We start from the raw sequence: 60,121 nt of genomic DNA, 5'->3' as shown, positions 1-60,121 counted from the left end.
GCCTCATGGACGTAGAGCTGTCAAAAGTTGACCCGACCCGAAATACTGAATCAAACTCGATTATTAACCGACCCATCTGAACTCGAAAAAATGGTGACCCAAACCCCACCTGAAACCAACCCTAGACCCAAGTTGACCCGAGTATGTGAGACCCGAACCCGAACATTAATTGACCTGGAGATGACCCGACCTGAATGTAACCCGTAAATTATTGACTTGAACCGAACCCGACTTGAACCGAAATTGACCCAAACCCGTTTTACCCGAATTTAACCCGACTTTTTACTAACCTAACCTGAATTTGCCTTTAAACGACCAATTTACCGGTTTACAACTTGCATGAATTTCATTAACTATAGCATACTACAAACATTTAAGACAACATATAATGATCATATATGGTTCCAAACGACATTATATGACCCCGAGATGTATCCCATAGAAATTCAAAACTTTTCGACACCGAGCCCCGAAATCTCCAAAATCGTGTATATTAGTCTTCAATTTTGGAATTTTTCGACTTTTTTTCGCCCGAAAATAAAAATTTCCGAAATGTTTACCATGGTCCCTAACACCCTCCGGGAGTCCAATTGGGTTTGGTGGAACCATCCTATTTGCTTTTAAACGACCAATTTAATTGCCGGTTTATAGCTTGCACGGATTTCATTAACTCAAGCCTACAACGAACATTTATGACAACATATAAAGATCATATATGGTTCCAAACGGCATTATATGATCTCGTGATGTATCCCCTAAAATTTCAAGAATTTTAGACACCGGGCCCTGAAACCTCCAAAATTTTCTCAAAAAGCGTGGATAATTAGTCTTCAATTTTGGAATTTTTTTGACTTTTTTTGGTCCGGAAATAAAAATTGCCGAAATGTATACCATGGTCCCTAATATCCTCCGGGAGTCCAATTGGGTTGGTGGAACCATCCTGTTTGCCTTTAAACGGCCAATTTAATAACCGGTTTACAACTTGCTCGGATTTCACTAACTCAAGCCTACTAACATTTATGATAACAAATAATGATCATATATGGTTCCAATTTACATTATATGACCCCGAGATGTATCCCATAGAATTTCAAAACTCTTCGACATCGGGTCCCCAAACCTCCAAAATTTCTCAAAAACGTGGATGTTAGTCTTCAATTTTGGAATTTTTTGACTTTTTTCGCCGAAAATAAAAATAGCCGAAATGTTTACCATGATCCCCAATACCTCCAGGGGTCCAATTGGGTTTGTGGAACCATCCTATTTGCCTTTAAACGACCAATTTAATTACCGATTTACAGCTTTCACGGATTTAACTCAATCCTATTACGAACATTTATGACAACATATAATGATCATATATGATTCCTAACGCCAATATATGACCCCAAAATGTATCCCCTAAAATATTAATACTTTTCTACACCAGGCCCCAAATCCTCTAAAATTTCTCAAAAAATGTGGATATTAGCCTTCAATTTTTAAAATTTGACTTTTTATTCACCCGAAAATAAAAATTGCCGAAATGTTTAGCATAGTCCCTAATATTGTCCGGAAGTCCCATTGGGTGGGTGGAACCATCCAATTTGCCTTTAAACGACCAATTTACCGATTTATAACTTGCACCTATTTCATTAACTCAAGCCTACTACGTACATTTATGACAACAAATAATGATCATATATGGTTCCAAACTGCATTATATGATCCCGAGATGTATCCCCTAAAATTTCAATACTTTTTGACACCGGGCCCCGAAACCTCCAAAATTTCTCTAAAAGCGTGGATATTAGTCTTCAATTTGGAATTTTTTGACTATTTTTCGACCGGAAATTAAAATTGCCGAAATGTTCCCATGGTCCCTAATACCCTCCCGGGGTGCAATTGGGTTAGTGGAACCATCCTATTTGCCTTTAAACGGCCAATTTAATTACCGGTTTACAGCTTGCACGGATTTCATTAACTCAAGCCTACTAGGCTACTACGAACATTTATGACAGCATATTATGATCATATATTGTTCAAACGGCATTATATGACCCTGAGATATATCCCCTAAAATATTAATACTTTTCTACACCTAGCCCCGAAATCTCAAAAATTTCTCAAAAAGCGTGGATATTAGTCTTCAATTTTGAATTTTTTTGATTTTTTCGCCCGAAAATAAAAATTACAGAAATTTTTACCATGGTTCCTAATCTCTCTGGGAGTCCAATTGGGTGGGTGGAACTATCCAATTTGCCTTTAAACTACCAATTTACCAGTTTACAACTTGCACCGATTTTATTAATTCAAGCCTACCACGAACATTTATGACAATAAATAATGATCATGTATGGTTCCAAACGACATTATATAACCCCGAGATGTATCTCATAGAATTTCAAGACTTTTCGACATTGGGCCGCGAAAACTCCAAAATTTCTTAAAAAGCGTGGATTTTGGAATTTTTTGAATTTTTTCGCCCGGAAATAAAAGTTGCCGAAATGTTTACCTTGGTCCCTAATACCCTCCGGGAGTCCAATTGGGTTGGTGGAACCATCCTGTTTGCCTTTAAACGGCCAATTTAATAACCGGTTTACAACTTGCACGGATTTCATTAACTCAAGCCTACTACGAACATTTATGACAACATATAATGATCATATATGGTTCCAAACGGCATTATATGACCCTGAGATGTATCCCATAGAATTTCAAGTCTTTTCGACACGGAGCCCCGAAACCTCCTAAATTTTCTCAAAAAGCGTGGATATTATCTTTCTATTTTGGAATTTTTTGACTTTTTTTTGCCCGGAATTTAAAATTGCCAAAATGTTTACCATAGTCCCTAATACCCTCCAGGAGTCCAATCGGGTTTGGAACCATTCAATTTGCTTTTAAATGGCCAATTTACCGGTTTACAACGGCCAATTTAATTAACTTGCACCGAACCCGACTTGAACCGAAATTGACCCAAACCCGTTTTAACCCTTCAAAACCCGAATTTAACCCGACTTGTTACTATCCTGACCTGAATTTAACCCGACCTGTTCCTAACCTGACTCGAATTTAACCCAACCTGTTACAAACCCGACCCGAAATCAACCCGGCTTGTTATTGACCTGACCCAAATCAACCCAACTTGTGACCCGACCCGAATTTTACCATACTTATTACTTACCCAACCCAAAAATTCAACCCGATCGGTTACTAACTCGACTCGAAATTAACACGACTTGTTATTGACCCTACCGAAATTCAACCCAAATTGTTCCTGACCCGATTTCAAATCACCTTAAATGCAATTAAGACCAACTTATTATTATTGATCAAAGCATTTTGTTTTGGGGGACCAAGTCAGTCCAGGCCAGCAAAAGAAAGGAACATCATCCTCAAATTTAAGAGTTAAATATAGTATATATTTGTTGTATGGTCAAAGGAGATAATTATCTTCCAAAATTATAGACTATAGTTCCCTAGTATATAGCCATATATATTATAGTCAAAGGAAATAATTAGCTTGATAAAAATGATAATTATCTATTTATAGTTAGTTGTACCCGAATATAACCTGACTTGGAAATGACCCGACCTGATTATAACCTGCAAATTATTGACTTGAACATAACCCGACTTGAATCCGAGAATGACTCGACTTAGAAATGACCTAACCTGATTATAACCCGCAAATTATTGACTTGAACCGAACCCGACTTGAACCTGAGAATGACCCGACTTGAAAATGACCCGACCTGATTATAAGCCGCAAATTATTGACTAGAATCGAACCCGACTCAAACCCGAGAATGACCTGATCTGATTCTAACCCGCAAATTATTGACTTGAATCAAATCCGACTCGAACCCGGGAATTACCCTAACCCATGAAAACCCGAATTAAACCCGACCTATTATTCACCCGACCCGAATGTAACCCTACCTGTTATTAACCCGACTTAAACCCGATAAGAAGTATGACCCGACGTGACCCGACTCAAGCATGACCCAACCCAAACCCAAACCCGACCCGCATAGGTTATGGAATTAATCCGAATTGACCCGACTCGAGTTGACCCGACCCACTCTTACCCGACCCAAACTCGATCCGTTTACCCAAATTGACAGCTCTACATGGATGTTCGTTAGCACGATGCTTAATAAATACACATCATTATGAATTCAACGAGACACCGCTTGATATATATATTCCTTGCATACTCCAATTTGCATATAAGGTCAAAGTTTAGTCAAGACTAATAAAAAATGAGCTTAGGTTAGATTAGATGAAGAAAAATAAGGTGAATGAAAATAAGGTGAACAAAATAAGAAATTTGATCAAGTCTAATAAAAAATGAGCTTAGGTTAGATTAGATGAAGAAAAATAAGGTTAATGAAAATAAGGCGAACAAAATAAGAAATTTGAAGGAATCCTTGTTATAAATACCATCTCCATAGACCATAGTACAAGAGTACTTTAGAAGTTATCATATTACTTGTAATTTAATAATTGTACTCCTAAGAGTTGTCAATTTTAAGAGTTTTTCCATCATCTTAATTAGTTTACTAATCAGAACTTGCAAAAACTTAATGAAATTTGGTGGAAAGCTTGATCCATTGTCATATTAAGTAATGTAATACCATATCATATATTTCCGAACAAAACTCCTGTACAAAGGAGTTATGAAATGAGATGGATGAAATATTTGACTAACGTATGAATAGCAATGACAAAAACTAAACATATAATTCTTCCACTGACAAATTGACAATATTCCATGTTTTGGTTTGGTTGTCAAAACAAAAATTGAATGTATCGGATAGGCCGCATAACCATATAGGCATAAATCATATGTACCCTCCATATTATCATACGCATAACTCCGTAATCTAGTCTTATACGGAGTACCAAAAAATGCATGCCAAATTAATCTGCACAGAAATTTCAAAAGGAGAAAAAAGTAGGAAAGGGATGAAAGAGAAATACAGAGTAGCAAGAAATATTGATATCAGCATACTCGAATCACGGAGTACTACTCAATGTAAAAGAGAGCATGCAAATTTTCCTTTTTCACCCCAAAATGAGCAGCTTTAAAATTTGCCTTGTATGAACTAGATCTAAGTTCCTTAGTCATACAATTTTAACCCACTCACGAGAACCCAATTACTGTACAAAATATGCCTATTTGCCCTATTACCGGAATTTCTCGGCTTCCATGTCCAAAACAGTTCACAAAAGGCAAATTATCTGAAGACATGCATTCAAGCCAAGTACTTGAATAGCTGAGGATTTTCCTTGTCTCGTTCAAGGTAGTCCCTAGTAATCAAATCTTCGATCCTCTTCTTGATCACCTTAAAATCAGGCTGCAAAGAAAACAATTATCAGCAAAATACAAAACTCATTTAAAATTTACAAATAACCACATACAATTTAAGTATTTAACTCAAGACCCCACAAGCAGCAGCAGTAATATGTCATACCTTGAAACTGCGGCTTAGATGCTCAACACACTCTGAGATCAATTGTTGATAACCCAACACCTTCCTGCTTTTCATTATACGTACGATAGAGGCATCAATAGCATAACGTCTATCCTTGTCCACATCCTCGACAATTTTTTTCCTCTCGTCCATTGTTGGAAGAGGAATCTGTATATCCAACAAGTACAGGGAGAAAACTAAGCATTTGTTTGAGAGAATATCAGGAAAATATCAATGAAGAATAAAGAACATATACAAGAGCATACCCTTATCCTCCTCATTCTGTCAGTAAAGCCAGGGTTGAATGCGAATTGATCGGTATGAGAGACAGTTCTTGACACTGGCTCCTTGGTAAGAACCTTGTACTTTGCACAAGACAATGACTGTAGTACTCTGACCAAGTCTTCATCACCTAAATTTAACTGAGCTGCAATTTCTGAATAACTCAAGCGATCTGCTGTGTTGAATAGAAGCAGAGCAGCAGCCTAAATAGAGATACATTAGGTATAAATTATTAACTTGATAGGAGAGAGAGAGAGAGAGAGAGTAAAAAAAATAGCAGAACAATCACTCTTACTTGATAGGTTCCAACAATCAATTCAATTGTTTTCTGACCAAACTTGCCATGAATGTTGCAACTTCCCAGAGAGTAAACCCACGAGAGCTTCCTGTGTTTTGTTTTTGTTTGATAGAATTGCTTAAAAGCTTCCACACACTTTACCTACAAGTACAAGCAAATAAAGTTTATTATAATCTACTGAGAAAATTAACAAGCTAGCATCAGTTACTCCTATAATTTTGTGATGCACCAACTACCATCTCATCAGGAAGGTTAAGATCAGAGGATTTATAGTTTGGCCAGAATCCAGTTGTGAGAACTGTCACATTCAAATCAAGCCCAGGATTGGCAATTGGGTTTTGCTCAAGATAGTCTTCAAAATGAGTCTGATTCTCCCTCCCCAAAGCCAAATCAGTTACCTGTAATGGAAAAGGCAGAGGAAGATCAAGAACAATACCCCACTAATTTACAATGGTTAAATTCAGATGTACATAACAACTCACCATCCCTTCCATCTTTGATGTAAACTGTGCACCACACTGCTGCTTCAATTTTGTTAAGATGCTCCTTTCATGATCATCATGGGCACTCTTGTCAAAGAGTAAACGGCGAGAGAGCTTCTTTCTGTATCAAGAAAGAAACATGAAACATTATCAAACTTTTCAGTCAGAGAACAACTCTAACGGGTGAAGAGAAAGGAGAGAAGCTAACCTGTAAAATTCAGCAAACATGTCTTTATCGCTTACATAAGCAAGCAGCTTTACTACCTGCAAACGTTAAAAATAATTACTTAATCATCAGGCATATTGAGCAGCACAGAACTTATATTTATAATTAGCAGCCTCATACCTTGTCAAGTGAGTCCTCAATAGCTTCATCACTTAGCTTTTCACTGCCACCCTTTTTGAGAATATTATCACAAAATGTTGCTAACAGTTCAGCACTAGTACTGCCAGCAACACCCTTGTTTAAAAATACCTCAAAAGCTTCCTTGAGAGCCTGAACAAGGCCAACAAGAAAACTTAAGCCACAGAACCAGGTAGCACAATTCATTAAATAAATAAATAAATAAATAACACAAGCACAATTATGCAAACCTTATGAAAGATGGTGTGGCTACTAAAGCACTCGATCACATAAACCATGAACTTATCGTGTAGCTCTATCACTTTCCTCACAAAGACCTGATACATGCAAACAAAATTTAGTTTGATCCAAATATTCATCCACTAATCAGGTATGTAGCTATAGGTTTTGGGACCTACCTGCTCATGTGATCCACCAGAACCAGTCTCAGCCTGCCAAGCAAGAAATTTAAAGGGAGGACAATCAATATAACAAAGCATTTAACCTATTAACATAGTCCATAAAAGCACCTAATAACTTAAGAATAATTCAACAATTCTAGATAAAGCAATAAAGTTGGAAAGTAACACTAAGCTACATCCTGGCCATTACAAATAGTCAAATCAAGAATCAACCAGCCATAAGGTATTCAATCATAAGTACAGCACATCAAAGACAACCAATGACAATAACATTTCAGAATGCATAAAACACACAAATGAAAGCTACTCTAGCAACAAGGGGATACAGCAACAGTGGAACAAGGGTCTTCTTAGTGCATCAACAGTCACTTTGACAATTTGCATTGAGACGCTCTTTAATAAGGGTAATGATGTGTGTGTTCTCGTGTGTGTGAGAGAGAGATAAAGAAACCACTGTTCATTTAGTCAAAGAAAGGTGAACAGAGCAAGCCAAAAAGGCAGCATGAAGGAAAGGAATCTCGTATTATACAAACTTCACAAACTAGAAGTTGGGTTAAAAGAGCATATATTAGTATTAACAAAAAATAGGTAGCTTTTCTCTAGCTGATTTAAGGGATCAACCATCATAAATTCTCATATGAGACCAAAGGTTTTTTTTAATACTGTTACAAAAATGCTTCAAATGATGACCATAGAAAGTGCCAAACCTTGCTAGTCGCAGCATCTTCTGCCTGCTGGACCAAGACAGTTCCTTCATCCGTAATATGCTGCAGGAAAGCATGTTGCACATCAAAAACCAACATGTAGTAACATGTACGTTACCATTAAACACAGGAAGTGGGACGTAAACATACCGTCTTAAAGATGACTCCAATAGGCTCCAAACCCCGGGGAACTTTACTGTATAGCCGGTACATCCTGGAAAGATCCTCCACCTAACCAAATAAGACCAAAAGAGTGATACACTTTATTTTGATAAGATAGTTTTATAAGCAATATGAGAAATATAATTAAAAAATACCTTGTCATCTTTAAGCAATACACGACATCCAGAGTTTTCTTTCTCGAGCAATTGGTTTTCAAATACCAACAACAACTCATTTTGCACTCTCTGTAAGGGACAGTATGGAGCAATCAGACCACAAATCAAATAGTTTGAATTAGCCCATTTTTTTTTTTTAAAAAAAAAAAAATATTTCTATTATTGATAACATAATACTATTAATTAGAAAATACTGTGCAAGAACAGCACACATAAAACCCATGCAAAAATAAGCTTTGGCCCTTTTAGAATCAGATTCCTCGACAAGTACTATAAAAGCATAAAGACAAACCTCTAGGAGCTTCTCTTCACTACTTAAGTGCAAGTAATGAGACACTCTCTCCTTTTCATTTTTCAAACATTCCTCAGACTGCATAGCCAAAAGGAATACAATAAGCAACAAAATACACAATGTGCTGCATGGAAATATACAAGAGAAATTAAGTCCTCCAAAACTTTGCCTTCAACATATATTCCGGACATGAATCCTCTACAATCCAGCTTGAGGCCTTCCGAGAATAATAAGCAGCAGTGTCATCCAGAAGATGCGCCTCAAAATCATTTTCATACTGTTCCATCTGTCCCATTCCAATTTCAACATAAATCCCAAGCCCATTCTTTAATAATGCTTGGTCAATTTGCCCACCCTCTCTTTCAACATGGATCTGAGTAGAAAATTCCAAAGTCAACCACTTTGCAGGCAAGAGAAAGAGTTGTGAAAACACCTCAAACAATTAACTTACCAGGGCTAGAACAGCATCCTTTGCTTTGCTACATATTTCTTGGTATACCTGATATAAAGAACAAAAATATCAGCTACTGCTTTAAACCATGAAAGGAGTTCAAAACAGAAAGGTTGGAAACAAAAGCTTAAACTTAACCACTTGATAATAACTAAAAAAAGAGCTTTAAATAAAAACAAAAGGGACAGTGAACAGACAAAAAAAGGACATTTGTATTAAGCAAACAAGATAGATCAAATACCAGATCACGGAAGCAAGTGAGCCCAACTTCTTTCAGTGGAGGAAGTGACCTCCGAGTAACAAAGTAACGATCAAGATAATGGAAGAAGCGAGATAGCCACCTGACCATTACTTTATGATTTGACCATCTTTTTACAAATTCAATCAGCATATATTCATCATGTTTTTCCTTCAAAGCTGGCAAAACCTGATTTTTTTATTTAAAAAAAATGGACAAAAGGCAATGGAAAATTGTTAGGAGCAAAGATGAAATGGACACATTGGATAAACAAAAACATATACAAGAACAGATAGTGGATATATGAGGCCTCAATCAAACAAAAGAACATTAGTTGGCAGTCTTGGCACCTTCAGTAAGTTACCTAACAAACAAAAAAATGGATTTATATGTATGCCTTACATATCTTATATTTGAAAATAATTGATTCAATTAATGAGATAAATAAGATGATAATCAAGAGATCACTAATGTTGACAACATTAATACCAAGGTTATTGAATAAAATCAAAAGATCATAGTAATGCTACTTTACAAAGCACTAAACTGCACTACTCATTTTAAATGATAACAAATACGAATAAAACATATCCAGTCCTAGTGCAACGTAACAAATTACCATAAATTAGGGTAAGATATTCAAAAGGGTTACAGGCAGAACATCCTGCCCAGACAGAAGGTCATCCTGATTTCCAAAGCAGAAAAATGTAATCACTTGGACTAAAGGACGACTTCAAATACAGCTTTTCGCAAAGAAAAATGTGACGTATTTACTCATTTACTCACCGACTTCAAATACAGCTTTTCGCAAAGAACAAGCTAGCTGCAAGTAAGGGTTTTCTCACCGTTGAAACTATGTAATCCACAAAAGCCTGTTTGTAATTATCATAAAGTTGCTGGGAATAATCAAATGGGGCTTTCTGAGTACACATGTTGTACATTGTTCTGCATTGATATAATAGTATTTTTGAGTTAGATACATAGCCTGTACTCATGATCGTATTATATAGGTCATAGAGGACAACACACTTACGTGTAAAGCATCGAGTAGTCTTCAGAATTAAATGGAGGCTCAGGTAAACCTTCAAGAATCATAATCAGTTTCTTGATTCCTTTCTCCATAAACTTCCATCCTTCCTCTAGTTCTATGGGTTTACGATCATTCATTATTGTATATTGCTACAATTTGCTCAGCTGTGACATGTAACAAAAGTAGTCACTTCAAGAACATTTGCTGTTTAAATAATAAAGAGATGATAGAATCTAACCTGGACTAAGATGCGTAAAACATAAACACATAATAACAGATCAGAGATATGGAGAGAACATGCAGATATCACAAGTAGAGTTCTAGATGTGGGTCAAACAGCAAGAGAGATCAAAGGAACATGGGATGAAAACTAAAGAGAAATTAAGAAGACATAAAATGGACTGTTACTATACAATAGCAAACAATGTCTAATTAAAAGAATGTACACCAACACCACCAATCCAATACAAGTGCCGTGCCTGTTACTCCATGTCTCTATGCACAGTAAACAAAAAAGGAACAGCAGATTTCTATGATCAACCCTTGCGAACTTCTAATGTTAATTTAATAAATCCTACCACAATATCTTTTTTTTTAGAATCCTACCACAATATCTTAAATAATAACAATACAACCAAATGATAAGCTAGCAATATTAATGTTTAAGATATATTAATATATTAGCAATATTTTCAAACTATAAGTCAATGCTAAGTCAAAATTGACAAAGTAGATATCCAAATTTGTGAAATTGACCTCGATTTATAAAATGTTTCCATGTAACAGTGCAACTCTTGTAGATAAACATCAGATTATCACGTCTACGCATAAAACATACACTCTGAGTCTACATATTGGGTGCCACTGTGTTACATCAAACAAGTCTCACACTTACACAAAATGCACCTGCCACCACATTATCTCCGAGCAATTACAACACTGACTAACCATGTCAACCGCTACCACCCTCTCTTTTTTCCATTGCTAACCCCAGCATATACTCCACATAACAACACATGACCCTAATTGTTCATATACATTAACTTCAATCTAGCTTTTTCCTCCAGATACAAAAAGGTAACCCTAACTACAAATTCAACCGTACACCAATCAAACCTACGTATGAAAGCTTTTCAATAATAATTCGACAGACTTGATTGTAAACTCCAGAAAATCAAAAACACCCGATATCAACAGATACGAGAATTCTACTTTTTCCAGAATATAGAATCATACACTCAACTAATCTGAACTAATGTAAATCACAATTATGAAATAGGCATTGACTTAAAAGTCCAAAATCATTCAACTCCAAATTAATGCAATCGCTCATACTCACAAAAACCTAATTCCAACAAGTATCAACTATACTCAACAATTCAGCATATCCACATTCAATCAACACAATTTTTAATCGGCAAAATAGTCCGACAAACCAAAAACATCAAAAACAATTATCAGAAAATTTAACAGATAACGACAGATAGAATTCCGAAATTAATCGAAAAATAATGAAGATTCTTAAAAGCAAAAGCAAATACAGATAATTAATTAAACAAAAGTATTGATAAACAAAAATAAACGAAGAAGAATCTGGTTACCGTAGATTATTAGGGTTTGCGAGCAATGAAAAATGCAGAAAAATCAGGGATTTAAGAATCGATGAGAGAGAAATATGAGGAAGAGAGAGAGAGAGAGAGAGAAAAAGGGAGAAGACGAAGAAGAAGACGATTATGGCCTATGTTTTCCTTCTCTGCTTTAACGACTGTGAATTATGAATCCCTTTTTTATGCTGCTATTACCCCTACATGGTTATATACTTTTATATATATATAATTATATATATATATATATATATATATATATATATATAATATTATAATATTCATGGGCTAAAAACTTCGTAGGTAAGGTTTTTTTTTTTTTTTTAATGGCAAGATTAAAAAAAAATACTTAAAGTCGTCTCTACAAGAGCTATTCCTAATGTATTAGTCAAAAGAATTGAAGAACAACTAGAATTATTCCAAGCATCAATATTCGTATTATTAGAAACTAAATGGCCCACATTAGCAATTTAATTTGTTGCGTGATTTGCCTCTATATAGATATGTTGGATACTCCAACTTTGAACCTGAGTAAAAAAGAAAATGATTTTGCCCATAAATTGTCTAAATGTCTTTTATAGCATTGATGACTGATAGATTATCATCTTCAATTTGAATGTTCTAAATGTCGCATTGAAGAGCTAGTTGTACTCCTTTTATGAAGAGTTATACCTTCAACTATGAAAGCATTGGTGTTGCCGAGGTTGAATGTAGATGTCTTGATGAGTATTCCACTGCTATCTTTAATGATGATTCCTAATGTTGTTGAATTGTTGCCAACTAACCCATCGAATTTAAGTTTAAAGATATTGATGGGAGGAGTCTTCCATGATACAAGGATGGAAGATGGGGAGAGCGAATGAGAATAATATAATAGACATGAGATCTCGGAATGGGAGATATCGTAGAGGAAAAAAGTATCTAAGAGACATCTTTGGTGTCACTCATTGATCGCATATTACGTTCGATGGTAGATTCTAAAAATGTAAAAGGTCTCATTGCGGAAGATGATAGCATTGCAGGCCTCTCTTTCCAAAAACTTCGGATGAGGAAGATAAATTTTCTTAAAGTGTTATTTGGGTTGTTTTCTAAGTAATAGAAATTTTTTCTGTTAAACTTACTAAGAAAATGTACAATGTAACCATTTTTTTTTTAATTTATTTAAGGAAGAGTCCGCACTTCTCCAGTTCTTGAGAAATCGAGGAAAATATGATCAAGTGTTTAGTTGTGATGATTGCAAAATGGGCAAATGATAATAAGTGGGATACTGTTCCTTTTATGAAGAGTATCTTGGACACCCAAACTATTATGGAATGTTTGCCATAGGAAATTAAAATCTAAATTTTGGGGGGAATGTCAATTTTCCAAACCCATCGATGGGGCCAGTTATTATCTTCAAGATCGAGATTACGAGCTAACCAAGCGGTTAACTTGATTGTGAAATTTCCGCGCGCGGTAAGGTCTTACATGGGACTGTGAATCATATCAATAAGCGGTAAATGAATGCCCATGTTTTGGGCTGTTTTGTTTTTAGGAAGAAGTGCCTTTAATTTTTGGCTATCTTATTGTTTATTGGGCAAAAATCAAAATAAAGTTTGATACTCTGGTATCAAGATCAACTTTACTCTGGTATCAAGATCAACTTGAGAACCAACTATTTGAAGGAACTTTAAAAGACTTTGATTAGCCACCCAGTTGTCAATCTAAAAAAAAATATGTCTTTTCCATTGCGTATTTCTCCTATGAATATACTTTCTCAATATTTCTAGCTGTGCAAGGATCTTTCTCCATATACGAAAATCTTTCAAAGTGTGTTTACATTCAAATAGTGATGATCTTTGCCCGCAAATATTTATTGTTAATGACTTTTACCCAAAGGGTGTTAGGATGATTCTCTAACCTAATTTAGCTATGAAAAGTTTATTACATATTAAGTGGTAAGGTATGACCAAATAATTCATACTACAACTAAAATAAATTATGATAGGTTCAGGTAAATACATACAAATTAAGTTTATATGATTGAAAATCACGTATCTAATTAAGACCCAACATTTATTCTCAACCTCCCAAAATCTACTCACATTGTTTTTTAATCTCGAACTTTCAAAATCCACTCGTTTTTTAATCTTTATAGCAATATATTGTACTCTTCCAAGACTTCTCATAATGTACCAAAATTACTTGTCGGTGTGCCAAGATCAACCCTCGGAAGTGAGCCATAATATCATAGGGAAAGGGGTTCGACTTGTTCAAGGGAGTCATCACTAATTAGTGATCAATGAATGCATCAAGAAAATAAGAAGAGTAGCAAAAAGAAAAAATAAAAGTTGAGGTGAGAAAGATCAGGCATCCCCTGACGCACGTGAGAGTCATATGCAAGAGATGAACACAGTAACTGCAACTCCATGGAAGCAGCTTCTTCTTCATGCTCTCGAAGCCAATTCCCACCTCACGCATTCTCTTTTTTTCCAACTTGTATTAATTTCCACCTTTTTTTCATTAACATTTATCTTTTTCCCCAAATTACATTTTTATTTTTGAAATTTTCTGTACTTCAATTGATTGTATAATTGGGACAATTTTTTATTTTTTTTTTATAAAAAAAATTCATTGAAATTCAATTGCTTGTCTAATTGGATAGGCGTCAGTTGGAGCTAATGGGAAACCTGCTAATCGCACTGTAGTTTTCAGGTATTATTTTTCTTAATTGTTTTTAATACGAGTAATTCAATAAATGTTGTAGAATTTTATTTATTTATTTTTTAATTTAATAAAAATGGATAAATACATTGTATAATGTTCAGGGGATTTCAAGATGAAACAGATAAAATCCAGATCAACACTGATTGTCGTACTCGCAAGGTATGGTTTAATCTCTAGATTAAGTTGAATTTAAAGTATGGTTGTTGGATATTCGATTATTAGTCAATGATGAACATGTATTGTGAGAATTATTGCAGGAGAATTTTGTTTGAAGTTTCAATTAGTCAAAAATTAAGATAGTTAATTCATAAATACTGTTGATTGCAAACTCCGTCCCTTAATTATATGCTCATTTATTTCATTTATTACTCACATAATAGAGAGAAATAGGCATATAAGTAAGGGAGCGGGGAGTACCAAATTTTTAAAGTTGATGATTTACATTATGCTCTCGTGTGTATAATATAACATAACATTTCAAGGTCGTATAATTACGTACTCCGTAAGAGAGTAAGAGGTGGAGAAATGAACGGATAAAAAACAGAAGGAAATTGTTGAGAGTGGGATTTGAACCCACGCCCTTTCGGACCAGAACCTTAATCTGGCGCCTTAGATCAACTCGGCCATCTCAACAATGTGCTATTTAAACAATCATTGAACTTTTAGATCATATGATTCTGCTTATGTGTGGAAAGAATAAAAAATAGTAATGTGATATTGCTAAAGTAATGTGATATTGGATGTGTAAGGCCTAATAGTGTTGTTAAATAATGCTTAAAGATCAGTTTAGGTCTATAAAGTCCGCTCTTTTGGTTTAGTAACAAATTAATAAGCTATCAAATTATTACTCGTATCAAATTGGTCATGACTTATTTCCTTTAGTTATTCATAGAAGATCTTAATATGCATGTATCTTAAGGAGTATATTTTTTTTTGTGTGTCAAGTGTAAAGAGACCACTTACCTTTGATGTGATTGTTCTTCATAGTCCTTTTAAAAATGTAACCTCTTCGAGTAGAAGTGCTTTTGATTGTCTAGACTTTCTAAGCAAGGTTGGTCAATATTAGAGCTCCATGTTAGATATTAGGGTCGAGAAATATGAGATAGGGATTTGGCAAATTGACGATGTTATGTGTCATTTGTACAACTCATTAGCTCCTTCTCTCCTTTCCTTCACCGTCCACTCTTAACAGGGGGCGGAGGTGATAGATAGTGTGGTATAGTGGTTGAGTAATGCCTAGATTTCACTTTCGTAAAATAAGTTAATTAAGGTTCAACACATGGGTTACAAAACTCTTAGAAGTAAAGGAGAAAAAAAGTTGCTTATGAGAGTGATGATTGATAGAGAATAGAATCTGCTTAGGATGAGAAGATTGCACTGAATACTTCATTGCTTTGCTAAAATGACTGACGTTATGAAAATAAAAAAAATCCCTATATGTGCTACTATATTATGACGTTGAAGAAGTATTTCTTAATACTTCTACAACATCCAATTATGTTCCACTATACTAAATATATTGAAAGTGATTTTGTATCTTGCAAATGTCTTATTCTAAAATTTCCTTTTATAACAACTTTTCAAGGGTTACTTTCTTCGGTAACTTCTCATCTAAGCCTTTTCTAATACTTGTTATATTTGATTTTATTGCCCTTTCTGCAGATTGAAGATCTTAAGCACTGCCCATTTGCTGAGGTAATTAAGTTTTGAGGTTGACCACCTTGTTACGGAATAAGTTACATACATTGGTTTTGGATGCTTAAAGTTCAACCAAATTCCATGAAGTGTGAGCTCATTTTGCTGTCTTTCTAGATATGTTGGTATTTTATAGACTCTTGGGAGCAGTTCAGAATAAATGGAAGAATTGATATTATTGATGGGTCAAATTCTGATACCATTAAACTCCAGGTGAGCGTAGCATCTTCTGATTCATATAAATATAATGAGCTATTTGACAATTCTTTTGGTTTTGAGTTTTGAGAGTTCAATAATGTCTGTAGTTTGGACTAGGTCTAGGTTCTTAGTTTCATTACATCATTTTGTTGTATGGAAGTTACATGGTTTTAGGTGTTTGGGTGCACTTGATTCACATTGTGCCCTACAAAGAATTAACCAGTGTAAAGCCCCCTTGAATACAGTGTGATGCTATTGCTAGTTCTCATCTTGTCAATTGTGCTATAGAAATGACCAGAATTTTGTATTGTATTTATTTTCCGTCTGCTGAAGTTTCTGAAGCCAGATGTTACTCTACAAGCAGCAAGTGCATTGAGAATTTGCGATCAGCATTGTAGTGACTTGTATTTATGGATAATTGATTGGCTGTATTTTACACCGATAAACACCTTTTTATTTGATAATTTTATGCAGCAAAGGGAGAAATCGTGGTTCGCTAGTTCATTCAAGTCAAGATTGCAGTATTTGGGTCCTGATCCTGGCATACCCTCCATAACTGAAGAAGTACCAAAAGATTTCAGTTTAGATCCTTCAGCAGGCCCAGTTGATGCATTTTGCCTGCTGGTTTTAGATCCTGATCAGGTCTTGCTGGATTCAAAGTTCCTTCAGTAATGTCAACTTAGTTTATTCTTATTTTCTCTCTCACTCTCTCTCTTTTCTTTCTTGTGCAGGTGGATTACTTGAACTTAAAGACTAACACAAGGTTAACCTATAGGTGTCACAGGAATTTGAATGAAGAGAAATGCTGGACTCCAGAGAAAATTAATCCGTAGTCTCTTCTTTTCTTATTTTAAGAACATAATTGACAGTGAGTCAATGACAGATGTATATCTGTTGATCCAAGGCTTAAATCTTTAGGGGCCCTTCCCTGGATATGTAAGCACGGTCAAGGAAATCTTAGTTATGTAACAATTTGAATCCAAAACTTTCATTATTAATGAATTAATAAGTTTTCACAGGTAACCTCTATTTATCATCATTTTTGACTTTGACTTGCTAGATTTTACTATCTGTGGTTCTCATTTCTCTTGTTGTGTTCCTATATAATTACATGCTGCATTTTCCACTTATATTAAGCAGTACCGTAACTCTAAGTGACTTTTATCTCTTCTATCTCATCTTGTTGCTCAATCAGCTGTTTGTTTTTATACATTTATAATGGGCTGGAAATGCTGAATCCATCCCTGTTTCCTCACAGCATTCTATTTGAAGCATCACATATTGGGATGAAATATTATGTATTCATGGTACCAACATGTGTAGAATTATATGACACTTAAGGAGGAAATATTGATTATATTTATAAGAGCACTATCTAACTTGACCTGTTATATTGGCAGGACAGGGATAAGAACATTTACTTTTATAGTTAGCTATTGCATGTATTCATGGAATCGATCTTAGAGTGTAGAGCGAACTGAAGCAAGGCTGCCACCAGAAGTATTCAGCTACTGCATGAGGTAATCATCATTCCGAAAACATACTATTTTCAAATCTGAATTAATGGTTGTAATTCCTTTTTAACCTTCCCATTTTGTTTTTGCCTTTTTGGTGCTATTGGAACATTAGGCCTGTGGTTACTGTTTAATAGTTCTTGGAGCTGATTCCCCTTTACTATTCAATTTTATGTCAAAGATAAAAGTTTGTGACAAATGCACTGATCTAAGCAAATCTCACTTAAACCTGAATATTCTGTGCTCATTTAGCTACAGCATTGATAATTTGCTTCTAACTGATCAACTGCTGGAAATTCTCTAAAGTGTACCAAGCATTAGTTAGAGACTGGGTTAGAAACATTATTTTGCCTCGGAAATAAATGATTCAACTTTTACATTTGCTATGCTTGTAAGTAGGCAATATTTGTTGAACAAATGAAGTCATGTTTGATTCTTTGTGTTTTCTTTAACTCTTTTTTGAAGTATCTCATTGAAAATAATCAAAACCAACCCCTCTTCACCCCCCCCCCCACTCCACCCACCCCACCCACCCCAAAAAATAAGAAGAAAAAACTTTTGGTTGTATTTACCAAATATCCTAGGTCTACCTTTCACTATTTTCAAGCAAAATAAGATCAGGCTCACCCCTTTCTCAAAAAAGGGGAAAGGAGGAGGGATAATTGTAGACTTGTAGATTAAGACCTTCCTTGGCTTTCATCCTAGCATATTGGCCTATCAGTTGGAGGGCGTGGAAGTGTCTCTTGTTGGCCTTGACCATTCTTCACTATGAGCACTACAGACAGTCCCCAAGACATATGCACTTCCATGTGACAATGCATGTACCATACCCCTGACAACAAAAGGAGTATAGTGTGATCATTATTAGTAATTAGTACTCTAGCATTCCCTGGATTTATCTGACTACATTTTTATAAGAGAATTACATAAACATACCTGGATTATCTGCGACAAAGCGAATTGCTGCCCAGCCACCTGCTGGCACTCCTATGGTGTTCAGATAAGGCGGATCTACTAAGTTGAAAGATGCAGCTTGTGGGGTGTAATCTCCTGCACCATATCCCACCACGTAGAAGCTATGGCCATGAAGGTGAATGGGGTGGTTCTCTGTAGTCACAGTCCCTGTATCCTGTAGGATTATCTGCACTCTGGACCCATATTCAATGACCTTGGTTCTAGTTCCAATGATGGATTGAGTATCGTTAGGGATATCATTAGGGGCTTGATTAACAAAATCATAGACTTGTAGTGGAAAGTCTGGAAAATCTTCTGTGAATTGGCCATTGAGCTTCATGTAGTATGCCTCAAGAAGTGAGATGTTAGGCTCTCTGAAGCTCACATTGTTCATTGAGGCTGCCATCACCCCTCCGTTGATTCCCTTGCAATTTTGTGAGGGATATTTGGAGGTACATTTCTGTACATTTATTCCAATGGTGATGAAAAGGCTGGTGTCAATCTCCCTCGGGACATTTACAGCACCCAAGCTCCGGAGGCCATCCATGACAGTCTTAATGACCAGGGTATCATTGAAGCTTGGCAATGAGGTAGAAGATAAAGGAAAGTTATTTGAAGTATAGCCAGAGTATTGGAAGTAACCTATGGAGACAATCTTTTGGAAGGTGACATTCCTAGCAGACATGTAAGGACCCACAGACATGGAATATTTGCCTATCCGTTGATCAGTTGTTACAAGAGCATTGATGGTTTGACCGGGACCAAGCATGATTTGACTCACAGTTAATGGCTTTGTGTATGCTCCATCAGCTTCAACTATCGTAAGATTGTGCTTGGCGATGGCAAAGAACTGCTCCATATTGAGGGCTGCATTGATTATCCTTAGCAGATAGGTCTTCCCTGGGAGAACATTAAGTATATATGTGTCTGTAGTAAACAATTTAAACAAGGTCATCAGAGATTGGAGGACTTCCATAAATGTCATTTGGAAACCATTTAGTACATTATCAGCCTTCAAATTTATATTTTTTATTTTATTTTGGCTTGTTTCAAGGTTCAGTCCTTTAAAGTAGGTTGAATACTAATTAAGCATAGTGTGACTTTTTGATCAATGATATATTAGTATAAGAGCTTAATTGTTATCTCATTTACCATTAGTTGAGCAATTGTAGTTGGGTCCTGGATGACCATTAATGGTAAATGCATCTGCCGGTGGAGGACTTCCACCACTTGATAGAACATCATGCTCAAGTTGCACAAGGTCCTTCAGCCAGTATTCTCCTATGAAGGTGTTAGCCAAACATTTTTGGATCTTTAGCATTGGAGTTTAGATAAGCAGATAGAAAAAGAAGCTTACAGATTCAGTAAAGAAATAATTTACCTAGGAGTATGATATGTTCTTCGTATGGAGGTTTCAAAGGGTAGGGTACCCTAGTCTTGGGATATGCAACAATGGCACCATACACAGTACCTCGAAGCCAGGAGGAGTGAGCATGCCATAGAAGGGTTCCTTTTTGCTCCACCATTGTGAACTTATAGGTGAAGGTATTCCCTGGTTGGATTGGGCATTGGGTTATGTAGGAAGGACCATCGTACCAGCAGGAGAGCTTCTGACGAACGCCATGCCTGAGAAATAAATATAACATAATCAGTATTGTTCACTACATTATCGTATAAAGAAACCACAGAAATGTCATGCATACCAGTGTATTGTGATGTTGTAGGGGGAATCATTGGTAACTTTGACAGTCACTCTGTCATCTTCTCGGGCATAAAGGACTGGTCCTGGGTACATGCCATTGACAGTGACTATGTCCTTCGTGTTGCACAGCTTTGTGACCCTGGTCATTTGCACCTAATTTGTCACGACATATATCGTTCAGTCAAATCATACTTTATTGGTTAGCTTTCAGCCTTTTAGAGTAGGTTACTCAGGTTAAGCTATGACTGTTAGACATGATAAATGTCCAGGTGTCAAACTCGTGCATTTTATAAAACTTCTGTATATTTTTAGCGCATAGAGTAGTGTCAGGTATTATCTGAACCAAGTATTTGATGTGAAATGAAGAGTCAAAACAATAGATACATTATCAAAAGTGCTGTTTCAATGCTAGTTTGAAGCAATGGTTGAAAATGCAGTTTGCTTAAGAAAAGTTAAAAAAAAAAAAAAAAAAAAAAAAAAAAAAAAAGAAAGAAAAGGAAGACAGCTTGAGACCTTAAAGTCATAGAATTTGGTTGTTGTTTGACTTGACCATCTTGCTGCTGTTGGTAGAACTCGAGCTTGTAATATCAAGATGAACCATAGCATAGCAGAAGCTGCTGAATTGCTCATCCTTGGCAGACTGATCCTAATTATTTAGTAGAATTCAGCTTGTTACAGTAAAGAAGATGGTTTTATAGGAAAGACTCAAAAAAGAAAGAGAGTTGGACTTGCTTTTTTAGTGTATGCTCCTTGCTGATTTGTTCAGCTGTCATGATTTGTAACATGGATGGGTGATAATAAGTTGTTTGGAGCATGAGCATACAGGATTGGATTAATGTGGGGAAAGTTTTGGCTTTTGACCTATCAATACCTTTCCCCAAAAAAAAAAATACATTCTTTTTCTTGGTTTCATGTTGCTCCCTGAAGAAGCAATCTCTCTTTCACTGCTGGTTTTCACTTATGGTTTTTGCTAGGGCCTGTCAAGCTACTTTTGGATGATTTTTGTTAAGATGGAATAGCTATGATGTTTATTACATTAGATAGGATCCTAAATGTGATTAATACACGTTTACATCTTATTTAGTAGATTACTAAAGTCGTTCATGTTAACATTGTAGTAGTAATTATAGTTCATGTATATAATATTAGGAGATGTATGATGTACTACTCAAAGTCTAATATGTGTTGTGTACTATTGTACTCTGTAAAGTTATGCAATGATTTGTAAAACCTGGATTTTTTTTTGCCAAGGTCTTCCTGTTTGATGATCAAAGCTCAAGGCGGATGCAATTTTGCTTAGTGACGAAGGTGTTGATTTCAAAATGGTTTACCATCTAATAAGTTGGAGATTCGCTCTTGAGGAAGGTATGTGAGAGTGTGAGACGACAAAAGTCACCTTACTACCTGAATATATGTGCAAGTGAGTAGATGGTAGAAATCGGATCTCTTGAAACTATTTCGGATATGCCAAATGAATCTTATGTCTTAGGGGTGGTTCACTGGTTCAGCCATGCTCCCGTAGGTAACTCATTATTATTTTTTAGTTTTCATTATATATTCAAGCTATGTTTGATGATGGTGAATTGGTATTTTGGTGACCACCTTATGTTACAATTCTTTGGTTTGCAGTATAAATGAAGGTTTTTGCGAACCTGATCTTGTGTTTAAGAAGATTTCATTGATTATTTATTTTAAGCTGATTCTCTCAGATTATGTTTTTGGGTTTTGGAGAAGTAATTATAGTTATACCTCAGTTTTTCTTTTTCCCAAAGAAAGTTGTTACATACAAGTATGTTGTACCAGACGACTAGTGAGTAGTGACTAGTGAAGATGATATAGAGGGAATACTTTTGCTAGATCTTGACTGAAGGCGGCATTTGTTGGCCGGGGTTAGATAAATAATTCCGTTGTCATAGGCCACGTATCTATTTTAGGCAATTTTCTGTTTTTTTTGGCCTATTATTTAAAAACCGGGGAATATTAATTTAGCATAATTATAATAAATTGTATGCATGTACCCCAAGTCGAAAATAATAGTCGTAAGATTTCTTTTTTTTTAGTAGTCAGTCTAGTCACTATTAATAAAATAATAATGATTTTTAAATGTACTTTACTAGATATCATCATTATAATTGTGACAAAATTATGTTGTTAGAGTAGAGTGAAAATATTATTTCAAGTTGAGCTTTATATATGGTGGGACAAAAGTGGTCGGATGGTCAATGACCAGTGATGATGGAGTTACCGAGTACACAAATGGTGATGAAGTAATTGGAGAAGAATACATACATGCAAGTTAATTCTACGAAATTCTTATATAATGTGGCCACATGTTAAGGTACTGTAAGTTATACTTCAAGTCACTTCCTTACTCAGTGTTATCTATACCTTACCTCGTTGTGAGAAGAGCATCATAATTCGTAAATTGTGTTCTCACGATGAATGTGCCAAAATCAATTTTTGTTGTGCCAAAATTATACTCCAATTGTTGCGCGCAAAGCTGTAGTCGTCGACACGGACTAGTGTATATACTGAATTCCATGCAATTTATGATAATTGGTAACAAAACACCAGGTCATGATGAAGACAAAGGTCAAAGGAAGGCAATGTTTAAAGCAAGTAGGCAACAAGGTTAAAATGTGAAACAATAGTGGTTGAAGAAGGCAGAAAGGAGTAAAAGGTGATTGGAAAGAGAAGATTTGGCCGGGCTTTTGCAAAACACAACCTTTTGCACGCCTTTCTGGCCCCATTTACTTCATGTTTTGATATGGAGGAGCTTCTATGGCTTTTTTGACATGTCTTCATTGCTTAGAATTATGGCATTCTTCTAGTGTACTCATTTCATCTTTTTATTTGATTATTTTTAATCCGTGCTCTTTTTTCTTTAATAATATTGGAGGAAAATAATACTTGTATGTATTATGCTACATTGTAAAAAAATTATTGGTTGTAAATGATTCTTTTATATATTACGGAGTAATGCATTGGTGTAATGTTCAACATAATTCCTATATGTTAGGTTTTTATATTTTTGTTTAGCATTATTCTTATACGAAGTATATAGATTTGCAAAATCGTGTTTCATTAGACTAAGGAGTATCATAAATTCGTGATTGAAGAATGAAGGTCCCATGACCAGCTAAGCCAACGTCCCCAAACCAGCTCGGGTGGCACGAGCTGCATGACACATTGACACACGTTAGTTTGCTGCTCATGTACATCATATGCGCCAATATGGTGTGTACCAATAAGAGTGCCTTCCCGGCTGGACTTGATCACCAAATTTTGATCCTTAAAATGCTGGTGATAACTGATAACATTCGGAATCAGAGATCAACTGATCACTATGCTTCTGCAAGTCGTTCTATTCAGAAGTATAACTCTGTATGTGGCTCATATTTGTTGCGTAATGATGAACGAATGATGACAACATGAATCTCTAATACGTTAGATTTTTCTCTTTTTATTTTTTAGCATTATAAAGAAATAAAAAAGTTCACAATAGCTAAGCCTCTTGGATGCTTCATGTTTTTTAGCTCTTAATATTCCCTATTTTGCTCGAGCTATTGACCAAGTATCAGAAACGTCCATAAAATTGGTTACTACAAAAACTAAATTCTTCTGTTCAAACTCGAACTTGTTTTTATTTCAGAAAACAATAAATAATTAGCTATAATATATTATTACAGAAAAACAGTTGTCTTGTAACTGCATTTGAAAGTCAGGCTTCAGAGTCCAAGCAAGAACCCCAGAAATTCTCCAGCAGAGGACCAGTAGGTCTTCCTGCTTATCTAGTTAACCACAGGCTTCTACGTTCTCTATATATATACTAACCCTCGTTAAGACACCTATGCGCTCTCTCTCTCACCCTCCACAACCCTCTATCATCATCCATCGACATTGTTTCCTTAATATAAGTTTCCTAGCAATAACAATGACTACTAGACTTCCAATTCATCTGGCAAGGGGTTCAACTGAAAACAGAGCTCAGAAGGAGAAGCGCTTCAAGATAATACGAACAAGACTCTACATTATCCTTCGTTGTGTGTTGATGCTAGTCTGTGGGAAAGAAAGTGAAGGCTGATCATGTCTACCATCACGCAAGTTGGAGCACATGCTGAAGCAACTAGGTTGAAATTCTAGAGTTTATTACGGAGTATAGTCACTAAGAATCTGTAGAAGAATGTAAATGCTAGTATAAAGAACAAGGCAATGCAGATTAGAACCAGTTAGTCTCTACTCGCTTCTATTTGTTGAAACATATCCTACCCCTTAGTCACTTCGCTCATTAGTGTTCTGCCCTTCAACCCTAGTAAAGTATGAACACAACTTAGATGCAACTATGCTAAAACATCACAGATAAATAGCAAGATTTCCAACAAAAATCATTTTGTACATAAGAACATATACTATGTTTACTTCATAAAGATAAAACTCTCAGGCTAATCTACTAACTCATGGCTGTTCAAAAGATAATCCGATTGTGAAATCTAAAGCATCAAGAAGCAAGCTCTACACAGATCAAAATTCAATATATGCGCCATTAAGAGCATAAACTTTAGCTTAATTCTCAATTTTCACTTTCTTGTATGATCCGATCCAATTGTAAGCAGATAAATCCTAAAGTATGCCCAAAAGATTTGCTGAGAACTCCACTGCAAATTCCCTATCAGTTTTTTGTCAATGAACTCAAAAAACTACACAGACCAGAATTCAATATAATTGCCATGAAGAACCCAAGTGCATATATTTTTTCAGTTTTGCCTATGAACTAACAATCTACACTAACCAGAACTCATTCCATCACACATCAAGACTCAAGAACACAAGCCTAAACATTGTGGGTCATGTCGTCATGACTCATGAGTTCCGAAAACACAAACAATGTCATTAAGGCAATGCAATCAAATCAATAGATTTAAGTTGGTCTTTCAGACAAGAGAAAGCATTGTCAACATTAACAGCATTGGACATACACTTACATGATGGCTGATAAGCAAATCAAGGCTCAACTATAACCACAAATCCACAAACAAATTGAAGATTATCATAGAAATCCAGTTTAGAAGCAAGCTTTATAAATTTTTGGACTGACCTCCTTTTTTCACCTTAAGCATCACAATCAAAGAATAATGATGTACTTTAAAATTATTGAGGAAAAAAAAACCTACTCCAGAAATTATACTTTTTTTTTTTATCCAATAAATCTGCAGGCACAAAATTTTCAGCGTCTAAGGCTAATTTGTTTTAATTCATTCAGTTAAAAAAAACAATTAATTTAACGCCAAATTATAATGAAAAGAGGAGAATTTATGATAAATGAAACAAACACAATAAAAAGTAGCATTACAAAAAATAAAACTAACAAATTACTGAGATTGTCATGAAATTGGGCAACAATTGAATTAAAATTTTCTAAAACTACCAGATAATCCGCATATATAAATGTACAAATAAAAATTTGTACGGAGTAATTGATTGTTTTGTATAGTTAACGACACTGCTAATTTGCTATACAAAACCTAATCTAACCTGATAAACAATAATAATGACTAATTAAAATCGAAAATTAAAAACACAAAACCCTAATTAAGAAGAGAGAGAAAGGTGAATCAAACGACAAAATTGGTTGAGTTTTGATGAGTCGAAGAAGATGTGGTGGTGGTGGTGACGCGGCGGAGCACGGGCTCCTCCTGGTTGGTGGCGGCGTCGTCGACGTCGGTGGTGGAGACGTTAATACAAGAGCAACGCTCGAGTGAAGCAAAGAATGCTGTTACTACGTTTGTTCCCAACCATGATAAGAAGCTGCACCTTTCCATTATTTTCTCGATTAAGATAACTGTGCTTAAAATTCGCTCTGAATCTCTGATTCTACAATATTTATTTAGCTAAATACAAGTACATGGGTGCAGGACCAACTTATATACTACTGTGTACTTTTCATATGAGTAAATGAAAGATTATCTTTTCTTATGGCTAATTATTAATTAAAAAAAAACTATAAATAAAAGAAAGCTAAAGATTCCAATCAAATTAACCATTTTTTTTTATTTGAGTTTAATCATCATTAATTCATTATACGAAGTATATGTTTGTAGAGTAGACACTAAATCTGTTCTAAAAAAAAAAAAAAAGTAAACACTAAATCAAATTTAACTAGTAATATATGCCACTTATTAATAATTTTATTCTACGAGTACTAGATTAGTGTAAAGATAAAGTCAATTAATATTGTCAAATTCAAACAAGTGATCTAAACTGAGACTAATCTAACTTGATATATTCTACCTTCTTCAAATGACATAAAGTCATACAATTTGGAATTTATTTATCCTTGACCGACTTGTGTGCAAAATTTCAATGAAACTTATTCAAAACACTCAAAAGAATTCCCAACCAAACCATACAAGCAGCACACTAGTAGAGTAGTAGTTGTTGGACTTGTTGCTATGATGCATAGTTGTATACTATGTGTATAGCCTTTTGCCCTTGTATTCTAATTCTTACAACTAACTTGAAAAACTGGTAAGAAAGTCTAAGCCTTGCCTGATTGTGTGAAGTAAAGAAGAGAAAGCACAAATTTACAAATATAATACTGTATGTATTGCTTTGATTAGAGTTCGAAATTGGTCGTTCAATGTCAAAAATAAATAACTTTGGGATGAGGATTCCCTTACCCTCCTCCCTAGGGATGTCAGTGGGGCGGGTCAAGTAGGAGACCCGCCCCATCCGGGTCTCGGTTTGGCGGGTGGTGGGGCGGGGATGGGGATTAAAACCATACCCGCCATGGGTGATAGGGCGGGGGTGGATTTTAAGTTGTACCCGCCCCATCCCCGCCCCGCCCAACCCGTCCCATCCCCGCCCCGCCCAACCCGTCCCATCCCCACCTCATACCCACATCTACATATCTTTAAAGCAAAATTACATACTTTTATTCTATTTATAAAATAATTACATGAAATACAATATTAATTATAATACTATGTACGACACTTATATTATATCACAAAAATGTGTATAGAATGTTTTATTTTATAATTCATATTAATTATGTAAGATTGTGTATTTGAGATACGGATATTAGGTGGATCTTGGGTGGAGATTAGGCGGGTCTTTGGTGGGGATTAGGTAGGGATGGATATTCAAGTGGGGGTGGGGCGGGGATGGTTTTGGAGTTGTACCCGGTGGGGCGGGGATGGGGATGAAAATATTAGGTGGAGATGGGGATGGGAAGGCCAACATCCGCCCCGTCCCGCCCCATTGACATCCCTACTCCTCCCCCCTCACTTCAAAAGTGCCTAACCTACTAACCCGAGCTAGAAGGATCTACAAGAGATTCCAGCACAATAAGGCCGTTTTCCTTGCAAAAAAAAAGTTCAAAAATAAATACATAATTATATTTATTTTAATATTTCAGAATTTTATTTGTCAGCAGCGCATCTAGTGTAGTGGTATCATACTACCCTCGAAAATGCGCATTCATGAAAATTGAACCACTTTATAGCGTAAACCAAGCTTACTCTTAATTAATTTTTATGAATCTTCATTCCCTAAATTTACTCACGCCCACGAAAGGAAACAATGAAGAAAACTCAAGTAATATGCCAACATCTATAAGCTGCGAGACTTGCATAAAACTGCTGATTCTCCCAAATCTGACATAAAAGGATAAGACAGCCCATTATAAACTAGAGCTGCAAGTCCTGCAACTGATGTCGAGCATTTCACTGTCCAATTTTCAGACAATCTGACATAAACCGGGGTTAAAAGAGCAACAAATGAGCTATGAGCATATCAGTAATGGGGGCTGCCCAGTTAATCTTCATCATTAACAAACTTTGTCAATCTTTTATGCCATGTCAGAAGTTGGAGTATGTGGATGTCGACTCAGCAGCCGAGTCAGAAGTAGAACGATACACATTAGCATATTATTTGTAAACGACGCTCGCTGCTGTTAGTCTGTTACTTATAGGGCCTGTTCTTGATTGACGGTGGAAGATGAATTCATGGTTGCATTTAATGTTGGTAGGTAATGGTTTACTACTTTGCTGTTTTCCAAGTGATGTAATAATAGTCTTCTTGCTCCATTCCTGACAATAATATATATTGTCAAAAAAAAAAAAAAAAAAAATTATTGCAATAATTTCTATTTATTTGAATTTGATTATACTCGTATAAAATATTATACTCGTATTTGAATATTGTTTGTTCATTAAATCAATATATCTTATGTAAATGGTTTATGCTTTATTATTAAAAAATAAATTTACTATTCAAAATATATACTTGTACTTTTTTATTTTTTTGAAATTAAGTATTAACTATATACTTGTATTTTTTATAATATATGTAACATACCCATTTTTACCGTATTTAAGAAAAATGGATTAAATGATTGATAAGAGTATGTGGGTCATGAGTTTTAAAGAATAAAAATTTACAATCGATGAATTGAAAATAAGGTTTTTTTTTTTTTTGGTCACAAAAACAAAGCTTAGCCATTTATTAACTCATCAAAAGTTCAAGATCATTACAAATCGCCCCGTGAATTTCCGGGGATACTCCTCTAACCAAACCCGAAAATCACTAAAAGTACTACTCAAACTAGCTAAACCATGGGCAACACTGACTTAAAAACTGATGAATTGAAAATAAGTTAGATTAAAGTAATCATATCAAATTTGATGAATTGAATGTGTAGATGATCTGACCACTAACTTAAAAACTGAAAAAGAAATGAATTTTTTTGTACTTTCAACAATTTTTTTATTTTTTCCATCTAGTATACCCTTTGGGCTAATTCGAATTTGGGGATCAATTTTGGGTGATTAAGTTCCAATCCCCTCCCAATTGTTGTTACAAGAAATCGAACACGGATTCTCCCTACCAAGTATAGTCCCAATCATCACTACAGCATCAACCAATTAGTTGTTGTTGTTGCACATAATGCATAAGATAACAACTATTTTTAGTAAATGTTGCACATAATATGAAACGGATGTAATATAAAATATTTAAAAAAAAAAAAAAAAAAAATTACATCGATTTCATAAGATTTTGGAATGACAGATAGTAGCCATATTATATTTATTTATCTTTATCTTTAAATTTTATTAGTTGGATTTAGTGAAGACCATGAGAGGCTATTGATATAATATTTAATGTAGGTTTTTGTCAAAAAAAACTCAGGGCATGTTCACTTCAGCTTAATTTCAGTTCAATTAAGTTCAGCTCCAATCAGTTGAATTCAGTTCAGTTCAGCTCCAATCAGTTCAGTTCAGTTCAGTTCAGCTCCTAATTTCCTTCTCTCATAAAATATTCATTTCACTTTAGTTCAGTTAAGTTAAGTTCAGTTCAGTATGGTAGATAAAGTTATTCTTTTATTGAGAAGTAAAGTGGCAATTCAATAATACGTGGACCATTGGAAAAGTAAGAAATGATAAATTAAATATGAGTGGAGATATTAGTGGGTAAAGATATATTATTACTCCCTCTGTCCCTATATTTTTTCCCCATTTGACTGTGAGCAAAATTAAAGGTACGGAGGGAGTACATTATAAGAGGAGTTCCGCATAGTCCCTATGTGCAAAAATGCATATATGAGGGCAAAAGTGGAAAAGCACTGAGTTTTGACATCCAAAATGGTACTTTTAATGGTTACCATGGTCAGTGGTACATTTTTTGTACTATTATGCATGTATATGTACCATTATGTCTTAGTACTTTAGTACAGTAGTACTATTATATCTCACAATGGCATAATATTTTGATATACCATTTATATACTTATTTGTAATATTAGCACTATATATAATTATTTATACCACTACAACATTTAGGGCCTGATCACTTTAGCTTAATTTCAATTTAGTTCAGTGCCAATCAGTTCAGTTCAGTTCAGTTTAGATCCTAATTTTTGTCTCTAATAAAATATTCATTTCAGCTCTATTCAGTTCTGTTCACTTCAGCTCCTATCAGTTCAATTCACTTCATCTCATTTCAACTCCTAATTTTATTTTACATCGAACATCTTGCGCGTGTGAACAGTAATATATTCATAAAAGTAACCCTTTTTTATTATTTATTTATAAAAGTGACCTTTTTTTTTACAAAAAGCGACTCTTTTTTTTCACAAAAGTGACCCATATTTTTATAAAAATGTTTTTTTTTAAAGTGACTCATATTTCTACAAAAGTAACCTTTTTTTTTTTTTTTTTTCAAAAGTGACCCTTTTTTTTCACAAAACTTAATACACAATAGATCTCCATCATTTATTGAAGCTAGATTACTAGTCTTCTTCATTCCACAATTTACAAGTAAAAATGTACTGAAAAACGATGAAAGAAAAGCAATTAAAAATTGAAATCAATGTTCAACAATAGCAAAATCACATAAATTATACTAATTGTAGACACCCATTTGCGTCTCCCCAAAACCAAACCCGGTGATAAGTACCTTTCACGTCATTTGATTATCGAACAAAGCGAAAGTGTGAAAAGTCTAGTGATGAAGATGTTTTTATTAAAATATCTCTTCTTTCTGTTTTTGAAAACAATTCTTTTCTTACCTTATTTATGAAAAACGTGCATTCCAGTTTAGTTTGGTCCATTATAAGGGTCCAATAATAGTGTAGTTGGATGGGGCTTGAAAAGAGCTTTCCAACGATATATTATAAGCCCAATTCCGATGAATAATGAGGAAGTTATGGCCAAAATACTGAACTAGGCCCAGTTTGATCTTTATATGCGGCTCAATGATCTAGAGGAGGGCTTAATATTGATTTATCATTCCTAAAGCAATTAGAATTGATTTTAGTCTTCTAGATTCTTCTAGAAGGTTCTTTTCATTCCTAATTCAATTAGCATTGATAAATTGACTTTGGTTGACTTTTTGGAGTTTTAATCAGAATAAAAGAGTGTTTTTGAGGAAATCTGTACGGTTAAATTTTATCGAAATTAAGAAAAAAACGTGAAAATAATTGTTACGCCTGACGACAGGGATTAACGTCTGGCGCTAACCTGTTTTTATTCTCGTCGAAACTCTGATTTGTTTTTCTATCCGTTTGGCTGATTTTCTCTATAAATAGCCTCCTAAAACCTCCGTTTTCAACTATCAACTACCATCAAAATATCAGATATTCTCTAGTTTTCTTATTCTCTCTAGCTTTTAAGAATTCTCTTCTCTCTCTAGCTTTCTCTACAAAATTCCACATTCACAAGACCTAGAAGCACCTAGCCAAGTTCGAAGTTGTTTTCGTCCTAGACGTGAAAGGTTTAATTTCTGAGGGTTTGGTCCCAAATCTCTCTTTCAATTATTATTTAATTTAATTCTTTGATTATTATTCTCCTTGAAGTTACTAACGTGTGTATTTTGTTATTAGAAAGAGATACGAGGCATCCAAGTAAGTGCTTTAATTGATTTATTGTTATTATGATTCTTAGAAATCATGTTTAGGTTGTTATTATGATTCTTAGTATCATGTTAGGGGTGTAACCTTCAGCTCGTGAACGGTTTACAAGTTCCTAAAACTTGTTGGCGACTCTTTTGCTATATCTTCTTTCCCTTTGAACGCCACCGTACTTTAGTGTATGATCATAATGGGGTTCAAGCTAGGGGTAATGCTTGAAATATTCCCTACACTAATATACTTATCTCACTGTAGACACCCATTTGTGTCTCCCCAAAACCATACTCTCAGAAATATCAAATCTTTTACGTCTAGGGCGAAGAGAACTTCGAACTTGGCTAGGTGTGTCTAGTGCTAATGAATAAGTTAATTGAAAAGGCTCATAGGAGCTTTTTCAAAAAGTGCTTATTTATTGGAATAACCTCTTTAAATAAGCTTCCCATCAAACGCGTTAAATTAGCTTATTTAATACTCAGTAAGTTAATGTTGGTCAAATAAGTTAATTTTGCTCAAATAAGTTGTTTACCAAACAGAGCCTTTATCCAATTTCTCCTAAAACTCCGCGCATGGAGAAATAGAGCAAGTATTAAGAAAACGAAGGGAGTATTTGTTAAGGGAAAGGGACCTTTTGAAATGTTAGAATCTGTTTAGTTGTATTTAACAAACCTCTTATGTCTTACAAGAGGTGAACGGGTGTCCTATCCTTATTGTTTTTTGTTTAAAAATTTACTTTAATATTATCATGTTGTTCTTATTTTAATTTTGAAATTTGAATTTATACGCTTCATTCCAAAAATGGTAATTATAGACTAAAAAAAGTAAAAATAACTAATACGAGTATATCAACAAAATCAACTCTTTGAAATTCCAACAATAAATGTATACACTTATTGCATATTTACAATTATAATTACAATCAGTATGACTTGAGTGCTCCATATTTGGTCTCTTCATTTGAGATGTCCTTGAATCAAATCTGGTATTATAAAAATCAAAGAATTAATCATAAAAACTACACAATGTAAAAAAATTGAAAAGAATACATAATTAAAAACAAACTAATAAGAAAAGCAAGTTATTAATAAAAAAAGGAAATGCATCGGATAGATTGAGTGAAGAAAATTAGGCGAAATTTAAGAGAAAAACTGACCTCATTCTTCTTTGCTTGAACACGGCAATATACATACAATTTTTTTTAATTTTTTTTTTGAGAACACATATACATACAAATTTCATTAATAGTACTGTATAACACTATAACTGAAAACAAAATTAATTTTACCACACCTATTTTAACCAGTCAAAAAATAAAGAACAAAATCCCAAAATAATCAATCATCCCCACGGATCCACCCCACAAAAACAAATCCACCATTCTTAGAGCAACCCATAAAAACAAGACAAAAAAAAAAAAAAAAAACTCCTTACAAATAATCAATCAAGCCAGTTCGATATGCTGAATCGGGTGATTATCTTATTGTATATTATAGTGGTCAAATAAATTTATGAGCTCCTTACAAAATACCCAATCAAGCCGCATGCAAATCCAAAAAAAAATAAAATTTAAAAAACTTTCAACAATTTCAATATTTACAGTTCAAATCAGAGATGAAACTGCATTATTCCATATTCATTGTTAAAACTGAGGATATAACTTTTGCAACTTAATATGACTTAATCCACGTTGACTTCCCCTTAGTTGTCTTCAATAATTGTACACCTCCTATTAACCAATTGGTATAGTCCCATTGTAATCGTGTGTTCCAATAATTTGCAAAAACATAGTCGGTAGTCGGTGCTCTAACATTTCTTGATTTGGAGTTGGAGGTGAATTTCACTAGTTTCCTGTGATAACAAATACATGATTGACCAAATACAAAGGAGAGAGAAAATACAAAGGAGATAGAGAGAGTCAAGTGTTTCACAGTGAAGACTTGACGTTAACAAACGGCTGTCATATGGCGTTAACCCCAAACAGCAATCAGTAATATTACGTGGATGCTTAGTCATTATAGTTGGCCAAGTCAACACACGGAAGTTACCATTGCATCCTCATAATAATAGGTTGAAATACCATAAAAGCCCCTAGATTAACAAAATTCAGCAATCATGAAGATTAACTGGGATTTTCCCATCAGTAATCATCATATTAGCTAGGTAGCTGCCAATGCAAACACCCTATCAATGTTCTGATAGATGCAACAAAATATAGACAGTATTAAGATGTAAAATTCCTGTCAAAATATGCACATAACAGTTTTTACCTTTCACCTCTCTTATTTACAGCCTTAATAGCATTTCCTATACTTAGCACCACTGTTGTTTGCTAAAAGAGATCCAAAGAAGCGGGAAGAAGACGACTGGCTAGTTACTCCACGAGGCAGAGCGAATGAGCTTGGGCTTGGCAATTGTCTTGTCTTCCTCAAGTGAGACCAGCAGAAGATTGGCTGGATTTTCAAGCATCTTCTTGGCGACCAAGTAGCCAGAAATACTCCATGTCTGGAACTTTCTTGCTTGCTTACCAATATAGCGACCTGTCTTCCCATCATAGTACTCTGGCCAGCCATCATTGGAAAGGCGTTTCTCCACCAGCTCAATGGCATTTCTGGCCATCTGCGGCCTCGCAGTCTTGATGCATGCAGATACCAGCAACCACAGCAGAACTGCATTATTTACGAATGTAATTAATAATAATGCATAAGCTTCTAATGTTTTGCAATAGCATGAGAAATGCATCCTAGTCCTAGAGGAAAAAAAAAGAAAGTTGTATGTTTACAACTCCGTACAGAATCACTGCCTGAAACACAGACCGACAGTCATATTGTCAACATGTCAGAGATTATCAATCATAATTCATAAATATAATGTTAAATTCTTGTCTTGTAACTTGAATATAAATTCAAATTCTAAAGCTTATATAGTGTTAAACAAAGCCACAAATACACACAGTCGAAAAATCTTGGAGCACTAAGTTTGAAGTCAGTAAAATTTGTATCAGGAAACTCACCTGGCCAAGATCCACCATTATGGTAACTCCACCGAGTATTCTTGGAATCAAACCCTGTGATAATGTTCCAGTCATTACCTTCTAGCGCCGGATAAGAGATTTTCAAGGGCATCTCTCCAACTAACTCATCCCAACGAGCCTCAATTAAGTCCATTATAGCTGATGCTTGCTTTGGTGTCGCAAGACTGCTTAAGATAGCAATGCAGTTACCAAGTAAGAACCACCTGAAATCCATGCGAGCTGGGCTGACATTGCCAATGAAATAACCACCTCGTAAGGGCATGAACTCGAATAGCCAATCAGGAATTGACTCCGGGGATACATTGAACTTGTTTAAAGCAGTGTGAGAGTATTCTTCTGTTTTATAGCGGTATATGTTATTCAACTGGGTATAATCAAGCCAGTAATATGTCCGAATATGGTAACTAAGTGCCTTGATCTTGGAGTTGATCTTGTCCAGCAATTCTTTGTTGTCAGGCACTTCTTTCAACATGTTTTTGGCACATCTCAGTGCAAAAAAGAAAAGAGCCTGAATCTCAATTGGATACCCATATATTCCCTGCCCAATTGATGATGATGGATAAAGTTAGTAAGAAAATGGAAGCAGGCACTCCAGGCAGGCATGTTACAAACAATTTTAACAGCAGTCACACAGCAATTACGTTTCCTTTCAAATAATTACCAAATCTGTTCACTTATAGGTTTAAGACATTATCAGAGGAGTTTCTAAAAATTTTAGGTAGAAGTGATTTAATCCAAAATAGAAAAAGCATAGGCTTCTGTAATTTCAAAATGCTACTTTTTTACACTGGTTATACATAAACCAAGTGAAACATTATTCAATACCAGAAAAGGGAAAGGGTAAACAAGAAACTAACCATCCTTCTGTCAATCATACAGCATGCATCTGCACAGAGTAGCGATGGGAAAGTGTCAAAACCATCAGAGAGGCACAGGTCAAGGATCAATTTCATGCCTTTCTGCACATCAGGCTGATCTGCCAGTGAGCGGTCACTTGTGCTTTTGACATATGACCTCAGCAAGATAATCCACCAGAACCCAGAATCCATAGGTGCAACTCTTCCAATTGCAGTGCCACCATAATCCGCTTCCAGAATTTCCTTCACACGCTCATTTTTCTCGTCTATCACAACCTTGAAGCTTGCTGGCATTACACCTTCTCCAAGAGTGAAGTTATCAATCCTCTTTTCACGACTTTGAAGATGGAGAGTTTTCAGCAAGAAGTTCTTCACAATTTCTGTGTCAGGGGGATCTTTCATTAGACAAGCTAGAGCACTAGGAACGAAGTCCCTCACAAAAACCTATACATTGGAAAAAGTAAATCAGTACGTGCAAATCTTCATGGTTCATTTCAAGAATATCAAAGACAAATGCATTACATAAATAAAATGACATTTGTGAATTAGTACTTTAGCTGTGAACAATTTTAGAGAGGCACAAACATATACGGATTTACCTAATTAGCTGATCTTTGTGGTTACCACTTACCAGCTATGGACTTACCTAACTACCTACATCTGAAACCCCAATTATGAATTTCTTAAGTGCAGACAAGTATCTTATTAATAAGTTCACCTCAGACAATTGGAGCTCGTATGGTTGTATGATTATTCAAAACTTGATAATCAAATAGAGCTACTTGACAAATCACTTCAGAACCACTGACTGAGCCAATTATGTACATGAATGACAAAGGCAAACATGGATGGTGCAACATCGATATGCCTAGTTCTGCATCCTATTGCAGAATTAAAGGTTTTTGAGAAGACCTGTATATATCACCAAATCAGGGGAGAATTTTACCTACAAGCTACCTGCCCATTATATTTGCTAAGTTGAGCTATGATAAAATTAAGTCCGGATTCCCTGCTTCCCCAACTATCATCTAATTCAACATTCAATAATTGGAAAAGTAAGGATCAGAAGTTGACTAATCTCAGTGACAAGAAATTGGTCACTCAAATTAAAATTCTGATGGCTTGATCAATCCAAATTTCATAACCTTTTCCCTTTTTTATATCAACTCTGCATCAAAATAAAATATTCAAATGTCCAACTCCATGAGCTACTGGTTATATAATACAGTTCTATTACAAGCATAATTCAAAGAAAGTGTATAGATAGTTCATACACAGCCTAGAGCATTCATGCATTAAAGGTGATTAAACACGTAACAACCTGTTTGCAATCTTGTCATGTGCATTCCATTGAGATTCAAATTTAACTAGTATTTTTTTCTCTCTCTCTCTCACACACACACAAAACCTTGGTATTCCAAGTCCAATAATCATGTAGGAAGAGTTGAAGACCTTGCACGAAAAGTTGTATCTGATAGTTCTTCAAGTTTCGACCAACATATAACTTTTCACTTGTGGTTTACAAAGCATGAATGACAAATTCAAGCCAGTGAAACATGAATGATTCAGGCAACACTGTGCAATGCAATATAAAAGGCCAGCATAACATGAATAATTTAGCAGCAATAATCTAAAGTCTTTAAGAAGATGTATACTATCTATCAGGGTAACAACTGTTACTTCTTACTAAGTTACTTGCCAAATAAACCACGTCTATCTACCAGCTTTAATATCTTATACTTTAGGGGCTAGGGCTCTTGCGTACACCCCAGTGCACAACACTAATTGTGTGCAAATAGTAGCATATCACATTGGCCATTGCTCAAGATTTAGTACATTTTATGCGTCCTATTCACCATTTTAAACAGAAATACACGTCAATTGCATCTAGACATGGAAATTTGGTTGTGCAACCAGCAACAAATAACATGATTTTTCAATGACCTAGCACAACAGAAATCATTACCTATTACCTGCTATGCTTTATATTTCAATTTGTGGATAGTAAAATGATTTAAATCAAAATGACAACTAATAAATCCAGAGAAATCTGCTGCGTAAGCTCCAGAACAAATACGGAAAACAAATTTATCCTCGCAAACTCGAGAGTTTTAAATTCATAAATGTCAAACACTTCTACAAAATAATTGCTATGACCACAAAATAATCAACAAAAATTCCAGTAAAGCTAAGCAGATACGGTATAAATGCTCGCTACTCCGTAAAACAAAAATATTTGTAATTTTTTTTGAAAAACAGAGACGATCTCGCATTAATCTACGCCATAAATTTAAATTATGCAGTACGTATTCCAAATATTGAACAAATACATGAAAATGTAGATTAAAAACAACACCACTAAAGTATTCTACTCCAAACGATGACCAACTAAATCTGGAAAATAAATGTTAAGAAACAATATCAAAGGACCAAAAGCTAGAAAATAAGAAGTGTAATGATAATTGCTAATAAATCTTCAGATCATTTTCGCATAGATTAAAATCCAAATAAAACTAGAATCTTAAGAAATCACAGTAAAAATTATCGCCGGCAAAGACGAAAAGACGTCATGAGAGAAAATATACCTGATTATAGTTCAGCGCCTCAGCACTAGGATCGGAAGCAGCAACAGTTCCAACAGATATTCCTTTGTAGTAAACATAAGATTTCTCTAACAAGCTCCAAGCCTCCTTCACCATTGGATGCTCTGCTATAGGAATAGGATGCTGAAAATATCCATTAGCACCGTTGGATTTCACCGCACCTCCTGATTTCGGCGTATTTCCGTTGCATTTTCCGGCGCTTCCGGTCTGCTCGCACAAGCTCTCGAGGTTTGCAGCCGAAGTTGAAGACCTGACGGAAACTGGGCGCAGTGTTGCTTCGAGACAAACACTGTCAACAGTAATCGAACTCTGCTCCGAACCTCCGGTGTCTGGATTCTCCGACGAAGAAGCACTTTCTTCGGTGGTTGTTACGGCGGAGCTGCTGTTGTTGTTGTCGATTTCTTCATTTTCGTTGACGACGCTGAAGGCCACATGACGTTGAAGAGAAGGAGAATGTGGTTTCTCTGGTGGAGGTGGAATTTCGGTGATTTCTTCTGGAATGAGGTTGTTGTTATCTGATTCAATGGAAGCCATTGATGAGAGAGAAAATGGAGGTTTGAATTTGTTGTGCTGAACTGATTACAGGGACGAGAAAGGGTTGATATATGTAGTGGGTGATTTTGGCGCTGAGATGGTACAGTCAAGGCTTTTGCCCCAAATAAGACGTTACAATTACAAATATGCCATTGTTTGGGAAATGAGTGATTGGATAATTTCATAACTTGATGTTTGATATAGGGGTGTTTTTGTAAAGATTGCAAAAGGGTCAATATTGTGTTTTATTTTCCTAGTCCAATACTCCAATATTGTACAAATGTACAGTTGTACTACTATTGCCTAAGTGAAAATTTGAACCATCTTGCTAAAGTAATTTGTTACTTTTCTGCCTGATTTCAAGATATTTTAGGATCGACTCTCACCCCATCGTTGTGGCTCTTTAAACACCCAGAAAAAAAAGGTTTGTATCATTATCCGCACTTCGTAAGTCTAAGTGTTTTCTACCCCTATACCTCACATATCCTTGAGAAAGCTCAATTAGTACTTGTAGGTGTAGTATTTTTTTTATCTACCTTCTTAGTTATCCGCTTTATATCAATAGATGTGATTCACGTAAACACAATGATTATATTCTTACATTACAACCTAATTAATATCTTTCAAAACTCATTTTATATATTCAGATTACCAAATTGTTTAGCTCTTTCTTAAATGTATTTTTGCAATAATGATTAATCAATATGTATTTGCAATGAGATTATCAAATTGTAAACATTAATTGTAAGGATACTTAACTAAGCAAAGTTTCCGTCAAAAAAAAAAAAAAAAAAAAAAAAAAAAAAAAAAAAACCCTAAGCAAGGTTTGACTACATGACTTAAAAGTCACGAGATCAGATCCCACCAAAGGGCTTTTTGAAGGTGCGGATGTTTAAGACTTGGGAGAGGTTACACCGATTCAATACAATCGTTCCGCTTGTCGAAAAAAAATCAAAGTACTACCTCCGTTAACGGTTATTTGCAACATTTGCCATTTTGGGAAGCTACCTATTATGTGCAACAAATTTTTTCTTTCCACTTTTAGTAACTTTTTGTCAACAAAATGACCATATTACCCGTACTTAAACAACTTAGACATCTAATTAAATCACTAACCTGATTTCACTCTTTACCTAATGAATCTGATTATTATAATCATTTTCACCAAAAATCATTCACCTTCAACAAAATCATTCATCTCCCAAACCCTTATTCAATTGAAATCTCCAGAACCCTAACTCTACATTTTGGTTTATCTTCCCCCTTCTATATCCTCTTGCGATTTGGGTTTGGGTTCGTCCGGTTCGTGGGTTTGGGTTCGTGGAATTGGGTTTGTCTTGTTCGTGGGGGTGGTTTTAGGGGTTTTAGATATGGTTCGTGGGGTGGCGTGAGTTTCGTGGTGGGTGGGTCTTCGTGGTGGGTGGGTCTGGTTTCATGGGTATTTGTGGGTTTCGTTTCGTGGGGGTGGCGTGGGTGGTTTTGATTTAATTGGGTTTCGTGGTGGTTCAATTCGTGGTGGTTTCGGCTTGATTGAGTTTCGTGGTGGTTCCATTCGTGGTGGTTATGGGTGGTATAGTTCTGGGTTTCGTGGTGGTTATGGGCGGTGATGGTTCTGGATTTCGTGGCTCTTCTGGGTGGTGGTGGTGGTTCTGGGTTTCGTGGTGGTTTCGGTGGTTATGAGTTTCAATGGTTTAAAGGTTTTTTTTTTTTGTGTGTGTGTGTTAGATTAATACTTAACTACATCCATTATATTTCAATAATGATGTTTAAAAACTTTTGCCTAGGAGTCTGTGCTACCTCCTTTTGTTGCAAATAACTGTTAACGGAGGTAGTATATTAAAACGGAGAGAGTAATTAACAAGTCCTAATTTTATTTTAACGAAAACAAGCCCTAATTTGAATTTAGGAAAATGCTATACATAGCCTTTTATATAATTTTATTTTAACGAAAACAAGCCCTAATATATATAAACACTAATTACACTGATTTACGCGTGTTTTTATCATAAATTTCTAATTTTATAATTTCCAAAAATGTATTTAATACTTATATATATTTCTTAGGGCTACATATAACATTACCCTTGAATTTATTGATATTCAATCAAAAAATTTGGGGGTAAAATTTGGCAGTAAACTCAAATTCACAACAGTCAAAAGTACTCTTTAGTATTTTCCATTGAACTAGAAATATCTTCACCTCCGACTCAAAGATCACATCATTCCATCAAAACTCGACCTCATCAAAACCCACAACAATGGCAGAACCTTCCGCCGCCGATCTAACCGACCACCTTCCTCTGCAACTAATCAAATCAGAAACAATTCCACCTTCTCCAAACCTGTCAGAATCCGGATCTTCCGCCGTCGATTGGTTGCCGGACTTCGCCGGATACTCATGGATTGCTTATGGAGCTTCCTCTCTCCTCGTTATTTCTCACTTTCCTTCCCCTCTCTCCCCGCAACAGTCTCGCATTGGCCCTGTTTTCCGGCAAGTATTCGAACTTCTCCCTTCTTCCGACTTCCCCGACGTAGTCTCCGTCGCTTGGTCGCCGGCGATTCCTTCTTCCGGCGATCTTGCTGCCGCCGCGGATAATCATGTTTTTCTGTTTCATTATGATTCTTCTCCAGGTATTTTTTGCAGTTTTTACAAATTTCGATTTTGTAGGACTGGAATTTTGTGCGAATTGTTGTTTCTAGAGTTTAGATTGTAAGATACTCATTGAAATTCGTAGAATTATCTGAATTGAACTTATATTGAGCTTATTAACGCTGAATAATTCATTTGAACATGAGATTTTAGTTCTGATGCCATGGATGTAGATTAATGGATCTTATACATTGGAAGAGCTCAGGAGTTTATTTATGTTACAATTTGTTGAATTTAATTGCTATGAATTTCAGTTTATGTGCGATCAAATTTTTGGACTAATGTTGTTTGGACTAATGTTGTTTGTATTGAGTTCGGGACTAATGGATAGAGCTCAGGAGTTTATTGTTTTGCATATTTTTTGAATTTACTTGCTAACAATGCTAAGAATCTAATTCAAGTGCTCATCAATTTTGCGGACTAATGCTGCTGTTTGTTTAAAGTTCGGGATCAATTAATTTACTCATATTCAGGTTCTTTTTGTTGGAGTCAGACTGCTACATTGGTGCAATCTGCCAAGGCTGAGGCTGTGGCGTGGACGGGCTCCGGAGATGGGATAATAGCTGCAGGAAAAGAAGTAGTTTTATGGAAAAGAAACATAAAGTCTTGGGAGATAGCATGGAAGTTCAGAATGAAGGTTCCTCAAACTCTAGTTTCCGCGACTTGGTCGCTTGATGGACTTTCAGCAACTGGTGCATATCCTACTAATCATCATGCTGATGGATTAGTTAATGTGCCTTGTAATGAAAGTGGTTGTGTTAGTGTGTTCCAGTATGATAGAAAAGCTGGATATGTTGCTGCTGAATTACGGCATCCTCAACCTGTTTTGGCGATTCAGTGGAGACCTTGTGGAGGACGCCAATTAAATGGAGATTTTCTATATGCAACAAGGCATGTTCTGCTAACTAGCAGTGTAGATGGGACTGTCAGGTTGTGGTGTGAGATTGATGACAGCAGAATGCGGAAGGGCAGTAAAGATAACCGTGAAACTTCAAACCTAAGACGATCTTTTTGTGTGGTTACTTCCATCGAAATTAATCAATCATTGGGTGGTACTCTGGGCAAAGATATTTTCTTAGAGTGGGCTCTGGAAATAGATGGCATGGTTTGTGGGGGAGATGGACTTAACAAAAATTTCACCGGTGAGAGATGCCAAAGTGACGAGGTTGGCAGTTGTGAGTGGTTGATTGGGATCGGTCCTGGCCAAATGCTCACGTTTTGGGCTGTGCACTGCCTTGATGACATTGCTACAATGCAGTCTCCACGAGTGACATTATGGAAGAAGCAGGAAGTGTCGGAGCCTGGTATGAGAAGCTCCTGTAGAAATATTGGTCCAAGGTGCTACAGAGAATCTTATTTAAACAAAGTCAGTATCAAGAGGAATAGATTCTTTGGTCCACCAGCCATATGCTCGTTACTTCAATTATTTCCTTGTAACTCCTTTATCTGGTCAGTGTTATATGATCAATCATTACAGAAGGTAGAGGAGAAATCTTCTCTAGTACGTGAAACAGATAAATTGTCATGTCAATCTGTTAGAATCTTGGATACTCTAGGTCACACTGGTAAAATTTTACAAGTTGCTGTTCATCCTTGTACAAATGAAGTTGAACTAGCTGTTTCCTTGGATTCTAATGGGCTACTTATGTTCTGGTCGATTTCCAACAATTCTTATAGCCTTTCTGGTCTGCCAACCTTCACTCCTTCATGGAAAATTGTGGGAAACCTTGTCCTGCAGTATACTATATCTCAGAATATGAGCTTGTATTGGGCGCCGTCATGGTTGGAAGAAGACCAGATTCTTCTCATTGGACATGCTCAGGGAATAGACTGCCTTATCATTAAAACTTGCGTTACTGAAGAAGACAATATACTATGCCATAAACTCTGCACTATTCCTTTCGCCGTGCGTGATCACTTAGATGGGCCTGACAAAATTGTCTCAGTTCCCTTACATTCCACTCGTGAAGAGAATATCAAATTCAATAATTTCTTTCTTATGGGAGTATGGATGAAGAGCTGTGAAATTCAGTCCTGGAAATTGACCTTGCATTCCTATGAGCATTGTGAAAGAGTCCACCTGTACAATTCTGACACTGGATATAATGCTGACTGCAGCATATGTATGTATAAAACTGACTTTGCTGGCAAAACGTATTTCATGGCTGTGAGTCCGTGTTCATCAGATTTGTCAGATGTTCATAATGACATTACAAGTATCTCTGTGGTGTCTCCTAGTTTATCAATGCATTATCTGCAGAACAAGTTGGTAAATGATTCTTGTCTTAACAACTTTCCATTTCACATGGCCACAGGACACTCAGATGGTAGATCAAGACTCTGGAGGATTAACCTATCTGATTTATCAGTTGGTCAGACTCCTTTTGAGCTTGTAGGTATAATTAGTTCCCTTCAAAGCCCTGTCACTGCTATAGCTGTAGCTGATTGGGGTCAAAAGATTGCAACAATATGTTCAGATGGTCATAGAAATAATGTAAACATGTTATATATATGGGAACCTCTGCATCTCACAGGTGCTGGGACTCTGGAATTGGAAGACAAGATATGCTTGAATGGTAAAATTGTGGCTTTCACTTGGTTTCAAATAGAAAATATATTATTTCTTGGGGTCTGCTTCCAGAATGAGCTGCACATTTATTCCCGAAGAGTTTGTAGTGTTCAGATCTCACATGACCTGGAAAAACTGCCAGAATCGTCCTCCTGGGTTTGCATTGCCATTGTGCGTACTTCGCCTACTATCTGTGACTTTGTTATAGGGCCTAGGGGTACACTTGTAGTTATTCATGAGAATTACTTTACTCTCTTCAGTCACTGGTCATTATATAAAGGTAACAAGCATTCGACTGATTATTCTGTGGGTAAAATTCAAGTCTTTGAAGAGTTGTCATTTGAAAAAAGCAGTGAGAGAGATTCTTTCTGCCCTCCTTTGACAAAGGCACATGATGATGTACGTAGCCTTCTGATTGGAGATGGTACTGAACCAAACATTATCCCATTGAACAAGAATTGCTTCTTGAAGATGACAGTTGTTGCTGAAAAATTAGCTGGTCCTCTGCCTTTCTACCACCCTGAGGCACTCTTGACAAATATTTATTCAGGTATGTTTAATCATTACATATTTGGTATTCTATGTTATAAGAAATAGGGGAAAAAAAAAAAAAAAAAAAAAAAAAAGATAGGAAAAAAATTTGTTAATTTGGTTAGATAGGGAAAAAATTGTTATTTTGGTTTTGGAAAAGGCTTATGCCAGCCAGTTAGGAAAGACAATGAACTGCTGATGTCGAGTTCTCCACTACACTTGCTGGCCTTTCCTGTTCTATTATATGCTCTGCTTGAAGACAACAATCATATATTCCAAGAGAACAAATATTTACAGTCATTTTTTATTATTATTATTATTATTTTTTTACCTTAACCTTTATTTCAAGCCATCTTATCAAGTGCTATATTTGTATACACGAGGGTTTGTTTTGTTGGAAATTTTAGAATTCAATAGGATTCGGTATAATTTCTTATTTGCTCTTCTGGGCTTCATCAGAAAGGACCAACACTTATCTTCTTGGACTGTTTGAATCATGCAAGTATTGATGCCTGAAGAAGTGTAAATTTTATCTGCATCTGATCGTAATAATTCGGTGTTTTTGTTGTGAGTCAAAGACAATGTTCCAATTTTCACTTTGTAACCATGTGTTTTCTGTGATACAAAGATTTCTGTTACTCTTAACATTGAGATTTAATATTCTGTGATTGATTGATTGATTAACATTGAAATTTGATATTTTAGCATTTTTTGGTGCTGCTATTGTAATTTATTAAATGGGTGCTCTAAAATGTTATAGGCAACTGGAGACGTGCATATGTAGCTGTTTGTCATCTTTTTGAGTGTTTAACCTCTAATTCCGCCATTGGCCAAGGAGTTTCTCCACCAAAGTCTAGCATCATTATTACACAGATTAATCTCTCAAAGTATTTCGAAGGACAGTCATTAAAAGTAGGAGCTAGTCAAGGACTCCAGTGGAGCAATAACTTCGACACAAACAATTGTTCTCGGAATTCAGATGAAGGGCTGATGCATTTTGCAGATACTTCTGCGGGTGATGCTATGAACTGTGTGCCCGCTGCATCTGCCACAAGCTCTGAGTCATATGGATTTCATAAAATACTGGAGAAATTGCATGGTCATCATGATCTTACTGGTTCACAGAAGATGCAGATGCTTGCAATTATAGAACTTCTGAATGAAATTAGTAATTCACAATCGACCTCAGCATATGGAAGCCTTGATGACACAGGAAGAAGGTAACGGTAAAGAACTTTGCACTACCAAGCCTTGTTCTCTTCAACTTTAACGAATTTCAATGATTAATAGGATCAGTTTTGGACAATGAGCTTTTGATCAGCATAAATATCTTTATCTGAAATCTACATCTGTTGAAGAGAACAGGGCCTACTGCAGGATTTTAACTTGCCTACACCTATTTGGGTAACTTAATGTGAAATACTATAACAAAATCCATTAGCTTAGGTAATGAGTCATGTTAGCTGTATTATAATCCAGTCTATTTGTGTGGGAAACTGTATATGACCTGGGCACATGCACCACATGACCAAAACTGATAGCATTTTGTGTGTACGTGTGTGTATATTACATTTTTTCCCTCAAGGCAAGTGTTTTTTTTTTATTTTTTATAGTCCAATAACCCCCAACCGCCCCCTGCAGTCACCGGAAAAGCAAAAGCTGTATGGTCTTTGTCTTTGAAGAGCGCACTCTGTTTGATAGTGTTTATTCTTGTAGTTTACTTATTTATAACCTTTATCATTTTCCGACATTAGATGCTTTGTAGTTTATGACACCTATCATTGGTTTGATGTAAGGTTCTGGTGCGGAATAAGGCTACAGCAACTGGATTACCGTCGGAGATACCATAAGACTCCATCAATTGAAGAATTAGTTGTTGATTCTAGGGTGATGGTTTGGGCCTTCCATTCTGATTGTCAAGCAATCTTATTTAGTACTATTCTACCAACTGAACCGACTTGGGAAGATATGCGGAAGTTGGGTGTTGGGTTCTGGTTTACAAATCTTTCAGATCTGCGCAGTAAGGTATATTGGAGTTGTTATGTAATTAGTTCCTTCATCTGATATTGTCATGGTTTCTAGTGAGTTTGGGCTGAAATGAGAACTCTCTGAAGCTTTTAGGGATCCATTACAGATATTTTTTTTTATTTTTTTAAAAAAAAAAAAAAATAAATCTACACTGGTCACTAGAGCTGCTCTACTGTTGCTACTTGTATTCTTCAGACTGTCATAGTTGTCATCTATATTGAAATTGATTTTGAACTCAGTTCTCGTTGGTGTCAATTAACTTTTTCGGCTAGTCATTTGTCAAAAAAAAATGCTTTAGTATGATCTTGCTTTGAGTACTAATGCCAATAATTTTCTGTATGTTTCTCTTGCTATGCTCCATCTTCTGATTATCTACTTCTTTGGGTAATAGATCTAGTTCAATTTAGCTTACTCCTTGTTTACCAAAAATATAAGTTGTTAAATGCATAAAGCTCACAAGTTTTCTTAATACACCTTATCTTAGTCTTTCAAGAGTAGTAGTTATCTTGTTCCCGTAACTAGATGCAGTGAGAAACTAAAGGCCAGCTTGGTATCACCTTATTTTTCCTCCAATTCATTTACTTCTTAAAGGTTGCATGAAAAAACTTACCATCCATCTAGAAGTCTTCCACACCTATTTAGTTCTCGTTCATCTGAAGAAGACTAAAGACTAAAGAGTGCCTAGAAAACAAAGATAGCAGCAGGAGAACATTTTGGCTAATGTTTCAAGAAACAGTATTAGATGCTCATTAATTCTTATGCATTAGTCTGAATTGTCCAGTAGTATGCTCAGAGGAAATATTCTGTGGTATTTTCAAATAGACTTAGAAGTCATGGTCTATATAGAAGTCAAGAACTTGTACTTGTGCTTTAAAGCTAGTTCCAAAAGTCAGTCAGGGGCAATTGATATTCATATTTATATTCTGCTACAATTTTAATGTTATTCTATTTTATTTAAGTCATCTTTCTTTCTCCTGATTTTAAACCTCGTGGGTGATATTTGGATGTTCTAGCTGTCCCTTCACAGAAGACACTGCTTCTCTGTACAGTGTGCCATAATTAATGTATAACCATACATTAAGCATATAATCATGAAGAATAGATAAAATGGGCTATAGATTTTAAAAAGATTTCTTGATATAGGAAATCTGAATGCTTATACCCTGTTGAAGCTTGCTGTTTCTTGTAGATTTGCTTACTGCATATGTACTACTAAGATTTTTTGGCATAGCAGCTTGCAAAAAAATTTAAATACAAGTTTTTTCTGCAGATGGAAAAGCTGGCTAGATCTCGATATCTGAAAAATAAAGATCCAAAGGCGTGTGCCCTTCTGTACATAGCATTAAATAGACTTCAAGTCTTGACTGGCCTCTTCAAGATCAGTAAGGATGAGAAAGACAAGCCCCTAGTTGCATTTCTATCTCGCAATTTTCAGGTGCTCCTTAAATCTTAACTCAAGAACTGACTATTTCCCTTGCATAATCTGAATTGTATTGTTTTTCACCAGTGTGTCATACCACTGTTGCAGTGAAACCTATATCTTGCTTGTTTGTATCAAAACCTATATATCCTACTTGCTTAATGTATAATCTGTTATATTGGTTGTCATACAGGAAGAGAGACATAGAGCTGCCGCTTTGAAAAATGCTTATGTGTTGATGGGGAGGCATCAATATGAGTTAGCAATTGCTTTCTTTTTGCTTGGAGGTGATACAATTTCTGCTATCACTGTTTGTGCTAAGACTCTTGGAGATGAACAACTTGCTCTTGTAATTTGCCGGCTCATTGAGGGACAAGGTGGAGCGTCGGAGCGCCATCTAATATTAAAGATTTTACTTCCATCTGCAATTGAGAAAGGCGACTACTGGCTTGCGAGTATTCTTGAGGTGGCTTGTTACGACTATCTTTGATACTTTGTTTGAGAATACTCTTGATATTATGCTGTTCATTTCTAAGCTATCAGTTCTTTCTTTGCAGTGGGTGTTGGGTAATTACCTCCAGTCCTTTCTAATTGTTCTTGGTTTGCAAGGGGATTCTTATGCCACTGAGTTTGAAAATTCATTTAGATCTGCCGCTTTTCTTGACCCTAGTATTGGTCAGTACTGCCAAATGTTGACAGCCAAGAATGTCCTAAAAAATGCTGTTGGGGAGCAGAACATTGCAATTTTGTGTCGTTGGACTATAGTGATGACTGCTTCTGGATTTAACAAACGTGGCCTTCCGGTAAGTCTAGTTCAACTGTTTTCTAGTATTGTTAAAATGCTAATCAAATATTTTTTCCTTAGTCATATCCTTGTAATTCCTTTGTTATTTAGACAAAGAGGCGTCAAGTTTCAGTATGCTACTTCTTACAAGTGAATGATGCTTACTGTTTGGATAATAACATGAATGTTTGTTGATTAATCAATTTCTCGTTAAATTTGACCGGCATTATAATGTGGTCAGCTTGAAGCTTTGGAATGCCTATCATCATCTGCCAGCATTCTTGGAATTCCGGATAAAAGATCAAAGGGTGAAGATTCTGAAATTCTTCCCAGGATACTGCTTCCATCTCCAGCTGATTCTTTTAGGTGGCTTTCACATGAGGTAGCCTGTCATTTGGTTTACCAAGTCAAATTAGATCTAGCCATGCAGTATGCCGCCAAACTTTTTAAGGAGCATCCATGCTGGCTTACCACTAGTTCAGTATTATCAAATTCTAGTACTTTCAATGCGAGCTCGCTGGGGCATGAGATAAGTCAATATGGCGCTCTTCTTGGAAATTTTGAACAGCTTTTGGATTCCGAATTTGCTTATCTGGAGCAGAAATTTTCTGTGGCCCGGGATGTATTGCTTGATAAGGTAAGTTAGTATTCAATCATTTGATTGTCCCTGTTTAGTTTGGTTTTTAAACATGCTAAGCTTTCTAAATCTTGATGCAGATTTTTGTTTCTTTAGACAGTGATAAGCTGTTGCTCTACGGCTGTAAAGGTTTTGCTTCTCACGTTCATTTGCCTCCAACAAACCATAATGACTGTACTTCATCCTGGCTGATCAAACATTTTGTAGATGTGACTGAACGTTTGTCTTATTCGCTTCCAAGATTTATTAATGCTTGTAGCATAGCTAGTTCCAGGGTCTTGTCTTCATCTGAGCAGAATTTGTCTGATGTCAAACCATATTGCTTCTTCCAATTATTGGAATTCTACATGCAGGGTTTTATATTATCAATCTCCAACCTAGAAGCTGCTTTAATGAAGCATTGTAGTGGTAGTTCTGGAAACTTTGCTGGTCAGTGCATTATTGCTCTTGATTTATGCAAGTATTGTATATATTTCACTTCAGCAATGCTTCAACGTAACCTGAAAGCTCTTGATGCAATGTTGCGACCTGTTTTGGTGTCATGCACTGATGGAATATATGAAGAAATTGACATTGTAAGTTTGAGGACTATACTTGGACAGGTGGTTGAGGCACTCAGCCTCGAACCGTCAGGCCTTAATGGTTCACTGGGCACTCAAGGATTGCAGCAGGAGAATGGAGGGAATACGTTGTTTATAATTCCTGAAGATGAGATATGGATTATTCTTAAGTCGTGTTTGTGGCAACATTTATCTAAGTTTATTGAATGCCAGCTGAATTTTTTATTTAGTAAACTATCTTATGATGATGCACCTAAGACATCTGTCCTGGATTCTAGTTTATCTCTCCACCCTGATAGTAATTGTTCTCTGAAACAAGTTAGACAGGTCTTAATGATATTTATTGAAACGATGGGAAATACCTTCACTCATATACCACCGCATACTGCAAGGCAGCTTGCCATTTTTCTTCAGCAGAAAGTACAGAGTGGGACCTCTCTACCTATCCTAACATGGTTGGAGGAATCAAACCAATCTACTTCTAATGTGCTTCGTGAGCATCAGGATGGAAGTTCTGGTTTCTCAGAAACTTCTGATAAAGATAATTTATGTTCAAGCTCTAAGTTACTAACAATCTGCAATTGTCCTAAAACTGTCTCTGAAATGCTTGCTCAATTACCAGTTAAGTTGTCAGAGCTCATTCACTGGAAGCCTGGTAAAGGGTGGAATCATTTGCATATGGGTGTTCTCGGAGAGCATGAAAAACTGGAAAGTTATAAGCAAGAAGGTATATTTGATAGCAGTCCTCGTGGTAATAGAAGTAAAAGCCCTTCTGCAGGTTCTGAACAGAGTAATGACGTTCTGGATTCTGATAGAAAGGGGGAAGCTGTCACCAAAAAGGTGGTTCCTTTCAACAGTCCTAAAGAAATTTACAGGCGAAATGGAGAACTATTGGAGGTTAGTTTTATCTCTGGACATATTTGTAGTAATCATCATTTTCAGAACTATTGCCTTACAACATTATGTTGAATTTAATGACTATCTTTATTGGACAGGCGTTTTGTATTAGTTCCATAGAACAACAGCAGGCTGCACTTGCCAGAAACAAAAAGGTACATTGTTGTGCATAAGAAACTTCTTGTTTTGTGTAGCGTAGAAAGTAGTGTGAAATATAAACTCACTTATAGTTTGTAAGGTACTACTGAGAATAATGAGTGCTTGGCTTAAGATCTTCAGTTGTTTTTATTTTATTTTGTTTTATAATTAATATCTTGGGCTTTATGTGAATGGAAAAAAAAAAAAAAAAAAAAAAAAATCCCTGTTTGGTTGGCCAAGTTGTGAGTATTTGCTTGCTGTCTGGGTCACTATTCGCCTCTCACAACCCAACTAATCTGATGAGGTTGCCATCATGTTATTCATGCTGGTGATCTTGTTTATGTTGGTATAACAATGTGGAACTTGTTTATGCTTGTTCAGTTATGAAGTAAGGAAGAATTAATCAAAAGGCAACTGTATTAATGAGAGTTGTTCCCATATCTTTTGCGTTGTGAAGAAGCTTGTGTCTTTAATCCTGTCCTGACCAAATTTATCAATATTACCATAAATATGCCTCTATGACCTAATAATTCAATCTTACATTGTACAGGGAATATGTTTCTTTAGTTGGGGTGATGTATTGCCTTTTAGAGATCCATCAGACTATATCTGGGCACAAGCTGATTGGCCACAGAATGGTTGGGCTGGTACCGATTCTACTCCAGTTCCTACATGCGTCTCTCCTGGTGCTGGTCCTGGAAGTGATAGTGGTTCACCTCTTGGATTAGGTGTAGCTACCAATGGTTTTGGTTCTCAAGCAAGACTTGGAAATGATTTAACTGGTGGTGGTGCATTTGGGATCCCAGGTTATGCTGGTATTGGTGCCACTGGCATGGGATGGGGAATTCAAGAGGAATTTGACCATTGTGTTGATCCACCAGCTACATTGAATAATGTAAATGGAAGTGCTTTAGCTGCTCATCCTTCCAGGCCTTTCTTTCTAGTTGGTTCTAGCAACACTCACATTTACCTATGGGAGGTATATGACTACATAAAGATCTTTCAATTGCAATATTGCATATTTTTGCTTTAAATGTGTTAAAGAGGCTACAAACTGTGGTTAAATTTCTAGTAGTAGGAACCCTTGTCTCAAAACTTAATACATCAGATAGAAGTTAATTTTAGTTTGCATTTCAGAATATCCCAGTATAATAGTTCACTTCTTAACAAGCTGTTAATGTTAATCTCTTATGCATATTCTCTCATGGGGCTGCATATAAGCATACACTTTCTAAATTGGTATTAATTAAGGAGTGCAAGAAATTAATTATGAGTCAGTCAATGTGATTTTTTTTTCTGATATCTTAACATATCTTCTATGTGACCAGTAAAATTGTTTGTATATAAGTCATAAAATTTGGTCTTGATGACACATTGTTGTGAGGGTAACTGTATCTTCATTGCTTCTCGTATGACATTTATTTTTAGGGTAATGCTATACATAGCCTTTAGGGCTACATATAAGCATGAAATACACTCTTGAAAAGTGTATAAAATTAAAATTCATGACAAAAACACACTTTCCTAAATTTAAACAATTTTATATGGTTACATCTCTATCAAATTTTCAGACATCTTAGCTCTTATTGAAATTGACCTAATATTCTTCTTTGAATTTAGTAATAATATATAGAATAGTAAAGAAATATATAATATTTACATTGTTGTCATTAGCTAGGGTAACTTTATTTTTTCATTCTTGTTTGCTTGCTTGTATACACGTCCTCATATTGCTGAATTTATATATAATGACTGCAGTTTGGTGAAGAGAAAGCTGCTGCAACTTATGGAATAATAGCTGCAGCTAATATACCTCCTCCATATGCTCTTCCGTCTGTTACTAGTTTACAGTTTGATCACTGTGGCCACAGATTTGCTAGCAGTGCATCAGATGGAACTGTGTCCGCCTGGCAATTGGAGGTGGGGGGAGGAGCAATGTCAGGCCAACTGAGTCATCTCTCTGCTTTAATGGTCATGTGTCGTAAGTATTATTCTTAAAGGAGAAGGAACAAACATGCTTTCTCATGAGTTGTTTCCCACATTGTACATTATGATATTGTGCTATGCAGGCTAGTGTTTAGACTTAAAATATGCATGTGACTGTTATTGCTTCTTTTTCACCATTGCTGTGCTTTGCATCGAACTTAGAACTGCAAAATATGTACCTTTGATGAGCTGGGGCGTGAAGTACACATCCTTATGGCCGTTTCTGGAAGACCATATGAAACATAAAGACACTTTATCTGCTCACGTTTGATAGAAACTCTCACTAACATGGTAAAACAAAATATACTGGCTTTTCTGGCTTCCAAAAGTGGATGGACTTTGGAAAGAAATTGGGCGTGTAATTGATTGCATTTATTGGGCACTTGTATCATTTATATTGTATAATGGATGAAGTTTTTTTGTTTTCGAGTTTTATGTCATGCTGGGGGGGGGGGGGCAGCTGCATATTGATTTCCCTCCAATATCTTTTATGCTTTAAGTGGAGGCTTTTGATGTACAAAATATGTTAAGCTTCTGTCCCTTTCTGCATTGATTAAGCTTATATGTTTTTTTTTTTTTTTTTTTTTTTTTTTTTTTTTTTTTTTTTTGGGGTGAATAGTTACATGGTTGCTATTTGATTTGACAGGGATGTCTGCTACGTGGCAACCAGTGGATCAGTTATTGCTGCTTCTGGTTACAGTTCAAATGGTGTTAATGTGGTTATATGGGATACACTAGCTCCCCCATCGAGCTCCCGAGCTTCTGTGATGTGCCATGAAGGTACTAATTTCAGAAGAGAAAACATTCTTAGCTATTTATATCTTGCCCAAGTTGCTATCAGCTTTAGGATGTTATATTGCTATTCCAGGGAGTAACAAACAGTAGAAATGTTGCTAAAAGTAGTTATTGAATCACGAATCTACTTATTGATCTTACAATAGCTTTCACTTATATTTTGAGATATTGCAAGCTGACAAGCCATCACAAACTGTTATCACATATATGATTATGTTCTCTCAACCGTTTTGGCCTCTTGGTGTAGGTGGTGCTAGTTCCATTGCTGTGTTTGATAATGATGTGGGAACTGGTTCTATTTCTCCCCTAATTGTTACTGGTGGAAAAGGTGGTGACGTTGGACTTCATGATTTCCGTTATATAGCCACAGGAAAGACCAAAAGACAGAGACATTTGAACAGTGCTGAGAGATCTGATACAGCTGCTATAGATATACGATCTGAACACTCCTCAAGTGTCGGAGATCAGAATCGACATGGAATGTTATGGTATATACCAAAGGCTCACTCAGGTAAAGTCTGGTTTCTCAGATTTCCTGTTAATTTAAATTGTATCTGCTTGACATGCTATGTTTTGAATTTTCACAACAGGGAGCATTTCTAAGATTGCAACGATTCCAAATACTAGTTTTTTCTTGACTGGAAGCAAGGATGGAGATGTTAAACTTTGGGATGCTAAGAGAGCTAGCCTGGTCTTTCATTGGCCAAGATTGCATGAGAGACATACATTTCTTCAGCGTAGTTCTCAAAGCTTTGGAGGAGTTACTAGGGTGAGTAAACTAATTTCTACATCAAAATTTGAAATCTATATCTACTTTTACTAAATACATCCTTGATATGGCAGGTTGGTGTCACAGATATTCAAGTTATTTCTGATGGTTTCCTCACATGTGGAGGTGACGGTTCAGTAAAACTGATCCAGTTGGACAATAATGTTCTCTTGTGAATATGTTGAAAACTAGCTTGAACTATACCTGAGTCAACTTCTGGTATTGCCGTATGATACCTTCCTGTTATTGCTGGATATTGCTTAGGATCATAATGAACACCTTCTAGGAGCCACGGAAAACTCTTTTTTTTTTTTTTTTTTTTTTTTTTTATCGAAGTGCAGTTCATCACAAAGGCCCCAATCTGAATAACCACGAATCATGAAACTTCAAAAGTGTTCAAGGATGCTTTGCTGCATGTCCATGTTTTAGAGGATTCTACTTAATTTGAGTGATTGTATCTGGCATTGTGTACTTCTGGGAGAAACCTGTAATGATCGAGCATTTGTACCCTAACTTGTACATTTAGCTCATATTAAATTTTGTAGGATTAGTCTGTGTGGTTAACATGTGTATATTTGTAAAAATTGTAACATTAAAGTTGATAAAGGAAATATATACAATCAAGTTTTTATCTGACCATTTGAATGTGGGCTAGAAAGAATTACTAGTTTCATACAAGGTACTTCCTTCGTTTCCAATCATCACTTGGGAGTTGAAGCTTGCAAGTGAGGCTGAGTAAGGTTTAATACAAAGAATAAAATAGATCCGGTCTACAATAAATTATATCATTTTGAAACTGTTATGTAAATGTATAACTCAAAAGGTGAATTTATCATTATAAAAAGTACTATCAAATAGTAAATTACATCATTCAAAACATGATTTTTAAATTTTATCATCCTAAAGATAATTATATTATCTCATTAAATGGTTTAATATGAGATTATATAATTCAAAATATGATCACAAATAGATAATTATATCATCTAAAAAAGTGATTATATCATCCAGAATGTGATTATATTATTTGAAAGTGTCAAATTTTGGGTCTACAATAATTTACTGTAGAGCTAAATGAAGTTCCCGTCAAAAATAAAATAAAATAAAAAAAATTGAATGAAGTTGTGATCACACTTTAATACTTCTTCTGTTTTTTTTTTTTATTATTATTATATGCAAAAGGAAAATATATAGGAAAATGATAAACATGAGGAGCTAAAAAAAATATATTAAAGATAAATTTACATTAATCATATGGATTGACATTAACCACATATAGCATTACCCATTAAAAAAAATAATTTTTTTTTTTTTTTTTTGAAAACTTATAGGGTGTGTATATAATGTTATAGATAAATTTACATTAATCACAGATTGGCATTAACCACGTATAGCATCACCCATTAAAAAAAAAAAAAAAAAAAAAAAAAAATCTTTACTCTTATAAAAAAAAAAAAAAAACATATTTATAGGGTGTACTCTCTATATAATGTTAATGTTTCCTAATCCTAAAATAACTCTTATTCCATAATCAAACAATAGTAAATATTTTAATCATAATAAAACTCCTATTCCATATTCAAGTAAAAAATAATTTACTGATACTTTTTTTTATATATATAAATACAGTAATAGACTCATACTTGTTAGTTGTTACCACCAATCTACTATATTGGAGATTGTATAAAGGGTTTTGATCGATTATATTTTACCAGAAGTCTCTCTGAAATCATTGATGGCAATGAATAATTCAAATTCTGTTGATGATCTTCGTTTATCTTCCGACGACGATTTTGAGCGCGCGGGAGAAGGGAGTGGAAGTGGAAGTGAAAAGGATGTAAGGTCACATATTGAGGAGATGAAAAGGCGAAGAGCGTTATTGGAAATACAAACTGAGAATATGAGCATGGAAAAAGAGATGATGCGGATGCAACAGTTGGATCTCAACGGAAAACCAGAGGATGACGATCACAATAATACATTTTCCGATAACGAGGAAAGTGGAAGCGACTATTCTGATATGACGGACACTGATGAACCCCAATCTAGGTATAAAATTGCAACCCCGATATCAAATCCAACCCGATACCACCTTAACCCCATTCCTGATTCCAAACCCATATCACTCTGCATACTAGTCCGCGAACCAAACGCCTCCATTATGTTTTATAATGATTTTGCAATTGATTATTTTGCATATGCTATTTTAATTAATTTCGGCTAAACAATATGTCAATAGGTTTAAATCTTTATTTTACTTTTCTAATATGGATTCATTCACTTTGCAGCTTTTGGTTGTACAAATTCACTGATAGTGATATTAACGACGAAGAAGACCAACTTAGGTAAGCTAACTCTCTTATCACATCTGTTTTATCATAATTATATTTTTTATTTTGCGTATCCAATTCAACCATGAATATTTCTTCATGCATGTAGGAGTGTCAAGTATGACATTTCAAAGGAAGCATTGCAGCGTGCTCCTCGACAGCCTCCTTCTATGTACGTTTCCTAACCTTGTATTTATTTATATCATATTTTACCGACGTCTTATTTTAGTTGACACATTTGATTAGGCACAACTGTCAAATATACTCTACTTTTTAATGTTTATTAAATTAAGCCGAGATGACAAAATCAAGACTGCTTTTAAATTCATAGGTTTTGCTATATTTACTCCACTTTTTAATCTGTAAACCATTTGTTTCTAGATATTATCATGATTCCTTAGACTTAGGTTTATCAATCTTTCGTTTTGTATATACCAATATATATGATTATTCAGCCGTTAATTACTGATCAATTAAAATTAATTACGTGAACCAACTAAGCCAATACTCCACACTTCAAGAATCTTCAGAATTTGGTTTCATCTATGGTCAATACTTGAGGTTAGGACTTAGGGCTTGTTCATATTTACTGAACTGAACTGATTGGAGCTGAACTGAACTGAACTAAGCTGAAATGAATATTTTATGAGAGAGGGAAATTAAGAGGTGAACTGAACTGAACTGATTGGAGCTGAACTGAACTGAACTGATTGGAACTGAACTGAACTGAAAATAATTAAATATGAACAGACCCTTGCTAGACCGGTTAACTTGAACATTATTAGGTGATTAATTTTTGCTTATCATATATTCATATTTGACTAAGATTTGATCTTTAATTTAAAGGGATAAGAATAATGTGAAAAGATATTTTGGTCATCTTTTTCAATATGAGGCTAAACTATAGGGATCTAATTTACCTCATATAGAAAATGAGGTTTATAGCACAACAGATTTTAGGTAATATTTCTTGAATAGTTCACCCAAACTTCGATTAGAAAAAGAAAGGGTTCATAATTGAATCTTAAGTATTTTGTAAGTTTAACTAGAAACTGTCAAATCTTGTTAGCTTACTAATGCAATTGTTACGAGTAATATATTTGGGAATAAAGTGATATGATGATGATTAATGTTCCGCAACATGATTAATGATGGGCTGGAAATGTAATAAAAATATTTGTGGTGGTTTATTTTCTTGGAAAATGATAACATAACCCTTAAAAAGAAGTTAAAAAATGGAGTAAAAAATAAAGAAAATGTTGAAAATAAATTACATTAATCACTCTTACGTGTGATTTTATCATGAATTTTCAACTTAATTTTAGGATGTATATTTAATGTTTATACATAATCCTGAACTACATATATCATTACCCTATTTTATTTTATTTATCAATTTATTTTACAGTGGAGGTGTTATGCTCTTGCCTAGGGCAAACAAGGAGACCGTTTATGCCAGGTTGGAGAAAGATGCTAATATTGTTTTGGAAGAGTACAATATGCGCGAGGCTAGTTTTTCTTCGTTCTATATCCTTTATTTTGTTGCTTTTATTTCTTTTTTTTTTTTTTTTTTTTTTGATAAAACCCCATCAGGAGAGCTTAATTAATTAAATCATCAGAAGCAATAGCAAGTACATGAGATGGGAAGTCACTGTTCCACACTCTTTGACCAACCTCCCAAGGTTGAAGGTGAGCCAATTCGTGAGCTACCCTATTACCTCCTCTCTTCACAAAAGACCAAACAACACTAATAAAATTGTTACAAAACAATCAAATGTCTTCAATAATTAAGGAGAAAGAACTAGCCCCTGCTGACCGATTTTTTAATGCCTGAATGACTTGCAAACAATCCCCTTCTACCACCAGCTTATCCATTCCAGCGTCCTTCGCCAATTGCAACCCGAACATCACTGCCTTGGCTTCTGCAGTAGCCGTATCCCACCTGTCCTGTGACTGAGCAGCACCACACACCAACACTCCCCCATTCTCATCTCTTACTACAACACCCAGTCCCGATCCCAGCCCATCGATAAATCCTGCATCCACATTAACTTTGTAGTAGCTCGGACTAGGAGGAGACCATGAAGCAGGAAGAGCCATCCCCGCAGCCTTAGTATTTTTCTTAATTAGAGCATCACCTACCTCACTACTTGTCTTCTTAGCATAACTCACCACATCCTCAGGGACTGGCGCCACACCCTCCATAATCCACGAGTTGCGCGCACCCCAGATTGCCCAACACAAGGTAATAATACTCGCTGCATCAAACTCATCAAATTCAGCAAGGCACCCTTCCCACCAGTCAACAATAGAGCTCGTTCGTGAAAGAGCAACATGGGCAAATCTGCTCTTTCGCCAAACATCCCGAGCCAACTTACAGTCCCTAAGGGCATGCAAAGTGGACTCAAAGTCCCTCTCACATATACAGCATTCAGAGTCATAATCCTTGATACGGTAGCTAATGTTGCGACGGGTCGGGAGAGCATTTTGACATGCCCTCCAAGCAAAGACTTTAACCCGAGGAAGCGCTTGAATTTGCCATATCTTCTTCCAGATTGTATGGGCAGCAACAGAAGTGGCCTCTTCATCTCCCTTCCAATTATCATTGAAAATGGTCTTATAAGCTGACTTGACCGTATACTGGCCACTCCTCTCCAAGTCCCAACATATGCTATCACCTGGCAGCCTCGAGCTCAGGGGGATGCTAGCAATACGATCACATTCAAATGGCAAGAAGAGCTGATGTAACCTGTCAAAATTCCAACAAGCAACATTCGGTGATATTAAGGAGCTCACTCTCAGGTCTGCATTTTCATTACCCCTTGGGGAAATAACCATGTGAGATTGAGTCCCCGGGATCCAAAGATCACCCCAGATCCTAACCGA

General features: G+C 35.6%; 6 protein-coding genes and 1 non-coding gene across 8 annotated transcripts; 2 read left to right on the top strand and 5 right to left on the bottom strand.

Moving 5' to 3' along the window:
• Window positions 1-4,921: 4,921 nt before the first annotated feature.
• LOC110713879 (cullin-1-like) lies at window positions 4,922-12,143 on the bottom strand. Its single transcript, XM_021892315.1, has 20 exons — window positions 11,941-12,143; window positions 10,343-10,503; window positions 10,155-10,254; window positions 9,313-9,498; window positions 9,072-9,119; window positions 8,790-8,993; window positions 8,621-8,698; window positions 8,308-8,397; window positions 8,141-8,221; window positions 7,994-8,053; window positions 7,284-7,316; window positions 7,116-7,202; window positions 6,868-7,017; window positions 6,730-6,785; window positions 6,522-6,642; window positions 6,276-6,437; window positions 6,037-6,180; window positions 5,726-5,944; window positions 5,460-5,627; window positions 4,922-5,342 (listed from the first exon to the last, which is right to left on the bottom strand). The coding sequence occupies exons 2-20, from the start codon at window positions 10,474-10,476 to the stop codon at window positions 5,241-5,243; spliced, it is 2,223 nt and encodes a 740-aa protein (XP_021748007.1). The 5' UTR covers window positions 10,477-10,503; window positions 11,941-12,143; the 3' UTR covers window positions 4,922-5,240.
• Window positions 12,144-14,118: 1,975 nt separating this feature from the next.
• On the top strand, window positions 14,119-17,558 carry LOC110714136 (pyridoxine/pyridoxamine 5'-phosphate oxidase 2). 2 transcript variants are annotated; one of them, XM_021892608.1, is made up of 7 exons: window positions 14,120-14,421; window positions 14,588-14,637; window positions 14,751-14,808; window positions 16,312-16,344; window positions 16,462-16,557; window positions 17,017-17,184; window positions 17,274-17,558. In XM_021892608.1, exons 1-7 carry the CDS (start codon window positions 14,320-14,322, stop codon window positions 17,373-17,375), a joined length of 609 nt encoding a protein of 202 aa, XP_021748300.1. In that variant the 5' UTR covers window positions 14,120-14,319; the 3' UTR covers window positions 17,376-17,558. The 2 variants fall into 2 exon arrangements, with proteins under 2 accessions (XP_021748301.1, XP_021748300.1); XM_021892609.1 differs by lacking the exon at window positions 16,462-16,557 and having other exon boundaries at window positions 14,119-14,421.
• On the bottom strand, window positions 15,202-15,282 carry TRNAL-AAG. Its single transcript has one exon. It is a non-coding gene; the product is annotated as a tRNA-Leu (tRNA).
• Window positions 17,559-18,080: 522 nt separating the features above from the next.
• On the bottom strand, window positions 18,081-21,954 carry LOC110714135 (laccase-6). The gene is made up of 6 exons (XM_021892607.1): window positions 21,226-21,954; window positions 20,714-20,865; window positions 20,392-20,636; window positions 20,163-20,291; window positions 18,993-19,937; window positions 18,081-18,888 (listed from the first exon to the last, which is right to left on the bottom strand). The coding sequence occupies exons 1-6, from the start codon at window positions 21,340-21,342 to the stop codon at window positions 18,758-18,760; spliced, it is 1,719 nt and encodes a 572-aa protein (XP_021748299.1). The 5' UTR covers window positions 21,343-21,954; the 3' UTR covers window positions 18,081-18,757.
• A 10,798-nt stretch (window positions 21,955-32,752) lies between these two features.
• On the bottom strand, window positions 32,753-40,754 carry LOC110714425 (probable alkaline/neutral invertase F). The gene is made up of 4 exons (XM_021892934.1): window positions 38,590-40,754; window positions 36,005-36,448; window positions 35,127-35,685; window positions 32,753-34,782 (listed from the first exon to the last, which is right to left on the bottom strand). The coding sequence occupies exons 1-4, from the start codon at window positions 39,139-39,141 to the stop codon at window positions 34,484-34,486; spliced, it is 1,854 nt and encodes a 617-aa protein (XP_021748626.1). The 5' UTR covers window positions 39,142-40,754; the 3' UTR covers window positions 32,753-34,483.
• A 439-nt stretch (window positions 40,755-41,193) lies between these two features.
• On the top strand, window positions 41,194-55,544 carry LOC110714027. Its single transcript, XM_021892486.1, is given in 17 exon segments — window positions 41,194-41,772; window positions 42,265-44,910; window positions 45,652-46,111; window positions 46,688-46,916; window positions 48,190-48,354; window positions 48,533-48,805; window positions 48,897-49,142; window positions 49,365-49,760; window positions 49,841-51,217; window positions 51,316-51,372; window positions 51,906-52,334; window positions 53,114-53,273; window positions 53,276-53,336; window positions 53,988-54,121; window positions 54,384-54,647; window positions 54,727-54,905; window positions 54,980-55,544. Coding segments are annotated over 17 exon segments (7,551 nt in total). The 5' UTR covers window positions 41,194-41,399; the 3' UTR covers window positions 55,082-55,544.
• A 3,461-nt stretch (window positions 55,545-59,005) lies between these two features.
• On the bottom strand, window positions 59,006-60,073 carry LOC110714373. Its single transcript, XM_021892881.1, has one exon. It carries the CDS (start codon window positions 60,071-60,073, stop codon window positions 59,006-59,008), a length of 1,068 nt encoding a protein of 355 aa, XP_021748573.1.
• Between the last annotated feature and the right edge of the window lie 48 nt (window positions 60,074-60,121).

This window comes from Chenopodium quinoa, unplaced genomic scaffold, assembly GCF_001683475.1.
Source record: "Chenopodium quinoa cultivar QQ74 unplaced genomic scaffold, ASM168347v1, whole genome shotgun sequence".
Lineage (NCBI taxonomy): Eukaryota > Viridiplantae > Streptophyta > Magnoliopsida > Caryophyllales > Amaranthaceae > Chenopodium > Chenopodium quinoa.
The sequence above is the reverse complement of the archived record's forward strand: the minus strand, read 5'-3'. Positions and strand labels throughout refer to the sequence as shown.

Excerpts from the sequence above, each read along its gene's own strand:
- LOC110713879 (XM_021892315.1), bottom strand. The coding sequence starts at position 10,476 with ATGAATGATCGTAAACCCATAGAACTAGAGGAAGGATGGAAGTTTATG. Across the intron at positions 8,398-8,620 it reads GTGAAGAGAAGCTCCTAGAG|AGAGTGCAAAATGAGTTGTT; the intron begins GTTTGTCTTTAT and ends TGTCCCTTACAG. Across the intron at positions 6,438-6,521 it reads CATCAAAGATGGAAGGGATG|GTAACTGATTTGGCTTTGGG; the intron begins GTGAGTTGTTAT and ends TTTCCATTACAG.
- LOC110714136 (XM_021892608.1), top strand. The coding sequence starts at position 14,320 with ATGCAAGAGATGAACACAGTAACTGCAACTCCATGGAAGCAGCTTCTT. Across the intron at positions 14,809-16,311 it reads CTGATTGTCGTACTCGCAAG|ATTGAAGATCTTAAGCACTG; the intron begins GTATGGTTTAAT and ends CCCTTTCTGCAG. Across the intron at positions 16,345-16,461 it reads AGCACTGCCCATTTGCTGAG|ATATGTTGGTATTTTATAGA; the intron begins GTAATTAAGTTT and ends CTGTCTTTCTAG.
- LOC110714135 (XM_021892607.1), bottom strand. The coding sequence starts at position 21,342 with ATGAGCAATTCAGCAGCTTCTGCTATGCTATGGTTCATCTTGATATTA. Across the intron at positions 20,866-21,225 it reads CCAAATTCTATGACTTTAAG|GTGCAAATGACCAGGGTCAC; the intron begins GTCTCAAGCTGT and ends GTGACAAATTAG. Across the intron at positions 20,637-20,713 it reads TACAACATCACAATACACTG|GCATGGCGTTCGTCAGAAGC; the intron begins GTATGCATGACA and ends TTTATTTCTCAG.
- LOC110714425 (XM_021892934.1), bottom strand. The coding sequence starts at position 39,141 with ATGGCTTCCATTGAATCAGATAACAACAACCTCATTCCAGAAGAAATC. Across the intron at positions 36,449-38,589 it reads AGGCGCTGAACTATAATCAG|GTTTTTGTGAGGGACTTCGT; the intron begins GTATATTTTCTC and ends TCCAATGTATAG. Across the intron at positions 34,783-35,126 it reads TAATGGTGGATCTTGGCCAG|TTCTGCTGTGGTTGCTGGTA; the intron begins GTGAGTTTCCTG and ends TAAATAATGCAG.
- LOC110714373 (XM_021892881.1), bottom strand. The coding sequence starts at position 60,073 with ATGGTTATTTCCCCAAGGGGTAATGAAAATGCAGACCTGAGAGTGAGC.